Source organism: Solanum stenotomum, chromosome 6 (assembly GCF_019186545.1).
Source record: "Solanum stenotomum isolate F172 chromosome 6, ASM1918654v1, whole genome shotgun sequence".
Taxonomy (NCBI): domain Eukaryota; kingdom Viridiplantae; phylum Streptophyta; class Magnoliopsida; order Solanales; family Solanaceae; genus Solanum; species Solanum stenotomum.
The window spans coordinates 33,555,858-33,627,946 of NC_064287.1; the positions used below are offsets into that span (position 1 = coordinate 33,555,858).

General features: G+C 33.7%; 1 protein-coding gene across 1 annotated transcript; it reads left to right on the plus strand.

The window, feature by feature from the left end:
* Positions 1-19,509: 19,509 nt before the first annotated feature.
* Positions 19,510-36,608, plus strand: LOC125868539 (protein phosphatase 2C and cyclic nucleotide-binding/kinase domain-containing protein). Its single transcript, XM_049549164.1, has 16 exons — positions 19,510-19,665; positions 20,059-21,250; positions 27,622-27,753; positions 27,850-28,080; positions 28,217-28,342; positions 28,577-28,639; positions 28,824-28,906; positions 29,377-29,608; positions 29,735-30,048; positions 30,216-30,303; positions 30,389-30,455; positions 30,677-30,954; positions 31,038-31,103; positions 33,953-34,083; positions 35,525-35,678; positions 35,900-36,608. The coding sequence occupies exons 2-16, from the start codon at positions 20,219-20,221 to the stop codon at positions 36,143-36,145; spliced, it is 3,243 nt and encodes a 1,080-aa protein (XP_049405121.1). The 5' UTR covers positions 19,510-19,665; positions 20,059-20,218; the 3' UTR covers positions 36,146-36,608.
* The last annotated feature ends 35,481 nt before the right edge of the window (positions 36,609-72,089 follow it).

Here is a 72,089-nt window from a genome sequence, read left to right on the forward strand (position 1 = left end):
CCAGAAAAATCTCCGTTCAAGATAGAGATAAAGAAGCTATGATAAATAACTACTTGGAAGAAGTCAAGAGAAGTCTGCTTCTGAACATCACTCAATATGAGCAGACATAGAAGTGAGACCAACGAAGACGCTATAGATGATATCCAAGAAGCTCAACCTGTTGAAGCAACTGTATCAGAAGATGCTCTGAAGAAGGCGGAAGATTTCCTTCGAAAAATAAAAGGAAAAGAAAAATAGGGATCAACCTCTCTACAGCTCCAATACAACATCAACAGTAGATACATTGTTGATCAACAATAAATACACTGTTTAGGGGACAGATGGAACCCATTATTACTGTACAAAGATACCTTATGTCTTTTTAATTTTCTATAAATAAGTTTGTCTTTCATTTCGTTTTATGCAGGTTTTAAAAAACCACATAGCTCTCTCTACTTTCTCTCTCTACTGTAAATCTTTCTTAGTTTGTAAAGTGTTCAGTCTACCGGAGTTCAGCCGGAAGTAAATAAATTGTGGATAGTTCTCTTATAGGACCTGGTGTTGGCCATAGTTACAAGGTACTTTAATTCTTCCTTCTTTTATCTTTTATCTTTCTCCGATCTAGAGTCGTGACTATGTCCGATCAAAAGATTCATATCTATGTCAGATATCTAACTTCACTTTTATATCTACCATGAAAGGTCTAGACTTTATCCAAATATGAATAAATTTATATATGATTTCTTGACTTGGTTCCAAAATGGTGGTACATTCAAATTTGATGCAATATGTAATTGGCTTTGTCTTAGTAACTCCGTCTAGCTAGCCGTGGTCCAAAGCCCATTAATGAGTTGAAAAAGGGCGCTCTATATTCGGTTAGAACTGCTAGACACATGGGCTCAATAACAATACGTATTTGAATCTTGACAGACCCTTTGCTCGAATAAAAAGGACTAGATATTTCCATACAGCCATAAAACTATATAAAAATTTGTATATATTTCGATTCAAATTTATTCCTTGAATTCGGATGTTAACAAGCTAGATTGAAGATGACCGCGCGGACTACCGCCCGTCTTTTGAGATCCTGTAAGTTAGTATTATTATTATTATTATTATTATTATTATTATTATTATTATTATTACTATTATTATTACTATTACTATTACTACTATTACTACTATTATTACTATTATTATTACTATTATTATTATTATTATTATTACCACCATATCCTATATCTGAAGCATTAGTTAATAACCATGGTAGGTAATGTATATCTGGATACAATATGTTATACTACTACTGTGTACAAATACAGAATGTATTAATAAGATCTTAGAAAATTATGCTAGGAAACCAGTTCAAAGGATATTCAAAGGTGGTAGTCTCCAACCTATTAATGCTAGAGACTTCAGCGATCGTGGCTCTTGCCGGTAAACCCAGACTAAAATCAATTTATTTGTCAGACATCATAAAACAAATATCATGTAATCAATCCATCTGGAAAATTCATTAAATCAGGTTATTGGCAGATTTAAAGGTGATAGTCTCCAGCCTATTAATGCTAGAGTGTTTTTTTGTGCAGAGTCATGGAATTACCTGAGTGTAATAAAGTAGCAGTGAGGAGTCCTCAACAAGTGAAGACACAGTAATAGTATAACATATTGTATCCAGATATCTGGACATTACCTGCCATAGTTCATTTAACGTTTACAAAGCATTAATGATCCAAAGATAAGATTTGAAAGCATTAGGGTAATCCTCACAAATATCAAGAGAGAATTGATTATTTAAAATATTAATTTTTTCCTGTAATTTAGGATTTTGTAAAATAGATTAAAAACCTTCCTTGTCTTTGTCGGTGAACCCGGACTAAAATCAATTTGTTTGTCAGACATCATTATTATTATTATTATTATTATTCCTAATTGGTTCTTAAATTGGTGGTCATACCACGGTCCAACTACAAAGATTTTGTTGGACCCTTTTTTAAAATTATACAAAAAATGGGTTAAGATTTCACCAGACCTTAATAATTTACACCACACGGATCATAAATGCCATGGTGATATCTGTTATTGTGAAAATGATGAATTTTATAAATTACTGTCTCAATTTGAAGATATGAACAATCATACTATTAATTCTGAACTCTGCACCGTACTCTTTGTCTAAAGTTAATTATAGACTTGCTAAATAACCTGTTGTTATATGCGATACTTCTTTTGATGATTTGAAAGGAGAAACTGAAAATTTAGAAAGGGAAATTAAATCTCTTAAACAAAATCAAATGATTTGTGATCATCGCCTTACTCAGATTGAGTCAGTTAATAACAAAGGAAAAAATATTGTTGAAGAAAATACTCTTGCAAAACCTTGTAATCTTGATCCCAGGCAAGGTATGTTTTTGGGAATGATGCAAATTGTTACTGCTCATAAATGGTATGTTAAATTCACCATATTAATTGATAATATTCTTTCTATAACTGATATTGCTATGATTGATAGTGGAGCAGATGTTAGTTGTATTCAAGAAGGCCTTGTCCCTACTAAATATTTATCTTACATTAGTTTGAAATAAACTCATCTTTGGTTTAGAAATCACCAAACCATTTTGTATAACAATTTTCTTGAAAATGTCTAAATGCTTGATATGTATTTCAAGAGTCTTTGAGTAAACCAAAATGTCATCAATATATACAATGATGAAATCTAAATAGGGGTTGAAAATATCATTCATAATTTTCTGAAATTCAGAAGGAACATTTTTCAAACCAAATGGCATTACATTCCACTCGTATTGTCCAAACGGGACATTAAAAGTTGTTCTATAAGAATGCTCTTTAAATATTTGGATCTGCCAATATCCTGATTTTAAATTAAATTTTGAAAATATATTGGCATCGTATAACCTAGACAATAAATCTCTTTTATTTGGAATAGGATACCTAATCCATTTTAAATTCTTGTTCAAAGGTTTATAATTTATAACCAACCTGTGGACACCTCGTTCTCTTTCAACAGCATTGTTAACATAAAATGCAGTGCAAGATCAAGGTGATTTCGAAGGTTTTATCAAACCCTTTTGTAACAAGTTATGAATTTCCCTTTTGCAGAATTCTACCAATTCGGCATTTATCTGACAAGGACGCGATTTAGTAGGAATATCATCCTCTGAGAAATTGTCTTCATATGGAAGAGTAACAATATGTTTTTTTCGATTCCAAAAAGCACTAGGATGATTAGCACAAATATCAATGGCAATTTGTTCAGACATCAATTTAATTTTTTCTTGTACTTTGGTGGATTTCAAAGTATCAAATATATTCATACTAAACATTTCAAGTTGCAAAGAATCAACATGCTTTTCCTTTATATCAATTAAAGCATTAATATCACGAGAAATCGGGTAAGTGATAAAAGTATAACTAATATTCCGATCTTTATAAGTAGTAGAAAAATCTTTATCATTTATGCTAGTAAACAGATAAATAACATTTATAAAAGGTGTTCCAAGTATAATTGGAGGGTATAACTGATTTTTAACCAAGAAAAAGAAATGTGGAATGCAAACTTTATTTTGACAAATGTGAGTATTAGGAAATTTATACTTTATATCTAAAGCATGTCCAGAAGCAGATTTAACCATATGAGTTGTTTTTTCAAAATACTTAGTAGGTACAAGACCTTCTTGGATACAACTTACATCAGCTCCACTATCAATCATAGCAACATTAGTTATGGAAAAATGATTATCAATCAATATGGTGCATTTAACATACCATTTATGAGCAATAATAATTTGCATCATTCCTAAGAACATACCTTGTCTAGGATCCAGATTAAAAGATTTTGCAAGAGTATTTTCTTCAGCAATATTTTTTCCATAATAATAACAATAACAATAACAACAACAATAACAACCACAACAACAATAATAATAAGGGGGTAAATAAATATTTATGATTATTTTATGTTTAACTAAATAAAATTTATACATATAATAAAAAAATAGATTTTAGAAATACTTATTTAATCAAATAACAATTCAGAAATGATTATAAGTCGGTCAAAATTGGAGGTCAACAACTCTATGAATATATTTTCTACAAATAGAAGTATCTCCTAGCCATCCGTGATTGGGAAGAAGATAAAGAAACATAATTACGCAAATTCTCATTATATCCTTGCAATCTTCCAAAGGAAGCACTGATTTCCATAATTATATTTTGGTCCTTTAGCTTCTGTCTTTGGACTTGCGCTTGACCGGTAGAACGTTGTAGTGACCTGTTAGGTTATTTTCAGAATGAGTCATCTTTCTTTCATAAAAGACCCTTTTCGTAAATTTTAAATGGAATTTTGAATTACTCGTTTAACTACGGTTATTTAGTTAACGAATATTTTTTAAAATAATTAATTTAGTTAGTGGTTAATGGGCCAACTTTATAATCTAATGAGAAATTTTCGCAAATAACTACTATAATAAACTCAATTATACTTCATAGTTATAGTTTGAATTTACAAATTGTACCTACAGTTTAAGTTGTCTCGTTTGTATAATTTGTTGGTTTGTATAATTCATGAGCTGTATAATTTGCGGGTGAGTTGTACAATCTGTGGGTATGTTTGTATAATTGAGCTATTCTGTATAAACTCGAAATAACGAATTTATACAAACATCTAAATTTTAAGCAGTTATGCATATTATGTTATACAAAATTACATTATACAAAAGTTATACAAAATTACATAATACAAACATCCTTGTATGACGATATGTTTATGAATATGACTATACCGTTGAGATTTAACTTAGCACTAAGAGAACTTTGAGGTGGAGGCTCTAATAGGGTAGTCTCTAGTAGCAACCTTTAGTTTCAAATTGTGTGCCCCAGTAGGATTGCCTTAAATAGACTAGCTAGTGGATCCACATAAAGAATATGATATGATACAAAATTCTACCTTGGCAAGTAGACTCTCCCTTTTTGATGTGGGAGTTGCATTAGATTTCATGTTATGACTCGCATGGTCTATTGTCAGTTAAAGCTAATATCCCACAAAATGAACTAAGTTGTCCTTAAAGGTTTTATGAAGCTTTTCCTTACGATTTTAAGATGAATTGACCATGTTCATGATCTACGATTCTTCTTTAAAGGTTTTACTATGTTTAGCTTGGTCATGCATATCATGCTTTCGATTATGTTCTCTTATGATCATGTTTCATGTTTTATTGCATATACCTCATACTTAGTACATTTCATGTACTAATGCATACTTGTACCTATATTATTTAATAATGTAGGGCATAACGCTTCATCTCCTTCCGCTCGTGGCTAGTTGGTGAGAATTTGATTGTTCAAGGTTAAAGACATGGTGAGTCCTCATGTTCCGAGGACCATGTCATCTTCATTATTTTTTTCTTATGCTTTTAGTTTTCAGACATTGTACGTGGTGTATGGATTACGTCCCGACCACTTCTTTTGATATACTATATGGCTTGTCAAGACTATGATAGATTTCTGCTTTAATGTCAAACTCTTTTATTCGCATGAAATTTCCTACATTTGTCTATTATGTTGTGTATATGTATGTCAAGTGGCTTGTGTAGAGCTTATCAGGGTCTTATATATTATATCATATCTAGGGTGTACTTTGGATCTTGACAAATAGAATGTTCAAGCACTACTTAGACATGTTTATAATTATATTTATTGATGACATATCGATCTATTCTCGGAGTAGGGATGAGCATACCGATCATTTAAGGATTTTCTTGCAGTTCCCAAATATCGTTAGTTGTTTGCGAAGTTTAGAAAGTGTGGGTTTTGGTTAAGGTCGGTTTCATTCCTTGACCATATTGTCTCCTGAGAAGGTATTCAAGTTCATCCTAAAAAGACCGAGGTAGTTAAGAACTAGCCTATACCTCTCTCTCCCTCATATATTCAAAGTTTCTTGGGTTTAGGCGGTTACTATAGATGACTTGTGGAAGGATTTTTCTCTATTCCTTCTTGTTTGAATACTTTGACTAAGAAGAAAGTAAAATTTCAATGGTATGAAGCTTGTGAGAAGAGTTTCCAATAGTTGAAGACTCAACTTACTTCAGCGCAGTCTTGACTTTACCAGATGGTTTCGATGGTTTTGTTATGTATTGTGATGCCTCCAGAATTAGTCTTGGTTGTGTTTTGATGAAACATAGTAAAGTGATAGCTTATGCTTCAAGGCAACTTAAGGTTAATGAGAAGAATTACCCAACTCACGAGTTGGAGTTGGCAGCGGTGGTTTTTGCCTTGAAGATATAGAGATATTATATCTATGGTGTTCATGTGGATGTATTCACCAATTATAAGAGCCTTATGTATGTGTTTAGTCAGAAGAATTATAATCTTCTTCAAATAAGGTGGTCTGAAGTGTTGAAGGATTATGACATGAGTGTCTTTTACCATGCAGATAAGGCAAATGTAGTTGTCGATGCTCTTAGGTTGTCCATGAATAGTCTTGTTCATATCAAGGGTGATAAAAAGGAGTTGGTTTGTGATGTACATTTACTAACTCATTTGGGTGTACGGTTGATTTAGAGGATGGTGGTGTCATTGTGCAAAATGTTTCAGAATTGTCTCTTGTGGCAGATGTTAAGGCTAAACAAGATAACGATCTAACTTTGGTTGGGTTGAAGAAAGTGGTTTAAAAAAAACCTATTGAGGCTTTCTCTCACGGGAGAGATGGTGTGATTCATTATCAAGATCGTTTGTGTATTATGGATGTTGATTAGTTGAGGCAACATATTTTATCAGAAGCTCACAGTTCTCGGTATTCTATTCACGCAGGAGCCAATAAGATGTACCATGATCTCTAAGAAGTCTATTGGTGGAATAAGATGAAGAAGGATATTGGGAAATTTGTGGCTAAGTATTCAAATTGCCAACAAGTGAAAGTTGAACATCAGAAATTGGGACGTATGACTCAAGATATTAGCATTTCTACTTGGACGTAGGAGATTTAAAAATGTACTTTATTACGAATTTAAATCAGACTCATTCGACTACACGATTTTGCTATTTGGTTTTTTTGTAGACTGAATGACAAAGTTGGTGCATTTTCTTCCCGTGAAGACCTCTTATTCAGTCGAAGAATATGCTAATCTCTATATCATGGAGATGATGAAGTTTCACAGAGTGCCTTTATCCATCATTTTGGATAGAGGTACCTAATTCACTTCTCGGTTTTAGAGATTTTTTAAGAAAGGTCTACTCAAGTTAAGCTTAGAACAACTTTTCACCGGTAGATCGATGGTCAACCTGCATTATTCAGACTTTGGATGATATGTTGAGAGCTTGTGTGATTGGCTTTAAAGGTAATTAAGATGATAATTTGCCTTTGATAGAATTTTCTTAAGATAATAGTTATCACTCGAGTATTCAAATGGATTTGTTTGAGGTTCTTTATGGTAGGAGGCGTAGGTCTCCTATTTGTTAGTTCGAAGTTGAAAAAATCGCTTTGATAGAACCTGAGTTAGTTAATGAGGCGATGAATAAAGTTCGAGTTATCAGGGATAGAATGAGGATGGCTCAGAGTTGACAGAAATCTTATGCGGATGTGAGGAGGAGAGAGCTTGAGTTCATCGTTGATGATTGAGTTTATTTATAAATCTCATCAATGAAGTGTATGATGAGATTCAGAAAGAAAGGGAAGCTTAGTACCTATTATGTAGTTGATGCTTATCATGACCAATGACACTAACCTACAGTACGAGTGTCTACGATCGTCGATAATATAATAACCCAACCAAGGGTTGGGGTTGTGTCCCAAGGGAGTGGTTTTGAGAATTAGTAGAAAAATAAAATTAAGTTCTAACTAGTCGTACCTAAAGACATTAAAGATTAAAAACATTGTAAATTAAAAGGGGTGACACAGAGGTGTCAAATATCAAATGGGGTTTTTGTTACAAGTAGTAAAAACAACAAAAATAACAAGAAAATCAAGTATGGGGACAAGTTCTTGGGGTGTGACCGCAATACAAGTTGAGATAAATCGTTGGGTACATGCTTTTGATAAGAAATTTGCAAGATAATAGTGACTAGGCTAAGCTTTAGATGGAAATAAGTTCCCTCTCGGGCAACTTACCCCGTTTCAAATGCGTTCCTCTCGGATACCCATTTGCCGCATAAAGGCCAGTCTACGCCTTACCCCACTCACTGTCTCGAGCTGAGTGTTAGGATATGGGACAAAGGCTCACCCTCTCGGGCTAAACCTCATGTCAACCCACTCTTTAGGCCATCAGTCTAGCGGTCTTGGTTTCGCGACCGCCCTCTCGGGCAGGCCAAAAACACATGAGTGGTTTTGTATTTGCAAATACAAACCCATTAGATTAAACCACAACCACTAGGTGAAATCACCATTAAAATACATCTAACCTATCAGCAAGCAAGACCCAACAATAATATCAACACATATTTGCTAAATCTCACCCCAAGAATGGAGGTTTTTGGCCACACATCAAGAAATAACAAAATACACCTAAAATGATACTAAAATCAAATGGATATAAGGAATTAAACCTTGATTTAAGCAAAGGAAGAAGAATGGAGAAGACCCACTTCCAACTTGGGGAAGATGAAACCCTTCTTTCTTCAAGTCTCCCAGAAACCCTCTCCAAACTTGAGAGAAAATATCCAAAAAAGTACTATTCTATTGTGAAAATTAAAATAAATTTTTGACTCCCTAAAAATTAATAACAAGTTTAGTATTTATTGACTTCAGAAAGTAGTGTTGGTGGATCTTTCGGTGAGGTTAGTCGAAATTACCAATTAACTCGGCGATTCGCCCTTTGGTGTAGTTCGTCGCCGTCTTACACTAGCCTTCAGCATCGTCGTGCTCTGTGTCATTGGGAGACATAGTACTGCTTCACGAATTTATTCGGCGAAATGTCGACTGCTCCTTTCATCACCTTTTTGATCCTGCTCCTTCAGGGCTTCGCGTACTGGAACAAAAGGCAGAATGTGTCCCTTCGACGAATTGCCAAGTGTGCTTGGCGATGCTCAGGCTTCAGTTTCTTCGTTCTTTTCAGCCTTTTTGTTCCTTTTTGCGCCTAAGTGTCCATGTTTCCACTAAAAGAGTTTTCATAAGATATTGAGACAAAATAAGCATTTGAGGATACTATTTCTATCAAAATAAATCCCTAAATGAGTCCAATTTATGGACTCATCAACACCCCCAACTTAAAATTTTGTTTGTCCTCAAGTAAAACTCAAGTTCAGCAATTCAAATAGGATGTCTCAAACAGTGCTACATAAGACTCAATCATGAATCACACAACAAGACTCAATTTACTTATGCAGGAATCAATTTTGTACTCTAAGATTCAAGTTGTGACACACCATTACCAAAGATTTCTCATGCTCGCAATACTTGCTACTAATGCAAGTTAAAGCTCAACAATAGTATCTGAATGCCCTCACACAAAGGATAATTCCATATTCACCCATAGATGTTAATCAATTCAAGATCAGGAATTAGATGCAACGCTCACACTCAAAAAGAGGAACACAATGCATGTTTTCACCCAAAGGTTTGCCCTTATTTTCCAATCAACCTTCGGTTTGGCTTGCTCAAGATAAAAAAGGTCTTTCTAAGGCTTGTAATGGGACTGAGTGCGAAGGTATGGTCATTTAGGCTTAGTGACTAACGATCCTCAAGAATTGTGGAGCTTTCAACACTTCATTTTCTTCATCTTCTTCTATCAATTTTTCTTCTAGTACTTCTAAGTCATCCTATTCTTCACTCCATGAATTGCTTGGAAACCCCATTTCTTTTGGACTTTTATTCCACAATCTTCTTTTTCATTCTTTTTTTTATATGGAGGTTTTCCAAAAAAAAAAATTCGCAACATCATGAGTTGAGGAGACTTTTCTTGCACTTCTTGATTTCTCCTTTTCCTTTTCACCACACCCCCAACTTAAGCTTTTGGCTTAATTTGGCTATTCATTAAATCAAAAGTCATGAGGATTATAGGTGGTGGTTGAATAAAGGTCTAGGTTTTCACAAGTTTTCTTCCAAAGAAGGGTAAGGCTCAAAGGGTGTTCAAAAGAGTTTCACACGCTCACGGGTAGGTCACAAAAGAGGTATATGTAAAATTTGGCTCACACTCTTTAAAGTTGCCTAAGATCATTTCAAGAGCACACCTTACTAAATCAATCAAACTAACAGGGCAAATTTTTGGTTTATTAATGGAAGGTTCAAAGTAAGCTCATCACACACGACATCGACACTTAAGTCAAACAAGACTACACACTTTCTCTAGTGTGCAACGGTCATTACAAGAGAAAACCAATTTGATACATGGCTAATCAAAACGAGATGCAAAGAGTTCACATATTGTCTATGCAACTTTATCTGGCCTCATCGTAGCCGTACATTCATGTTTCAATTGTAAGCACTATTGAAGTCATCGGTATTGATCAAAATAGAGACTCAATTTTTTGCAAAAGAACAACCACATTCAACACATGAGAGGTGGTAGATATGTGTGAAAAATTCAAAAAAAATTGGAAGGGTCAAAATCATTTTGCAATTAAAAGTAAACGGAAACGGAGCCACAAGCTCAAACAATCGCAAAGCAGTTTTAAAAACACAATTAAAAACAGACAACCAAAATGTACACCAAAACACAAGTATCTGAAACAAGCAACTAAAGGTGAGCCTCACCCCACCACAATTAAAAAATATTTGTCCTCAAATATATAACAATAATCCAGAGGTCAAATTAAAGAAAGATAGAGATAGGGCTAGAGAATAATCTTGGTTAGGCAGTTGTTTCAAGTTGGAGTCCGTCAACAGATGTTGCGTAAAGCAGAAGGTATGCTGGGGACTTTTGGTGCATTGCTGAGTGATTCATCGAGCTCTGTACAACTTTTCTTAGCATTCCAATGCGCCTATCTTCAACCCACGCTCTCGAGCGATTAATCAGCTACCTTCTTGTGCGTTGGCCTGCAGCTTATCCAGTTCGTTCCCATTCAGTGGCATCGCTTTGGCTTCTGAGTGATTCGGCGCTTCGCCAAACAAATTTTTACTTCATTGAGTTTTACAGAATTTCTCAGCAGTTATGGATGTTCAAACGACGGTGACCATCTGAGTCGCCGATCAGATGGGTGAATCACCGAAACTTTCCTGAGCTCCCCAAATTTTACAGACTCCAGGCTCAGAGGGTGCCTTGAGTCAAATAGGGAAGTAGCCTTGATCACCGACGTCTTCGGTGACTCGCCAAATGGGTCTGCTACTCGTCATTATGCACCTCTTTGGCACCTACTACACTTCAATCTGTAAAACTAAGACACTATTATTTTACTAGTATGCAAATATAAGATAATATGGGGTTTTGGGTTGCCTCCCAAACAGCGCCTAAGTTAACGTCACGGCACGACGCAAGTCAGCACCTAAATTTCACTTTTGGGGTTAGCCAAAACATCGTTTGGCGACCCCTTGCCTTGTTCCTGATGGAGATGAGGCATTACATGACCCAAGAGAGTTTCAATGAGATGGATAGATCAAGAGTGAGAACCACTCATCTAGTTTAGCACTTCTACATTTTCTCTAATCTTCTCTAGCACTCTATCTTGCTCATTTAGCTTTTAAAGGATGGTTAATAACATATCTTTGATATGTTTATTTTCAATGTTTATAGATCTTCCCTTCTCAATAGGTGGTCTGCATTTGCTCTTCTCTTTGGACATCACCTCCAGTTCCTAGACCTTTTGGGTCAAGTTATCCATCTGTCCCAGCAAAATGATCAATTGTTGGTTCTTCTCAGTATCCTTGTTGGTTTTAGCCACAAGGTCAAGGAATTTGGCTGCGGTCTCATAGGAATATTTCTCACAACTACCTGGCATAAGTCGGTCAATTAACCCTCTATTTTCGGGATTCAGACTCCTATAGAAGCATTCCAGTAGAACTAAATCGGGGATTTCATGAGTTAGGCATTGTATCAATAGTGTTGTAAACCTCAGCCACGACTCATGAAAATGTTCTCCTTCTAGATGCTTGAAGTTCAAGATGTGATCCTTGAACCTCATCACTTTTACTACGAGGTGCTTCATTGGTCCATCATCCCCATCATGTATACTCATTATCCTGTCTCAACACACAAACAAGCTAGACAAGATTAAAAATTAGGTAAGTAGACTATAACTAGGAAGAACAAATATTATACTAATCTAAATATTCTCAAATAACACCACTCCCCGGCAGCGGCGCCATTTTGATGCTTATCGTGACCAACGACACTAACCTACTGTACGAGTGTCTACAATCATCGATAATATAGTAACCCAACCAAGGGTTGAGATCATGTCTCAAGGGAGTGGTTTTGAGAATTAGTAGAAAAATAAAATTAAGTTGTAACTAGTCGTAGCTAAAGCCATTAACGATTAAAAACATTGTAAATTAAAATGGGTGACACAAATATGTCAAATATCAAATGGGATTTTGTCAAAAGTAGTAAAAACAACAAAAATAACAAAAAAATCAAGTATGGGGACAAGTTCTTGGGGTGTGACCGCAATACAAGTTGAGATAAATCGTTGGGTACATGCTTTCGATAAGAAATTTGCAAGATAATAGTGACTAGGCTAAGCTTTAGATGGAAATAAGTTCCCTCTCGGGCAACTTACCCCGTTTCAAATGCGTTCCTCTCGGACACCCATTTGCCGCATGAATGCCAGCCTACGCCTTACCCCACTTACTCTTTCGAGCTGAGTGTTAGGATATGGGACTAGGGCTCACCCTCTCGGGCTAAACCTCGTGTCAACCCACTCCTTAGGCCATCAGTCTAGCGGTCTTGGTTTCGCGACCTCCCTCTCGGGCAAGCCGAAAACATATAGGTGGTTTTGTATTTGCAAATACAAACACATTAGCTTAAACCACAACCAGTAGGTGAAATCACCATTAAAATACATCTAACCTATCAGCAAGAAAGACCCAACAATAATATCAACACATATTTGCTAAATCACACCCCAAGAATGGGGATTTTTAGCCACACATCAAGAAATAACAAAATACACCTAAAATGATACTAAAATAAAATAGGTATAAGGAATTAAACTTTGATTTAAAAAAAGGAAGAAGAATGGAGAAGACCCACTTCCAACTTGGGGAAGATGAAACCCTTCTTTTTTCAAGTCTCCCAAAAACCCTCTCCAAACTTGAGAGAAAATATCCAAAAAAGTACTATTCTATTGTGAAAATTAAAATAAATGTTCGACTCCCTAAAATTAATAACAAGTTTAGTATTTATAGACTTCAGAAAGTAGTGTTGGCGGATCTTTCGGTGAGGTTAGTCGGAATCACCGATTAACTCGGCGATTCACTCTTTGGTGTAGTTCGTCGTCGTCTTGCACTAGGTTTCAGCATCTTCGTGCTCTGTGTCATTGGGAGACATAGTATTGCTTTGCGGATTTATTCGGCGAAACGCCAACTGCTCTTTTCATTGCCTTTTTTATCCTGCTCCTTCAGGGCTTCGCCAACCGGAAGAAAAGGTGGAATGTGTCCCTTCGGCGAATCGCCAAGTGTGCTTAGCGATGCTCAGGCTTCAGCTCCTTCATTTTTTTTGTTCTTTTTTGTGCCTAAATGTCCATGCTTCCACTAAAACTTCAAATACCTAAAAGTTAAGAGTTTTCATCAAATATTGGGACAAAATAAACATTTTAGGACACTATTTCTATCAAAATAAATCCCTAAATGAGTCCAATTTGTGGACTCATCAGTAGTCCCATATCAGGTTTTCAGATATTTTAGGAATGTGGCATATGAGTTGGATTTACCTTCAGACTTTGCGTCGATGCATCTAGTCTTTCATGTTTCCTTATTGAAGAAATGTATTTGTGATCTTACTTCAGTTGTACCATTAGAAAGTGTTGGTGTGAAGGAAAATCTCTCTTATAAATCGGGTGTGGTTGAGATTATTGACTGATGATAGCGCTCAATTCTTAAAACTAATTAAAAGGGATAACAGTCGTAGTCAATAAAAAACCCAACGAAGAGTCGGGGTCGAATTCCACAGAGAATGGTATATCATGGAGAATTCCTATTAAGAAATTTGGGATAATTCTACTAATTTAATATAAAGCTTTGGTTATCAATTATCGCAATTAAACTAAAGTATCAAGTAAATCAAGAGTTAACAAGCAATCTAGGGGTGCAGGAATTGGAAATCGATGTCACATAGGAGTAATTGTGTTGCTCTATAGTGATGAGCATTAATAAATAGGCTAAGTCATCTTCATTAACGCTAATCATATTTTGATCTCAAAGCATCTATGCATAGAATCTCCTTTCGGTCTCATTTAAATGCCAACCTAAACAACCCAATACATTACTTAATTATCGCTTTCAAGAACAGGGCAAATAGATCTGACCCAAAACCTCTATTTTCAAGCAACTTATAGACATCAAACCTAAATTGCTAGTATCAGACTAATTACTCACTCCCATTAATCTCTTTTGAGCATCAACCAGTGATCGAAAGTAGGAATTAAGTTTGCAACCTTAACCTATAAATTAAATCCATGCTAATTAGACCAAATTCATGTATAAATAACAACAAAACAGAGCATACCATAATATCCACTACATTAAATTAACACCAACCCCATATTACACCTCTAGATCTTGGGGTTTTAGCCACCCATCACAAAAAGTAAAGAAATTATACCTTCCATAAAAGCAATCATGGGTAACAAGAAATTAGGCAATACAAGTAAACCCACCTTGGATTAAACTTGAATTTATCAATTTCAAGCACAAAGTTGTAAAACCCTAAAAGCTAGAAAAAGTGTTCTTCAAAGGTAAAGTGTTCTCTCTCTCAACTCTTCACACACTCTAATATGATATTCTCTATTCTAAGATCTAATCTCTAGTTTTTCTCTCCTTTGAGCTATTTATAATTTCTCAAAATCTATTACGTGACTAAATCAACGACATTAGTTGAGCTCACTGAACTCGTTCAGCAAATCGCATCTGCTCCTTAGCTCGCCTTTTGATGTTCTAGGCTTCAGGTGTTTGAACCTAAGTTGGCCAACTCGATTGAGTCCGCCTTTCACGTTCGACGAATTGTCGAGTACCGCCTTGGTTCGCGTTTTGAGCATTCAATCTTTTTCTTTTACACTGTCATTTTGGGCGATGTTCATCAAGGCCACCTTTCTCATTCGACACATCACATTCTCTACTAGAGTCTGCCAACCTGATTTGATAGACATAAGTGTTATGCATTATCATTTTGGGCGTGGTCGTGCTCAATTGACGATCCGCCCTTTTTGTTAAGCGATCAAATATGTGTAGTTTGAACTTGTTTTTGCATTTTTGGTCATTCTTTCCAACATCAATTCTTGCCTTGTCCAATTGCCTTCATAACTGCAAATTATCAATATTTTATCAGAATAGAACAAAATTAGGCATTGAGGACACTAATTATTGAGCTAAATAGATCTTAAATGAGTGCAAATCTAACACTCATCAACCAACAAGTCATGAAGTTGACAAACAAAGAAGTTGATTTCGTGAAAGGTTTTTGGAGGAATCAGTTAGTTGAGGGCGCTACTTGGGAGGCCAAATCCGATATGATGTCCAAGTACCCCCACCTATTTCCCTTCGCTTTAGTTTCAGCTTGAGGTATTAGTTCATCCTATGTACTATTTCAGATTCATGCGTTTCAGCTATTCTCATGTTTCTCTATGTATGTATGTTCCTGAAATCAATTTTAAACTTTATGTTTTAGCCCGAAGTGGATTACTCCTCAGTTTTATGCATTCTTATGTATTTTGAATTCATGTTGAGTTGTTATATCTTTTCCCTACTTTATTCATGTTTAGTTCAGTCCCATTCGAGGATGAATGTTTCCAAATAGTAGATATTGTAACACCTCAGAAGTGTAAAAGTCATTTGAAGTTGGAAAGTTGTTGGTGCAAAGTTTCACGACAATGGTTTACAGGTCGTACATGGTGTCACAGCCCATGAAAACCAGTCGTGGTTGGTGCCTCAAGATTTCAGAAAATGTCAAGTCTCAGACCATATTGTACGAGTCACTAGTATGACATGTGGTTGGGAGCACGAGTCATAGTTGGTCTCGTGGTTATAATCTTCTGTCTTAGTGATTTTAGTCCTTGAGTTCTACGACCCAACTTCAAGGGCCATACTTGGAACTACGTCTAATAGAAAGGTACTTATAGTTTGCCATCATAGACTTAATGATTTCAATATGGATTATATGATTGGCCAGTACGGGTCATGAAAAGAAATACAGATTGTACACGCAGTTCGTGGTTCAAGTCTTGAACCCAAGTGATTTTCCAAGATTTCATTCTACGAAAGAAGTTGTACGAATTTTATAAGGAATTACAGTTTATGGAAATGGTTCATGATTAGTCAGAGATATGATCTTTCAGTAAGAAGAATTACAGATGAACGATACGGTCTGTAGAATGTTATACAAACCATAAAAGGTTGTCGCGGTCACTATCCATCAGTTATTTCTTAGAGTTATTTAGGTCTTTTCCTACTCTTTTGGTTCCTATAATACATCATTTTGGTCTTATATTGAAGGAATATAATTGATTCTAAGACCATAACCCTTGCCCATTCACTCTCATTCTCTCAAACTCCAAAATTCTCTCAAGTCTTCTCTCCCAAGAAATCAAGGAATTCATAGAGCTTCAAGTCTCCTCTTCAAGATTTCAATCTAGGGTTTCATCAAGGTATGTGGTAAATTCATCAATAAATCCTCTTCACTCATTGAGTCCCAAAGAAACCTCAGTATCTATACTTACGATACTAACCCAAAATTTAGGTTTTAATGACTTTCTTATGGGTTTATTTGAATTTAAGTTTATTCATCATGATTGATCTTATTATGCTAGATTTGATCATAATTTAATGTTTTCAATGATATTTTTATGAACTCATGCTATGCAAAGTATTTTACAATATGAATTCAAGTTATGTTGATATGTATGCATTATGCTATGAAGATTTTATGAATCAAGAATTCTTTTAGATAATATATCAATCGTTTTTATGAAAATAGAATGTTTCTGATTGAAGTATTTCTTATTTTGAAATATTATCATGATTTAGATGCTTTAGATAAGTGTATCATTGAGTATGTTATGAAATCATGATTTGAAGGAACTATTCTTTTGACTATGAGATTATGTTATGAATAATTGGGTATTACTAGATTCTTACTAGTTCACATGTCATGAATATGAATATGAATATGATTATGCACGTTTTTCGTTGGGATTTTACTTAGCACCGAGTAGACCTTGGGATGAAGTTTCACCCGTCAGTAGAGGCTTGAAACCTTTAGAAGCAATCCCCATGTCCTAGAACTACATCCCCATATACAATTTAGTTTTAATTGACTCTAGCTAGTGGATCCACCTAAGCTCGTGATTATGGTCCTTACCTTGGAAAGTATGACACTTTTTTTCAGCATAGGAGCAGTACATTGAACTTCATGTTATATCTCACATGCTTTATATCAGTTAATGATATCTCCCACAAAAGACTTATGATTATCACTTAAATTATGATTATGTTTTTAGAATATTGCATTGACCTTGTACTATGTTTTCAGAGTCAAATTATCTGTTTTCATGTCTTGTTTACTTGATCATTATATTACTCCCTCTGTCCCATTTTATGTGAGGTTGTTTGACTCGGCACGGAGTTTAAGAAAGAAAGGAAGACTTTTAAAACTTGTGGTCCAAAATGAATGATAGAAATTTGTGTGCCTTTAAATCATTTCATTAAGGGTAAAATAGACATTTTATAGTTAAATTGTTACTTAATATAGAAATGTGTCATTCTTTTTGGGACTAACTAAAAAGGAAAGTAAGTCACGTAAATTGGGATAGAGGGAGTATAATGTTTTCAAATTTATCATGTTCTTATGTTATGTTCATGCATCTTCTCTTATGCTCATTACATTCTGAGTATTGACCGCATACATTTCTTGTGCCTATATTGTTATATAATATACGTTCTGACGCATCTCATCATGCTTGCGGTTAACATAGACTCTGATCAGCTTAGCACAACTTTTGGTGAGTCCTCATGGTTCGGGGACCTTTCCACACTTATGCTTTTATGTCATTCAGACTTATTTCAGTTTTAGATTGTTCAAGTGAGTTAGTGTTTATCCTAGTCACTTATTATGTAGTAGAGGCTTGTTGTCAGATATTAGTATTTTTGCATTATGGTCTTGTACTTAGATTTCACTATTATGTTGAGCTTATCATTTGAGACTTATATTCCACTTTTATGTTATTTCAGTTATGTTGTTATCTTAGTGTCATGCTATGCCATGTGGTTAAGCTTAGAGTCTATAGGGATTCTAGGTACTATGTCACATCTAGGGGGTAGTCTTGGGTTGTGACATTAATTTTCATAGATTGACCTCAAATTAGGCTATCATCAACTCAAGGACAAAGAATGTGACATTCTAAAGATAAGCTTCAATACTTGGTATGATCACTATGAATTTTCAATTATGTCGTCTTTTAGACTAATGAATGCTCTTGCAACTTTTATAGATTTGATGAAGTAGATGTTTAAGAAATATTTGAATATGTTCATCATTGTGTTCACATATGACATCTTGATCTATTCTCGAAGCAATGATGAGCATGCCGATCATTTGAGGAGATATTGTCTTGCAAGTTCTCAATGATCGTCAATTATTTGCTAAGTTTAGAAAGTGTGAATTCAAGTTGAGGTCAGTAGCATTCCCAGGCCATATAGTCTCAGGTGAAGGTATCCAAGTTGATCCTAGGAAGACTGATGCAATTAAAAACTGTACTAGGCCACTTTCTACCTCAGATATTATGAGTTTCTTAGGTTTAACCGGTTACTATAGATGGTCTATGGAAGTATTTTCCTCTATTGCTTCTCCTTTGACTACCTTGACTCAAAAGAAAGTGAAATTTTAGTGGTCCAAAGCTCGTGAGAAGAGTTTTCAGGAGTTGAATACTCGACTTACTTCAACCCTAGTTTTGACTTTATCGGAAGGTTCAGATGGTTCCGTTTTGTATTGTGATTCCTCCAAAATTGGTTTTTGTTGTGTGTTGATGCAAAATGATAAGGTCGTAGCTTATGCTTCTATGCACCATGTCACGTCTAGTGTGTAGTCTTCGGTTGTGACACTCGTAATGTATACTTCATTTAAGTTATATAAAATAATTTGGGTGTATCAGAATATATAATTAATGTATAGTTAGTTTATGATTTATGTAAGTAAGTTATATTCAACATTTTGAATATACCATAATAATGTATAATGAGTGTTTCATGATTTATTTGGTTTAGATAATTATGGAGTAGTATTTTTTTTTTTTTTGAAAAAATAATAAATGGTGTTGGTTCGAAAAAAGATAAAAGGAAAATGAATACAAAAAATTGGGCCACGCTGGGTTTATTGGTAGGGAAGAGAGAGTTGCGTGTAGAAAAAAGCGCGTGGTTTGTGATAGTAGTTCCAACTAGAAGTGAAAAAGAGATACAGGCCAAGCCCTTCCACACATGCACTGTTTACGTCTCTCTGCACTCTCTCTCTGCCTACTTGCAGTGTTCATCTATCTATTTCTATTTGACAAGGAAGGAACAAACCCATTTGGTTCAATTGCATTTACAATACAGTATGTTCTCTGTTACTATTTCTTATCCAGATTTAACACTTTGATGAATACTTTGATGAATAGCTTGTCGTATATGAAGAGAATTGCAGTTTATACTAGTAAAATATTCATTCATGCTGTTTATAACCTACTCCATTCTCATTCTTATTCTCAATAAGCAAGACTACCCAACAAATTGGATTCCAGGGAATTTTTTTTAATCTTCCAATTATGCTTATTTGTAATCTCTAATTGATAATTTCATACCAGTGGTGACAGGGCTTTCATTTTATGCTTCCAATTTTAAGTTATTTTTAATTGCAATTCTGGGTTTCCTTGGAGAGGTTGAATTTTGTTATATTTGAATGGACAGCAACCAGGTTTGACAGTGTTTTTTTTCTTTCTATTTTTCAGATTCAACTTTACTACTCTGGCATTTTTGTTTTCAATCTCAAGGAGGTGCTGCTAATAAGTTAGGAGAAAATTTTGTTCGGTTATTTGAAAGTAAAAAGTTTGTGATGAATTATTTGGTAGTTTTGGGGTGTGGGTTTGTCTCGGTTTGGTGTTTATAGTTATGGGTTGTGTTTATTCAAGAGCTTGTATTGGGGAGATTTGTGCACCAAGGAATGTGGATGTTAAAGAGCCTAAAAATGTGAAACCTGCTGAAATTGCTGTATTTTCACCTGCTTCATCAAATGGGGAAGATGGAGAAATTAGAGATCAACTTAATCAATTAAGTCTATCTAGGGATAATGAAATTGGTATAAGAAGACTGTCAAGAGTCTCTGCACAATTTTTACCGCCTGATGGTTCACGGGTTGTAAAAGTTCCATCAGGGAATTATGAACTACGATGTTCGTTCCTATCTCAAAGAGGGTACTATCCTGATGCCCTTGATAAAGCTAATCAAGATAGTTTATGCATTCACACTCCATTTGGAACAAGTCCAGATGATCATTTCTTTGGTGTTTTTGATGGCCATGGAGAGTATGGAGCTCAATGCTCCCAATTTGCGAAAAATAAAATTTGTGAAAATTTGCTTAGGAACAGTAAATTTCATTTAGATGCTGTGGAGGCATGTCATGCGGCATTCTTGATGACCAACTCGCAGTTGCACGCTGACGCTATAGATGATAGCATGAGCGGAACAACTGCAATTACTATACTCGTACGAGGTACGACACTTTATGTCGCTAATAGCGGTGATTCAAGAGCTGTTATAGCTGAGAGACGGGGTGATGAAGTCGTGGCTGTTGACCTTTCAATCGACCAAACACCATTTAGGCCTGATGAGATTGAGCGGGTTAAGCTCTGTGGAGCAAGAGTTCTTACACTGGATCAGATTGAAGGATTGAAAAATCCAGATGTGCAATGTTGGGACACTGAAGAAGGTGATGATGGTGATCCTCCTAGGTTGTGGGTGCAAAATGGGATGTATCCTGGTACGGCTTTTACAAGAAGTATAGGTGATTCTGTCGCTGAGACAATTGGTGTTGTTGCAAATCCTGAAATTGTTGTTTTGGAGCTCACCTCAGATCATCCTTTCTTTGTGATTGCCAGTGATGGGGTATTTGAGTTTCTTTCCAGCCAAACTGTGGTGGACATGGTAATAAATTCTTCCTTCTCTTTCTACTTCCTATATCTTTAGGTTCTATTTATCCAACAAGTGGACTTAAAACTTATTCTGTTTATTTAGTACTGGTAAATAAAGTGCTTTGGGCTTTTGAGAACTTTGTCTATTTGCTTGACATGTGTGATTATCTGGTCATATCTGAATTACTATTAAGGATGTGCAGACTGTTGGAAATTAGTTAGAGGCTTCCACAAGACCATTGACCAATTTTTACACCCATAATATGGGAAGAAATAACTCTGCGCGAAACTATATTTTATCGACTAACCACAAAAGGATAGCTCATCTAAACCTTCAGTACACATCAATTCCCCAACCTATTTTGGAACAATACAGGGGAAAACTATATTCAGACAAAAGGAAATATCTGACAAAAACAAATAGCTTACCATAAAGTATTTTTATGTTTTCCTTATAATAGAACATCTTTTCTTTTGGGGGCATTTGAAATTTGATGAAATCTATACGTTATTCACAAATTGCGCACCTGACTCCACAATTACTGCAATGATGTCTTTTGTATCCAATACAATCTCTTAGTTGTTTGTGTATTTCAACTCTACATAAGATCAGTGTTGGGGCGAATTAATCAAGCCCTGTTGATTAGTTCAGGATGCTAGTGGGAAAAAAAATTATAGAACGAGTTTAAGACTATGCTGCACACCTTTTTTAATAGATTTGCAATCCAGAAGAATAAAAGCAGTGCGACTCATTTTCACTTTTGGGCAACATTCTCTTGAACTGCTTTCCCGAAGATAGAGAAAAGGAAATGTAGCTCTGGAAATTTCAGTACTTCTAGATCATTTCATGCCTTATATTGTAATTTATTGACCCAATTGAGACATAATTGATTGATTGAGTGATATTGTAATTTTTTGTTGGTACAAATAAATGATACATGTCAAATTGATGTGATTTTTGGAGTTGACAAGAACCAATCGACCAGGATTAAGTTCTTCAATAGAAAATAATGCATACATGGTCTGATTTCAAGAACAACAAAGGATGTAGAACTCGAAATCAAGTGATTCCAGAACGAGGTGAAAGATGACATTCTAAACTAACAAATAACTACTTGTTCAAAACAAGTAAAGAATGACTGCAAAACAAGTTGGAACAAGTTCTGATTGTCGAATATTAAGATGGATGAAATTATATAAGAGATGGACATATTTTAGGAAGGTAAAAGATAGATTGTAAACCAGCAACCACCACAATTTAGCCTAGAGGACGAACCACCGCCTAGATGTTTAAAGATTCAAAAATATCCACTACTTGAAGTAATATGGCTTAAAGATAAAGAAATGAACATTCGAGAAATGAATTTCAAAGTTTTATCTCAAAAAATAGCAGCTCAACTTCCATATGAGCATGTTTATTAGGAAGAAGCATTTGGTGAGACATTGGTTGGTGGTAGGCAAAACATCATTATAGCAGCTAAATGTCAAATGTCAATATGCATATATAGTAACACCTCACTGTAGCAGCCATGAAACTTTCAGACAAATGCTGCCACAATAGAGATTTGACTGTAACTCTAGTTGCTTATGTCGTTTCGGCATATAAGACCTCATAGATTCATATAAGAGGGGATGTATAATAGGGAGGTTGTGTCTTAGTGGCGAAGAATGGATTTAGTCTAGCATACCTCAATTCTTGATTAAGAAAAACTTATGAAGGATCGACCATCCCTTTAATACGTTAATCTACAAGAACGACAAATAATAATCTAACATTAGTAACTAACCAATAAACTCTGCCACACATATACAAGATAATGACACTCGATGAGCGACAAACTTGCAAAATTCGCAATTCATGACGTTTTTCATATTTATGCTATCTCGTTAGCAATAACAGCTCAACCACTTCCTTACAAGGCCATTCATTCTCCCTCCAACCTTGTAACAACCAAAAACAACCCAATACATATATCAATCTCAATAATTCAATTTACCGAAAAGGGTGAAACTCGGACTCACAGGCTTCTGATCACCATCTCGTAAGTCTCGCCTTGTAAACTATTCTCAAAAGGCCACTAGAATATCATTTATGGGAGTAGGAGAATAGACATACCTTACTTCGAAGAAAATCCAGCTCAAAACACTTCAAATCACTAAGGGAAACTAATTAACCTTCAAGAACTCCACATAACTAAGGTATGTTTTCATGAGCTAGGATGAGAAATACACTTGACTCCATGGAAGATTAACTTACCTTGAAGATACAGAGGAGGAGGGATTTAGGTCTGCTAGGGTTTATATCAAGGTAAGAAGATGAAGAAACATGAATAAAAAGTCTATTTTTGAGATTTGATTATAGACACCCTTGGATGTGCCACGTGTCCATCGCATGCGCTTGGGCACTATGCAGGATTGTAGTAAAACACATAAGAACTTTTTGTATTGAGGTCGAATTGGCGAACGATTTGATACTTTGGAAACTAGACTAGTAAACCTTTAATTTAATAGGTAATTCAACTCTTAACTCCTTATGTCCCGAGAGATAACATGTTTGAAGTTGGACCTTGTGCGAGCTCATTCGCAAACTTAACTCGTAGAAAAACTTCCAAACTCGACTTGTGTTTTTGAGTTCCCTTAACCCTTAGATCACTTCCAATACACCTCGTATACTTGTTATCATGCCAGTGCAATATAGCCTCTTTTGTTACTTAAAACATTAATTCAAATCGTCTTTATCACACTTTAAGGTCTTGCTAAATCTACTATATCACAACACTGTTGAGTCTCACCTCTCTCTTTCCTTTTTTTTTAATGACAAGGGAAACCCGCAGTCGCTACCCTTTGGGTGCGCACAGGGTAAAACCCCCGCTCCTATGCAATAGCTCGCAAACCACATAGGAGAGGTAACCCGCACTAGGCAAGCCCGGTGCGACGAGCTCGACCCAGAAGGCAAACCCCTTGCTTTGCAAGTAAGGGGTTTCGAACTTGAGACCTCCAACATGAAAGTCCCAAGCCCAAACCACTGGGCCACCCCTAAGGGTTCACCTCTCTCTTTCTCTGGGTCATTTTTTTTTGTCTAAATTCCTTTCTTTCCTTTTTCCTCTTATTCTAGTTCAATTAGTTCTCTTTGTTTTCTCTGAATCTTCGTATATTCGTCTAGAAGAAAAAAAAATTATTCTTTCTTACGTCTGATTGTTTACTTCTTTTTTTCTCACATATCACTCTCCTAGATCTGTTAAAGATTTTTACTTCTTTGTTTCATCGGTACTTCTTTTGTGACAAAAAAATGGTCCAACCTAATTGATCATCAGATTGATAAGTCAATTGTTTCTTCTACACCATCACTTGCAATTTCTACAGTAAAGTTAGATGGTTGTGGTAATTACACCTCTTGGGCAGCCTCTGTTGAGTTGTGGTTTATAAGTTAAGGATTTGAAGATCACTAGCTCAAAAACAGTAGTAATATTCGACCAGCGGATAGACGTGCTTGAGTTAAAATAGATGCACAATTGTTTAGTCTTCTGTGGAATTCACTTGTTTCCTCTACACCATCACGTGTTTGAAATTTTCCGGGCGCTACAATATATTTGTTGTGTGTCTGAACACCCACACATATATGTCTTCATATGTGTATTTATATATAAACTGTTAGTGCCCAAGCCAGCTTTCGCGCATCTCCTACTACCTCCCATCATGGAAGGTACCCGATCACTTTGTCCATCAAAATTTAGACAGATAAGAATTATTCACATTGTATTGCCTCCAGCTGGGAGTCAAAACATGATTTGAAGGTTGTTTTTCCAATTTTCGACCAAGCAATCCCTTGTTGGATCATGCAAAGAAATTGTTATTAATAGCATTCACGATTATTTTCTCATTCATATGTAATGTAGTTCCAATCAGCTCTATCTCTCTAGATCTGGTAGTAAGTTTTTTGCATTTGTTTTAGTTCATTGCTCAGTTAGCAATGGCAATGACCAAAGGAGGTCCTAGTCTTGAAAATGTGGACATGGAGGAAAAGCTAAACTTAGAGGGTAAAAGATGTTATCTTTTTCTTTTCCTGTTCAAAAAAAAAAAGATGACATAATTAGTGTTGCTAAAAGGCTCATTTTGAAGGTTACTAAATATTGTTGTCCAGTTTCACTCAAGGCAAGTTTAAGCCCACATTTTTATGCAAAATTTGTGTGCAACACCCTGCTTAAGCAAAGCTTTACCAAGGCACTAAAGAGCACCTTAAAGTTCATGAATTCTGTCTTGAACATAGCAGAACTAAACGATAAATCTTTCACCTAATTGTAGTTTTTCCTTCTTGTCCATATTATTGCTTGTTTGGGTTTATAATTATTATTTTCTTGAACTGCATATATATTCCTTATCATTCCCTTCAGTTGCAACTTCCTACATTGAAGTTCATGGTTTATTTGTGCTTTGGGCTTAAAGCTCCAGTAGACCTCAACACTCCTTTTTTCCGCTTTTCATCTTGGATTACATTGGTGCATAAGACCTAAAATTAGGTGTTGTTCAAGATAAGGGCTCACTCAACCAATGTTTTAATATAGGCACCAAGAGGCACCACTCATCACCACAGTATCTATCTTGAAGAGACATTTTGTTTTTCAAAATTGAAGAGACATTAATAGTCAATAAATATAGCTTGCGAATTGATATGTGAACTGTTAATATATGTTAGATATGTTAGTTGAATAAGACTAGAAAATTATACGGTAAGAATCTAGTCATTAGATTGGAACTAAAAGCTGCCCTAAGGTTTTGGTTTAACGGTAAAGGTACAATGTTGTATGTGTGGTAGACACACATCACTAGTTTGAATTCTGTTGGTGAACCATGACTAAAATACAAGTGGAGAAGAGAAGAGGAGGGCCTACTATCCGCTGAGTTTTGAAACTATAAATAATGGATTTCTTGATTATAAAGAAAGTCAAATCAGAAGCTGCATCTTTTCATCTGAATAAAAACCTTAGAAGGTATTTAAACTGAAACGTCACAATTTTAATGTTAACTGTAGTTCTACAATTCCTTTGTTCCTATAATTGCTGTTTGTTTATACTTATTTTCTCATGCATTACTTTATACTTCTTCACTAAAGCTCGCGTTTAGTTTTGCACATAAACGGCAGCAAAGCAGCTACATTTACAGGCATTTCTCCTTTGACAACACTAGATGTAGTGTAATCATAATCCATGAGGTCATTTTTGGTAGCAATAACATTTATCAGAAGGATGTTTCTGATATTCCTAGTATTTTAGAGTTCTTATGACCTCCATAGGAGTTCTTTTTCTTTCGCAACTTTTGGATGTAAGTATTACTAGAATACTCCTTGTGTATTCTTTTGTTTATAATATAAGTTACCTTTCTCAAAAAAACAATTTCTGGTAAAGTAGCAGAAGCGAAAATTTACCTTAATCTATGCAAAAGTCTGCAGAACAGGATTTTTATACTTAATTATGTAGATATCGCTATGTATTTCTTTACTTTCTTTTTGGAGTAAAAATGAAGTAGAAGGAGCAGTTGATTTCATTAGCTTTCTACACAATCTGTGAGAGCTACTTTTGGTTTACTCAGTGGTCTATATCAGCATACTCTTACTGCTAATACATTTTTTTATAAAGTTAGTGGTATTAATAACAGCATCAGGAAGATATATATATATATATATATATTATATATAACTTTACCTTGGCAAAAAGTAATACATAGCTGGGGATACTACTGCTGCACTGTTACTAAAGGAATGATATAAATTTTGCTTAAAAGAGTTCCAGAAGCAGTTATTTGTGCTACTCAAAACAATTGAACTAACACAGTTCTGACAACAGTTTATTGATGTTTAAACCAAAAAACTGCTAAGATAAATTTCTTAAGAAAAAAAGGTCTTTTGGATCCCACAGGCTTTATCTAGCCTTTGAGGCATCCTGTGTCTTTGTTTTTATAAGCTGGCGTACGGGCCAACTCGCATGCACCTCGACTATACTGGGTAACTCTATCCACCAAGTCTTGGGCTGATAGGAAGAAATCACCTAGAAATTTTTGTCTCTTGGGATTTGAATTTAAGACCTCATGGTTCCCTAGCCACTTCACTAACCACTAGGCCTTACCGTGGGTACACGTGGTGTTTAATTGACAATTTTAGTTAAACACTTGTAGGCTTATTAATCATCATTTTTCGATATTGTTCTTTCTGTTGTATAACACCAGTTTGCTCTCATGTATGTTTTCTCTGTCTGTAATATTTCTGTGTTCCACCTCAACAAGTCTCCTAAGATCAGTTGAGAATGCTGACATGATGCAAGCACGGTGTTTACTCTGTTTGTTTTTGTGTTTTTCCTGTTAATAATCCAAATTCTCTCAATGACCTTGTAGGTCGCAAAGTATAAGGATCCGCGTGATGCTTGTGCTGCAATTGTTGCTGAGTCATACCGTCTTTGGCTACAGTATGAAACTCGCACAGATGATATTACCGTGATAGTTGTACAAGTAAATGGATTGACTAATGTAAGATGCTTTCTTTGCTTTGATATTCTCTGTTCGGAATTATTTTATACTTTCTGTAATTTAAATGTTCACTCATTACATTTATTTTATTGTCAGGTTGCGGTTGGTCAATCAATAAGTTCTGATGTTGTTTTACGACCACCATTGCCTCAGGTTGTGGAATTATCTGGATCAGAATCTCCATCAGTTATGAACTGGAATTCTAGGATTCAACGTGCCAGGCAAGATATATCACGGGCACGACTGCGTGCTATTGAGAGTTCCTTAGAGAATGGGCAGATATGGGTTCCCCCATCTCCAGCCCATAGGAAGACATGGGAAGAAGAAGTAACCGTTCTTTCTTTATCTATTTCCGTATGATATGCTGTTCTGGAAAATAAAGAATCTTATAACCCACACCCTCAATTGTTATCAGTTTAATCGATCTCATGGTTGAAAAGTAAATCACATCTCTGCTTCACAGGCACAGATTGAACGGGTTTTGCATGATCATTTTCTTTTTAGAAAGCTTACAGATTCTCAGTGTCAAGTTTTGTTGGATTGTATGCAAAGAGTTGAGGTTCAAGTTGGAGACATTGTAGTCAAACAGGTAAATTCTCTTGATAGAGTTTTGATCCAGCAATATAATATTGTTAAAGAAGCTCCAAATTCAAAAGCACAGTATTCTTATAAGTTTTCCTGTATTTTTGGTCTTAGAGGATTTCAATTTTTCATATTTCATGTTTGAGGAAGAAACATGTGATCTTAGACTTACAATTTCTTGTGCACTAAATTCTGACACTCTGAGAATTCTCAGTATTACCAAACGATCAATGTTTTGCAGGGTGGAGAATGTGACTCTTTCTATGTCGTTGGAAGTGGGGAATTTGAGGTCTTAGCAACACAGGTGGGAGTTGTTTTTCCGCTTGATTTTGTTTAAATGTGATCAAACTCACTGTGCATGGTTTCACCATAGTCTCTGGCCAAATCTTAAAACCATCAGATTCATTATTATCATGTAAAGAAGCTTGTCCCAATTAATGTCCGTCATATCTAATTTGAAGTTTTCAACTTTGAATTACAAATGCCAGGATGAGATAAACGGAGAAGCTCCTAGGGTTCTTCAGCACTACACAGCTGATAAGCTGTCATCCTTTGGGGAGCTGGCTCTGATGTAAGATCTCTGTTCTTTCCATTGGAATTCATTAAAATTCAAATTTGATATCTTTCTTTGAGGGGAAAGTGAAATACCGTTCTAGAGGGTCTATTTGCGGAACTGTTATATATTCCCCTCTAGTTTTCACTCCCAGATAAAGCCGTATAATACTGAACAAATAATCAACCTTGAGATTATGTTATTCTGGAGCTTTGCACCAAAATACTAGTTTTCTTAGTTCTTTTTGTATCCTCTCACAATCTGAAGCAGCAATGGCAATATGTCCCTTCTCTTTTTCAAATGAAGTGCTGTGTCCTATCACCTGACTTACCTGTTTGGCCATTATATCTTTCTTGTGTGGTTCATAAATATTGCAAGACCATAGTACTGGTTTATTAGTTACAGTTGATTAATCTCTCCGCTCTTTGAATCATCTGTAGAATTATTTTGGCTATCTCTGTTTTGCGCTGAATTCAGTCTTACTACAGGTACAATAAACCACTCCAAGCTTCTGTTCGTGCTGTCACCAATGGAATTTTGTGGGAACTTAAACGAGAAGATTTTAGAGGAATTCTTGTGTCAGAGTTTTCTAATTTGTCTTCATTGAAGCTTCTGCGTTCTGTAGATCTTCTATCAAGATTGACAATTTTACAACTAAGTCATATTGCAGATATGGTTTCAGAAGTTCCCTTTTCTGATGGACAGACAATAGTAAATGAGGTACCTATTTCAAATTTCTTCCCTTGCCTGCTTACAGTTTGCTCCATTTAAAATGATAATTTTTCTTTATGACTACTGCCTTCTGCTTGTGATTTTCTCTTACACATGATTTGGATTTGTTTGCAGAAACAGGAGCCTTTGGGCCTATACATTATCCAGAAAGGGGTTGTAAAAATTACATTTGACATGGATTTAGTAAAATCTGAAAATGCATCAAGTCTCCTGTGTGAAAACCAAAAGCAGGATGATATACAGAACAAAAAAAGCATAACAGTCGAGAAGAGTGAAGGGAGCTACTTTGGGGAATGGACACTTCTTGGGGAACAGGTTGCCTCTTTGAGTGTCATTGCTGTTGGTGATGTGGTATGCGCTATCTTAACTAAGGAGAAGTTTGATTCAGTTGTGGGTCCTTTGGCAAAGCTCTCGCAGGATGAACTTAGGTATGACAAAAATTTAGTGAAACAGAAGTTACCAAAGCAAAAGAAAAAAGACGTCTGCATTCTTTGTTTAACATTTTGGGTCTGATAGATGTATGATGTAAAGTGATTTTAAGTCTTTACTTTTTCGTTGCATCTATGACTAAAATGTTTTGCAAACATTTATGTAGGGCAAAGGGCCATCAAACAATTCTCTCTTCAGAATCTGTCCAAAGCTTTGACACTTTGACGCTTGAAAGATTGCAGCTTGCTGATTTGGTGAGGTTCTTTTTACTTCTTCCTAACGTATTTTCAGAAAACCTGTTAATAGACAGATGTTTGAATCAATTAGCTATTTGTCCAGGAGTGGAAGACTTGCTTATATTCGACTGACTGCAGTGAGATTGGCCTAGTTCGTCTAAGAGACTCAGGTTGTTTTTCTGCATTTCGTCTGTTGTTTTGTTACGACCTCATTAGTTCTCTTTGTTTTTAATGCTGATATATGCAGAATACATTCCTTTGGGGGCCTTTTCTCTCTTGGTTTTACTTTGTGTCTGACCAGTAATACCTTTTAGAAACAGTTTGTGGGCGTACTAGAATCTTGATGATTGTATTCAGTTAAGGAATGAAAAAATTTCTCGTCTTTCTGCAGATAAGATGTTTAGCTTGAAGAGGTTTTCAAAGAAGAAAATTAAAATGCTTGGGAAAGAAGCACAAGTATTAAATGAGAAGAATCTATTGAAGCAAATGAATACAGTAGCTTCAGTACCTCAAGTTTTATGTACTTGTGCTGATGAAATTCATGCTGGCATAGTTCTGGACACATGCCTGGCTTGCTCTGTGGTAGCAATACTTAACAACCCCCTTGATGAGGAGTCCACACGTTTCTGTGCTGCATCAGTTGTCATTGCTCTGGAAGACTTGCACAATGTAAGTTGACTCCTGGTCCTAGTTATTATAAGCACATGGTAATTTCAGAATTTAACTCTTTTCCTTATTCCTTCCATTATCAGAATGGCATACTTTATAGAGGTGTTTCTCCTGACGTACTAATGTTAGACCAAACTGGCCATATCCAGGTAAATATTGCTCTTGTAGTGTATTGCCTTCAGAGTTTTTCTTATGTAGACCACTATAAATGACAAGGTTCTTTTACAATTTAGGCTTGCATGGTTTGTTGTATAAGAAAATTCAATATCAATCTAGATCTCTTCATTATTGAAGGGAAACCTTTTTCTGTATCTATAGGTCCGTGAGTTTGAGCCGTGGAATCAACCACTAATGCTTGTGTCAGGGTAGTCTGCCTACATTATACCTTCTTGGGATGCGCTCCTCTGGATTCTGTGTGAATGTCGGATGCTTCGTGCACTGGGCTGTCCTTTTTAAATCTTTGTATTTTTAATAGGCTTCCAATATAAAACATTGCATAACGAAATGTGTGAATTATCAATCTTAGGATAAAGTTAGATCTTTACTTTGGTATTACAATCTCTGCACAAGAATCTATATCTTTTTTTTTTATTTCATAACAATCGTTGTATTGCATAATGATTCATGCTTTGTTATTTGCTACTGAACCGCATAACTCCAACATATAATACCTACATAACTATTTCGTGAAACAATGGTGAAAACCTCAAATGGTCCTTAGTTATAGTGATAGGTTTATTATGGTCTTCGATATATACTATAAAAAGTAGGTTTTGGGTCTAACTCACACCCCAAAGGTAGCTCAAATGGAGGAGGATTGCCCAAGCTTTATAAGGAGACCACCCATATTATTAACCACTAATGTGGGACTTTTTCTATCTTTAACATATCCTAGTGATTAGTGAATATAATATCCTTTATATATGCAAAAAGTGGACAAATTTTGTCTAAGTCAGTTTAACATCCTACAATTAACAGGAAAAGGCAAGTGGGTGACAGATCTGAAGTAAAAATCAAAACAAATAAAAGAAACCAAATTTTCTTCCAAGATATAAAGATAGGGATAAATACTTATGTTTTACGGCTAAAAATGTTTTATGTCAATAGATACATAATGGATTCAATGGAGGAAGAACAATGACATACTGACGTATGTAGTTAAGCTGATGGTTGTACTAGAATAGTGAGGAGCATTCAAAGGATGATTTGTTGGTGAGATTAGTGATTTGCAGCTCAAAAATAATAATGAGAGCTCCAATAGGACCTCTTACTAGCCCACTGCCATAGCAGGTCCATCCTTTAGCAGTAATACCTCTGCTCATCTCTTGAACTCCCTGTTGGAACCTTATAAAGGGAATCCTTTGGAATGCCTGCAGAGTGGGGCTGTTAGTTGGGACGGAATGGAACAGGATGAGTAAGGGGGATCAGGATAGGACAGGACATGGTAGGGGAAAAGGGAAGATTGAGTATAAGGAGCCGGGTTCGGGGAACTGGGAAGGGATACTGCACCGGCCCACATTCCGGTGCCTGGTGGGCCGGGTTGTATCGGGACATGATGGGGGTGGGTTGGGACTGGACAGGATGGGATCTAGGGGAATTTTTTTCCTTTAAAAAAATTGTATATAAACACGGGAATATTTGAACAAAAATAATTCCAAGGCTAAAAGCCTCCAATTTTATTTGATAAAAAATTGAACTTGATATTTTTTTATACAATTTCTAATTTGCAAAATAGTATTTCAAGTTCAAAAGTTGCAAATAACTCAGTAAAATTTGCCTTAAAAGAAAACTACATAACTTTAGAGACTCCTTCCAATTGTGCTATAGTTTCAAGCATCTCTTCCATTAAAATTGGAACATCTTTGTCAAATTCCTCGCATTCACTGTTGCAGCTTCCTATTGGTAGGATCTCATTATAAATTGTGTCATCTTTATCATTAACCTCTGGGTGGCCAAAATTTCTTCTCTCCTCTTTGATCCAATCTCTGAATAAGACTGCAATGTTTAAGTTGTCCCCCCGCCAACAAGTGTCTTTGCTTTTTTGAGATGGAACCTGTGTACCAAACACACGTATAATTGAGGTTGATAGTTGAATCTTGTTCATTCCCCAAGCTAGTTGCCAATTTCACTCTCAATTTCCAAATAATTAATAGCATATAAAATATTTCAATATGGAGTAGGAAGTTGCAAATTACATAGTAAAATTTCAATACTCCTGCAATTTTTGAGAGAGATTAAAGAGACTGTAGGAAGATTTGTGTGAAATGAAAATGGGGTATTTATTGTTGAGAATTAAGGCCAAAGTGTAATTTCTTAAACTTGTGGATTAAAAATAAATTTTAGGGGTTTTGGGGGCCGTTTCTAGCCGTTTCAAACAGCTATTTCTTCTGAAGGGCTGTTGGGTAACAACTATTTTGGTCCAACTTTTAAAATAGAATTCCGTTTATAACAGGACCGAAATTCAGATGAGCTAACCGAAATTATTATGCTGCCAGTCGAAACAATTTCACCAAACAGTTTGCACGGCAAAAATAGCTTACAGGCTCGTTCTATATACTGGGAAAGAGAAGCACTTATACCACAGATAATTCTATGTTTTGTTTAGTTTTGTGACCTACTGAAGAAATTTACTTTAGTGATAAGCCAGATAAACTTCACTTCAGGTTCTATGAAATTAAGGTCCTTTTGATTGTCCCACATTTTGGTTGAGTCAGGTCAATTGGAGAAGAAGTCTGGTGTGTTTGCTTATTTTATTTTTTACTGCTGCTCGGTTAAATGCTTGCAATTCTCCATTGGTTATGGAGGTTTTCTGCCAGTTTTACATACTTAGCCACTTAGGGGACGATTTGTATTCAGTGGTACGTATTAAGGAACAAGATAAACCTTCCACTGTACATTGGGGACTGTTTAGATTCTTTCCTCTAAATGACCCTGGAGAGTATGTTGCTGGATAATTACTTTTTTTCAATAATGATATTCCTTTATTGATTTTCTGTAGCTAGTGGAATTCAGATTTGCCAAGAAGATTTCTTCTGAGTTGGATGAGAGGACATTTACCATATGCGGAATGGCAGATTCTCTAGCTCCAGAAATAGTCCAAGGGAAAGGCCATGGCTTTGCTGCTGACTGGTAAAATCCTACTTCCCTATCGGCCAAAATTTATTCAAGTACTACATATGACTGAAAAAAGTTAATTCAGTAATTAAAGGATTGCTATTATGGAGATGAAGAATTGGTCAACTTGGATCTATTCTGAGGAAACCTAGTTTAACAGAGAAGAAGTGCAATCGAAGGCAATTAGTGCAACATTTTGAAATTGCTCTAATTATTGAAATGCTTAAGAGAAGTCTTACAAAGATGCATGGTTTCTGCCTATCGTGATGTCTAAAATACAGTTGGTTATCCAAGTGATTCAGTGAGTATAATGATGTGATGCAAACATCACTAACGAGCATCAGCAGCCATTTATCCCTCTTACCCTTGGAATATCTCAAAGTTTGAAATAATTACTATAGGCTAATAATGCATCACATACTACCAGATCAGATTCTTAGTCTGATTGATTAACTTTAAATAAGTGTATAGTTATCATGCTTTGGTAATTATTTTAAGATGGCAGTTATCTGGAAGTTGTGAATCTTGAAATGATAAGTGTCCTGTCTCTTCTGACTGTAAAATTACAAATGTGAATCTATCATTTTGTTTTATCTTCTATGTAGTGAGTGGTTTTGTGTGCATGTGTATATATTTTGTGTGATACATCAAAGGGGGAAAAGATATTTTACCCATGACCTCATTGTCATGAGGTATGAGTTTAGCTTTACAGTTACCGAGCTGTACCCTGAAGACATGCACAATAGAATCGTTACTGCCTCTAGAATTTTTCTTAATCTAATGAAGTTTACTCATTCATGAGAGAGATTATTCACTCAAGTTAGAGCAGTGTTTGGAAGGCAAACTTGCAGCCGTACCTGTCTGGTCTTCTCTTGTTTATTTTCTGGGATTTGGAATGAGGAGATAATGAAGTTAGGTGCTCTTTCATGGTGAAAGTCATTTAGAAACAATCCACATGCTTCAAAATGATGAAGTTGTATAGTGAAAACATGTAGAAGTAATGTAACTTAATTCTTAAAACCCTAGAAGGAACAAATGTCTCAGGTTGGTTAGTTTGTGAAGGGAGAAGCTGCTGCAAATGAGTTAACTGGAAGACAATGATGAGTGACTTGTAAGGCCACCTACTCAAGCGTTTCCTACTTTCCCTCTGTGCTTTCTCCTTGAAGAGTAAATCAAATTTCCTAGTGTCCTTCCCCCCTACCCTCCTCCTCTTCTGGGGAAGAGAACTGGAAAGTCTTCTAACACTTGCATTGACTACCATGTCTTCGGAAGCGTCTTTTAGTTGATTCACTGGACACACTTCTATTTTGAGCAAGCAACTTTGTAGAGATGTCATGCTTCTTCAAGTCTTCAGCTACATATAGATTTCTCAAAAAATCATAAGTGCTTATTTTGTGGCACAAGCTATTTCTCCAACTTATATTCTTGACTGACATTTGCTAGTTGAAATTGACAGGTGGGCTTTGGGAACATTGATCTACTTCATGCTACAAGGTGAAATGCCATTCGGATCATGGAGAGAGAGTGAGCTTACATTTGCAAGGATTGCTAAAGGACAGCTGACACTTCCACATATATTCAGCCCAGAAGCTGTTGATCTCATTACCAAGGTATCACCAGGTCTAAAAGAATTGATTGCTTTATACATAAGAGGATTGGAATTGGAAAAATGGCTGATTATATGTTATGACTTAGAAATGCGTTACTTTCTTATCCATGATTCCATTCTTTTTGTCCTTCAAACCAACAGCAAGGCTATTGGTTTTTTTTTATACAAGTTCTCCAATTTCTTGGTATCCTTTCCAGTATCTTGACATAAATTTTGTGCCAGTTACTTCAAGTTGATGAAAAGCTAAGACTCGGAAGCCAAGGTGTTGACTCTATTAAAAGTCATCCCTGGTTTCTTGATGTTGATTGGAAAGCAATAGCAGATCATCGAAGTCCTGTTCCTGCAGAGATTCTCTCTCGTATAAGTCAACGCTTGGAAAACCATGGTGATGAGAACATAGCTTCCCTACATTCCCCTAATCGTGATATGGAGGAGCTTAACACTCCAGAGTGGCTTCAAGACTGGTAGCACGTTATTATTGGAGTTCTGCCCATCACATTCCATGATGACGCTACCAACAAAATTGACCAGTTTATTGTTTCATAACTGTCCGTATTGGAGACTCAATTCAAATGAACTGAGTGATGGTGCATCTAGATCATGTTCTCCTGTTCATCAACATGTGGCCCTCCTAGAGAGAAAATGTCTTGCTGCTTTTCTTGGACATTCATTTGCTTATGTTAGACGTATTATAAGGTTCATACTTATGTTCTTTTGTGAAAATTTACCATGCCTATGTAAATACGTAATACGTAAATTAAACACAGAGTCCTTTTATTGCATCCTAACAAGTCTCCCCATCTCACTCCATCAAAAAAGAAAATATGTATCTCTTAAAAGTGTCCATGGCTGAGAGAAGCCATGTTGCACCCAATTTATCAGATTTTTGGTCTTATATTTGTTATTTTAAAAAAATGAAGAGCTTTTTGTTCTATAAAGTATTCTCCAAATTGGAGCTGTGTTTCTTTGTTTTTGAACCTATTGTTGTAGTTATTTGAGGTTCCCTGTGCCTTGTATTGAGTGAAGGAGATTTCACCAAAAGCATGGTATACTGATTGCATTTGGTTTGTTGAGAGAAGCAACTACAAATGGACTGATGGACATATTCTTTGGCTTAGCTAACTTTTGCTATATTGTTTGTAATTGCAATGAGTTATTGTTTGCAAAATATCCCCTTGTATGATGCAGTTTTGGTAATAGTAGTTGTAGCCCCACTTCTCAATTGAGTTGACTAACAAATATTCAATAGAAAAGATGGAAGAAGAGCACAAAATGATATTTAACTAATATGGCACTTAGGATGTCAAGTACAACCCTAACGAATTTTCTGCTTTATTCTGGGCTACCTAAGTAGGCATATTTGGATATCGATATGGCACTTAGAATCATGTGAATCTTAGAATTCTTTGCGGATCTGAGTTCCCACTTCAGTTAATTCATTTTGATATTTGTGGTCCAATGAATGTGAGGGCAAGGTCTGGTGCTACATACTTTGTTTAAATTCACGCGTTTTGTTTATGTCTATTTGATTTCTCATAAATCTGAAGCACTTGAGTGCTTTAAAAGATATATGAATGAAGTTTAAAATAAATAAGATAACAGCATATAGGTTTTAAAAACTGATCGAGGATGTGAATATTTGTCAAAAAAATTAAATAAATATGTATTGAAAAGGGATTATCAGAACTACTCTTTATACACTTCAACAAAATGGTGTAGCTGAAAGAAGGAATAAAACATTATTAGAGATAACTAGGTCAATGGTGGCCTAGACAAATTTGTCTATCTCTTTTTAGGGAGATGCATTATTGATTGCAGCCTACATATTGAATAAGGTGCTTTCTAAATCTGTATCTTTGACACCTTATGAACTTTGGACTGGTCATATGTAACATCTCGCAACTAGAAAGAACTAGAAGAAAGTTTAAAATCTGGAAATAGTTATTTTTGGAAAGTATAAGGAAATCTGGAAAATTTAAGTTAAAATGAATTTTTTGGTCAATTTCAAACGACTATAACTCCTAGATCAGGATGAGTTACATGTAGTTCCAGATATGGTTGGAAAGCTCTTGGAATGATCTTTCCAACGCCACCAAGTTTGCATGATTTCGAGTTTCTATGAGTGAGTTATGCCCTTTGGAAGTTGTGCTGCTCGAATAAGAAAATGCCCAATTCGGATTTTTGAAGGGTAGTTTGGTCTTTTTCTTACCCAATTAATTAAATTCGTTTTTAATAAAATAGTTGGGGTCCAAACTGAGTTGGTTTAGTTTACACTTTTGAGAAATAGAGTTAGGGCTTTTGGAAAAAAAACGCAAGAGAAAGGAGAAGAGGAAAAGCAAGATTCGCCAAAAACGATTGATTTTGGTTGCGGATTCGCCAAGAAGTTGGCCCTGCAAGGTATGTGAGTCTCTCATAGCGTTGGGTTCATTCACCCACGCGCCAAACATGTTTAGTTCAGCGAAATTCATCCTAAAAGAGTTTGAAAGTTGATGTTCTTGACATGAATTCTTGAATTTCAATGTTGTTCTTGAATTGGGATGAATTAAGAAATTTCTGAGTTCGTTACGTCGCATTATAGAGTCGTTTCGAGTTAGGTTCTTAGGTACATTTGTTGGGTATCTGTATCTAAAGGTAATTTGAGAAAAAGAACAGAGGTTGGGTGATTTGGCGCTGGAACACGAAGAAGAAATTTCGTCCGACGAAATTTGAGTATGGGACCGCGTCGCACGACCTGTTCCCAGAATTGAAAAATTCTGCTCTGCGTCGCATAGCTGACATGAGATGTTCTGCCTCAAAAGACGTTTTCGAAACCAAAATTTAATTATGCCTCCGCATCGCGGACCCACCTTCAAATTTTGATTTTCGGTATTTTCTCATGATTAGTTATCTAAAATCTTTCCTAAACAACATGAGATCTTTTCAAACACCAATCATAATCCTTGAATCCATAATTCAATTCAAGGATCAGTTAAGAGTCAAGTCAAGAGCAGTTAATAGCAAAGTTAAGAGAAGTCAAGAGTCAAGTAAGAGAAGTTCATTTCAAGTTTTCATAAGTCTTTTACAAAAGTTTTAACTTTGTTTTAAGACTTAAGTTTTGAAGTTGAGTAAAGAGTAAGAGCAAAGTTCATTTTCTTTAAAATGATTTATGGGAACTAAGTATTTCCAAGAGTAAATGTTTTCACATTTAAGATGAGAGGAAACTGAGATTTTCAAAAGAGTTTTGAACAGCAAAAGGGAACATTGATTCCAAGAGAGCTTTTTAAGCTAAGTTTGAGCAATTATCTCAAACCAGAGAAGAAGTTGTTTTAAAAACATACGAGCTAAGTATATTTTGGGAGTAGTATTGAGCACCGATATGGGGACGCGAGTTCATATTAACTCAAGCCCCCATAAACCATGTAGCCATCATGGGCAGAAAAAATATCATACTTTTTAGATGATTCCTTAGTGCATTTTAGCATAGACTAGTGGATCCACTTAGTAGTTCAGGTTCTATACCGATGGCAAGGTATAGGACGATCCTTGGCAACGTAAGGTAAAATGTTGTACCATCACTTAGGCTCATAGTGATGGTTGTCGATTAGAGAATCTCCCACAGAAGTTATATTACTTTCTAAATGAATAAAGTTAAGTTTGTTATTGCTTTATCGTTAACGAACTAAGATTGTTTTCAGTTTTTTTATAAGCTTTATACATATATCGCATGTGTTTTATTGCTTTATATTGAGTTGAGTATCCATGATTTGAGAAGAGCCAGGTAGGTGTTTCTTTCATAATCTCTTCGAGCCTATGTTTGTTAGCATTACAACTCGCATACTCGTACATTTAATGTACTGATGTCAGTTGACCTGCATCTTATTATGATGCAGACGCAGGTAACCAGGATCAGCATCCAGTGCCTTGTTGATCCAGCTTGAGCATTCAGAGTCTATTGGTGAGCCTCCTTGCATTTCGAAGGACTCCTTTATTTGCTTTCTAGTCTTTCAGATGTTAGGATGATCGGGGGTCCTGTCCCGACATCCCTCTTTGTTTTACAGGCTTCATAGATAGTTAGTAGTTCAATAGTCTTTGCATTATCATTCTTATGTTAAAGATTTGGGTTGCCACTTTTGTCCAAGTTGAATGTTTAATCTTTAAAACATTCTCAGTTATTTTATTATTCAGTTCAGTTAAGTTCATTGATCATTATAGATATGAATATTGTCTTCCACTAAGTTAAGTAAGCCAGGCCAAAGGTTCGCTTGTGGTCAGCAATGATCTTCAAGTGCCAGTCCCGCCCAGGGTGTAGGCTCGGGACGTGACAAACTTCGTATCAGAGCACAGAGTTCAAGAGTCCTAGGGAGTCTATAAAGTCGTGTCTGTAGAGTCCTAGTTATCTGTGTGAAGCGCGCCACATCTATAATTAGGAGGCTGCAACACTTAGGAAATTATCTCACTTCTTTCACACTCTTTTCGTGCATTAGAGTTTGATCTCTAAAAATTTTCTTCTAATTCATGTTTGTGCATGTTTTCAGATAATCATGCCTCTACGAAGAGCAGTCAGAGGTCGTCCAGCTAGGAGAAATATTGAAGAGCAAGAATTACCCAATGCACCTGAAGTGCAACCTCAAGGCGAAGTCACCAATGCTGAGTTCTGTGAGGCTATCCGAATGTTGAGCCAGGCTGTGACTAACTAGGTTAGGCAGCAAAGAGGGGCTCGACAAGAAGAGGCTGACACTTCAAGGATTCGTGAGTTCTTGAGGATGAATCCTCCAAGTTTTACTAGTTCCAGCACTACTGAGGATCCAAAGAACTTCATTGAGGAACTGGAAAAGGTATTTGATGTGACGCATGTTGTTGATACTGAGAGAGTTGAGCTAGCTTCATACCAGATGAAGAATGTTTCTAGGACCTGGTTTGATCAGTGGAAAGGGGGTAAAGTTGAGGATGCACCACCTATGAGTTGAGCCTGTTTTGAGGAAGCTTTCTTGGGGCATTTCTTTCCCTGGGAACTGAAAGAGGCCAAGGTACGTGAGTTCCTCACACTTAAGCAAGATTCTCTAAGTGTTCATGAATATGAGTTGAAGTTCACCCAACTATCCCGTTATGCTCCAGAGATGGTTAAGGATATAAGAAGTAGAATGAGCTTGTTCGTTGTTGGGTTGGGCCGTTTATTAAGCAAAGAGGGCCGGGCAGCAATGCTTATTGGGGACATGGACATTTCGAGGTTGATGGTCTATGTGCATCGGGTAGAGGAAGAGAAGCTTAGAGATAGAGAGGAGTTCAAGAATAAGAAAGCGAAGACAGGAAATGAGTCTGGGCAACAGAAGGGTAGTGTGAATCGTTCGTCCTTTCAGAAGCAAAAGGGGCCTGCACCACCATCTGCTAATGCACCTGCACCTAAGAACAAAGGTGAGTATAATAGCCAGACTTCACAGAACTTCAGAGCTAGACCAGCACAGTCTCAAGGTAGTGTGGCACAAGGAGGTAGTTGGGCTCTTGTATGTGGTAGATTCCACTCAGGTAAGTGTCGTGATGGCCAGATATGTTGTTTCAAGTGTGGGCAAGAGGGACACTTCATGAAAGAGTGTCCTAAGAATAAGCAAGGTAGTGGAAATTCAGGCAATAGAGCCCAGTCTTCATCAGTTGCTCCACCAGACAGGGCTGCACCTAGAGGAGCTACTTTCGGTATTGGTGGAGGAGCAAACCGCCTCTATACAATCACTAGTCGCCAAGAGCAAGAGAACTCTCCAGATATTGTCACTAGTATGATCAAAGTCTTTACTTTTGATGTTTATTCTTTGCTAGACCCAGGAGAAAGTTTATCTTTTGTAACCCCTTATGTTGCAAATAAGTTTGAAGTTATTCCTCAGAAACTTTGTGAACCCTTCTGTGTTTCTACACCTATTGGGGAGTCTATTCTAGCTGAGCGAGTCTATCGTGATTGTGTCATTTCCATCAATCACAAAGACATCATGCTGATTTAGTTGAGTTAGACATGGTGGATTTTGATTTCATTCTAGGTATGGACTGACTTCATGCCTGTTATGCATCAATAGATTGTAGAACTTGAGTTGTCAAGTTTTAGATTCTTAATGATCCAGTCATAGAGTGGAGTAGTAGTTCAGCAGTGCCTAAGGGTCGTTTCATTTCGTACCTTAAGGCGAGAAAGTTAGTTTTGAAGGGTTGTATCTATCACTTATTCCGAGTTAATGACTCAAGTGTTGAGGTACCTCTCATTCAGTCAGTCCCTATAGTAAAAGAGTTTCCAGAAGTCTTTCCTGAAGACCTACCCGGAGTCCCTCCTGAGAGAGAAATAGACTTCGGTATAGACATCATTCCAGATACTCGTCCTATCTCTATTCCGCCATACAGAATGGCACCAACAGAGTTGAAAGAGTTAAAAGAGCAGTTAAAGGATCTATTAGATATGGGGTTCATTCAACCAAGTGTCTCACCTTGAGGTGCTCCGGTCTTGTTTATGAGAAACAAAGATGGTTCCCTTATGATGTGTATAAATTACCGTCAGTTGATGAACAAAGTTACCATCAAGAATAAGTATCCTCTTTCGAGAATTGATGATCTTTTCGATCAGCTTCCCTCAGATCAGGCTATCATCAATTAAGAGTAAGGGAATGTGATATTCCAAAGATAGCTTTCAAAACCAGATATGGTCATTATGAGTTTTTGGTCATGTCATTTGATTCGACCAATGCACCAGCAGCGTTCATGGATCTTATGAATAGAGTCTTCAAACCTTATTTAGATATGTTTGTTATCATCTTCATTGATGACATACTAATCTATTAAAGGAATGAAGAAGATCATACTAGCCATCTCAGAATAGTTCTCCAGACTTTGAAAGATAAGGAGTTGTATGCCAAGTTCTCTAAGTGTGAGTTTTGGCTTGAGTCTGTGGCATTCTTAGGCCATATTGTGTCTGGAGAGGGAATTAAAGTTGATACTCAGAAAATTGAGGCAGTGGAGAATTGGCCCAGATCCACATCTCCAATTTATATTAAGAGTTTCTTGGGTTTAGCTGGCTATTATAGAAGGTTTGTAGAGGGGTTCTCGTCTATTTCGTCTCCTTTGACTAAGTTGACTTAGATGATAGTGAAATTTCAATGGTCTGAAGCTGGTGAGAAAAGCTTTTAGGAATTGAAAAAGAGGTTGACTACTGCCCCAGTTTTGACCTTACCAGAAGGTACTCAAGGCTTTGTGGTGTATTATGATGCATCTAGAGTTGGTTTGGATTGTGTCTTAATGCAGTATGACAAAGTTATAGCTTATGCCTCCAGACTGTTAAAAGTTCATGAGAAGAATTGTCCAACCCATAATCTAGAGTTGGCTGCTGTAGTTTTCGCTTTGAAGATATGATGCCATTATTTGTATCGTGTTTATGTGGATGTGTTCACCAATCACAAGAGCCTTCAATATGTGTTCACTTAGAAAGAGCTTAATCTCAGACAAAGAAGGTGGTTAGAGTTACTCAAGGACTACGACAAGAGTATTCTTTACCACCCAGGTAAGGCTAATGTTGTTTCTGATTCCTTAAGAAGGTTGTCTATAGGTAGCACCGCCCATGTTGAAGAATGAAGGAAAGAGTTAGCAAAAGATGTGCACAAATTGGCATGCCTGGGAGTCAGACTTATGGATTCCACAGAAGGGGGTATAGTGGTGATGAATGGGGTTGGGTCATCATTAGTGTCAGAAGTAAAAGGCAAGCAAGACCAAGACCCTATTTTGCTTGAATTGAAGGCAAATGTTCATAAGCAAAAAGTATTAGCTTTTGAACAAGGGGGAGATGGTGTATTGAGTTATCAAGGTAGGTTGTGTGTACCAATGGTGGATGGACTCCAAGAGAGGATCATGGAGAAAGCTCATAGCTCCAGATATTTCATTCATCCGGGTTCCACAAAGATGTATCGTGATTTGAAAGAAGTGTATTAGTGGAATAGTATGAAGAAGAGCATTGCAGAATTTGTTGCCAAGTGTCCAAATTGGTAGAGCACCAAAATCCCGGTGGTTTGGCGCAGAATATAGAACTTCCGAAATGGAAGTGGGAGATTATTAATATGGATTTGATCACAGGTCTCGTAGACAACATGATTCTATTTGGGTGATCGTCGAAAAAATGACAAAAAAAATCAACCCATTTTCTGCCGGTAAAGACTATCCATTCAGCAGAAGATTATGCCAGGTTATATATTCAGGAGGAGGTAAGACTTCATGGAGTTCCAGTCTCCATTATTTCAGATAGAGGTGCACAATTAACTGCACAATTCTAGAAATCTTTCAGAAAGGTTTGGGTTCAAAGGTGAACTTAAGTACTGTCTTTCATCCTTAGACTGATGGACAAGCAAAGCGCACTATTCAAAAATTAGATTATATGTTTAGGGATTGTGTGATTGATTTCAAAGGGAATTGAGATGATCAGCTACCTCTCATTGAGTTTGCTTAGAACAACAGTTATCACTCGAGCATCTAAATGGCTCCTTATGAAGCTCTTTATGAGAGAAGATGCAGATCTCCTATTGGATGGTTTGAAGTTGGTGAAGCAGGGTTGATAGGACTAGATTTAGTTTATCAAGCTATGGAGAAGGTGAAAGTAATTCAAGAGAGATTGAAAACAACACAGAGTCGTCAGAAATCCTACACTGATGTTAGGAGAAGGGCGTTAGAGTTCGAGGTAGATGATTGGGTATATTTAAAAGTTTCACCCATGAAGGGTGTTATGAGGTTTGGTAAGAAGGGGGAGCTTAGTCCCTGGTATATTGGACCTTATAGAATAGCCAAGAGGATTGGCAATTTAGCTTATGAGTTGGAGCTACCACAAGAATTAGCAGCGGTTCATCTAGTGTTTCACATCTCCATGTTGAAGAAGTGCATGGGTGATCCTTCATTGATCATATCAACTGAAAATATTGATATCAAGGATAGCTTATCTTATGAGGAGATTCTGGTTCAGATTCTAGATCGCCAAGTTCGCAAGTTGAGAACAAAGAAGGTTGTGTCAGTCAAAGTCCTTTGGAGGAACCAATTTGTTGAAGAAGCTACTTAGAAAGTTGAAGAGGATATGAAGAAGAGTTATCCACATCTCTTTGAAACCGGAGAAAATGCAAACCAAGGTACTAATTTTCTTCTTAGTACTATCTAAATTATGAGTGAGCATGTTCTTTGTTTGAAATTGCTTTTGGGATGTTTGAACTTGATGTTACCACCCTTAGCTTAGTAAGAGTAAATCTCATTCGAGGACGAATGTTCCCAAGGGGGAAATATTGTAACATCTCGCAACTAGAAAGAACTAGAAGGAAGTTTAAAATCTAGAAATAGTTATTTTTGGAAAGTATAAGGAAATCTGGAAAATTTTAAGTAAGTTAAATTGAGTTTTTTTGGTCAACTTCAAATGACCATAACTCCTAGTTCAGGATTAGTTAGGTGTAGTTACAGATATGGTTGGAAATATCTTGGAATGATCTTTCCAATGCCGCCAATTTTACGCTATTCCGAGTTTCTATGAGTGAGTTATGCCCTTTGGAAGTTGGGTTGTTCGAATAAGGAAATGCCCAATCCCGATTTTTTGAAGGGTAGTTTGGTCTTTTCCTTACCCAATTAATTAAATTCATTTTTAATAAAATAGTTGGGGTCCAAACTGAGTTAGTTCAGTTTACACTTTTGAGAAATAGAGTTAGGGATTTTGTAGAAAGAACGCAAGAGAAAGGAGAAGAGGAAAAGCAAGATTCGCCAAGAACGATCGATTTTGGTTGCGGATTCGCAAAGAAATTGGCCCTGAAAGGTATGTGAGTCTCTCATAGCGTTGGGTTCATTCATCCACGTGCCAAATATGTATAGTTCAGCGAAATTCGTCCTAAAAGAGTTTGAAAGTTGATGTTCTTAACATGAATTCTTGAATTTGAATGTTGTTCTTGAATTGGGATGAATTGTAAGTTCGTTACGTCGCATTATAGAGTCGCTTCGAGTTAGGTTCTTAGGTACATTTGTTGGGTATCTGTATCTAAAGGTAATTTGAGAAAAAGAACTGAGGTTGGGTGAATTGGGGCTAGAAAATGAAGAAGAAATTTCGTATAGGAGCGCGTCGCGCGACCTGTTCCAAAATTAAAAAATTCGGCTCCGCATCGCGGAGTTGACACAAGGTGTTTGATACGCTCAAATTACACCTCCCTAAAAAAGCATAAGCGATCGTTATCAAGTAAAAAACCCAACTTGTAGGTTGGGGTCGATCCCACAAGGAAAATGGTTTAGACTTCACTTTAACCAACAATTATATTCATTTAGTCAAATTACTTCCAGAAACAAGTAATTAAAGGGGCGAGGGGGGGGGATTTGTGAAACAAATTGTAAGAATTCAATAAGTAATCAGTAAACAAAAGTCAATTTTGGCTGTTATCAAGATGAGAGAATTAACTAGGGTATACGTGTTCCCCACAAGCTCGTAACGCAGTAATCCTAGTAATAGCAATCCTTTCCTAGTGCATGCAAAGTGATAAGATAGGTATCTCTATATCCTTGGTATGGCATCTAAAGAAATTTACCCCGCACCTTGTTCCGGCTACGTGTGTATAATTTACTAACACTTACCTTTACCTCATATTAGGCATTACCGATGTTTGTCTTAGTTATTACTTCGCACCCATCGACACTAGACTATTAGATAGTATCGCACTAAATCTATGTTGATAATTCTTTTCTTGTTGATTACCTTCTTGGTCCGGCAAGTAGCAACAAGGTGAGTTCTAACGTTGTGCACCGTTAAAAAGACTTTTAAATGAAAGAATTATCAATGCATGCAAAACACTATTCAAGAATTGTTTATTTACTATTCATACTTTGTTAATCGCTCATGGTTCCCACAACCCTAGTTGTGGAGTTTAGTTACCCATAATCATATGAACACAATTCATTGTTTTGGATGAAAGAATTATGAACTTACGTAATTGATAATAACAAACCCAGAATTTGAACTTGAATCTCAAAACCAAAACCTTTAAAATCAACTTAGGAAATCAAGAATTGCTAGGTTTTCCAAAATATTAATCCCAGGTCACAAAGTAGAACTAAAGTAATAAAGTCTAACCCCAAAAACGAGGTTTACATACCCTATTTATAGAAAACAAGTCCTAAATTAAAAGGAGACTGACTCACAAACCGTCAATGGATCTATAGTCATGAGTCCTTTCGTCAGCCAGGACTTGGAAAATATTTCAGCTTCCAAAAATCAGCTTCTCTGAAGCAAACGATGGAACACCAGTACAGATCGTAGATCGATCTACGGTCCGTCGATCCCTCTCCGTAGCTCCATACTTAAAATTCTCCAAAAATCAGGTACTGGAACCCTCGCAGTCACATTCTACGGTTCAGCAGGACGGTCCGTAGATCAATCTACGGACCATCAATAGTCACCATGGTTCCACACTTAGTCAGATTCCCTGATTCTCCTTCCATGCCTTGCCCTGGTGATCTACGGTCACCATCTACGGAGCGTCAATGGACCTACGGTCCGTAGATCACCTCCGTTGATGCCCTTTTCTGCACATCTTTCAACTGTCTCTTTATTTCCATGCCTGAACATCTTTCCTGCAAAACATGATAAAAACACATAAAAACCAATACAAAAAGGCCCTAGACACACACAACTCTTAAGTGAAATATAGTAAAAATACTGTAAACTCACGGTAAATTAATGTTCTACCTCAAAAGATGTTTTCAGAACCAAAATTTAATTATGCCTCCGCGTCGCGGACCCACCTTCAAATCTTGAATTTCGGTCTTTTCTCATGATTAGCTATCTAAAATCTTTTCTAAACAACATGAGATCTTTCCAAACACCAATCATAATCCTTGAATCCATAATTCAATTCAAGGATCAGTTAAGAGTTAACTCAAGAGCAGTTAAGATCAAAGTCAAGAGAAGTCAACAGTCAAGTAAGAGAAGTTCATTTCAAGTTTTCATAAGTCTTTTACAAACGTTTTAACTTTGTTTTAAGACTTAAGTTTTGAAGTTGAGTAAAGAGTAAGAGCAAAGTTTATTTTCTTTAAAATGATATATGGGAACTAAGTATTTTCAAGAATAAATGTTTTCACATTTAAGATGAGAGAAAACTGAGATTTCCAAAAGAGTTTTGAACAGCAAAAGGGAACATTGATTCCAAGAGAGCTTTTTAAGTTAAGTTTGAGCAATTATCTCAAACCAGAGAAGAAGTTGTTTTTAAAACATTTGAGCTAAGCATATTTTGGAAGTAGTATTGAACACCGATATGGGGACGCGAGTTCATATTAACTCAAGCCCCATAAATCATGTAGCCATCATGGGCAGAAAAAAAATCATACTTTTTAGATGATTCCTTAGTGCTGTTTATCATAGGCTAGTGGATCCACTTAGTAGTTCAGGTTCTATACCGATGGCAAGGTATAGGACGATCCTTGGCAACGTGAGGTAAAACGTTGTACCATCACTTAGGCTCATATTGATGGTTGTCGATTAGAGAATCTCCCACAGAATTTTATATTACATTCTAAATGAATAAAGTTAAGTTTGTTATTGCTTTATCTTTAACGAACTAAGATTGTTTTCAGTTATTTTATAAGATTTATATATATATATATATATATATATATATATATATATATATATATATCACATGTGATTTATTGTTTTATATTGAGTTGAGTATCCATGAGTTAAGAAGAGCCAGGTAGGTGTTTCTTCCATAATCTCTTTCGAGCCTATGTTTGTTAGCAATCCAACTCGCATACTCGTACATTCAATGTACTGATGCCAATTGGCCTACATCTTATTATGATGCAGACGCAGGTAACCAGGATCAGCATCCAGCGCCTCGTTGATCCAACTTGAGTATTCAGAGTATGTTGGTGAGCCTCCTTACATTTCGGAGGACTCCTTTATTTGCTTTCTAGTCTTTTAGATGCTAGGATGATCGGGGATCATGTCCCGACATCTCTCTTTGTTTTAGAGTCTTCATAGATAGTTAGTAGTTCAGTAGTCTTTGCATTATCATTCTTATGTTAAAGACTTGGGTTGCCACTTTTGGCCAAGTTGAATGTTTAATCTTTAAAACATTCTCAGTTATTTTATTATTCAGTTCAGTTAAGTTCATTGATCATTATAGATATGAATATTGTCTTCCGCTGAGTTAAGTAAGCCAGGTCAAGGGTTCGCTTGGGGCCAGTAATAATCTTCGAGTGCCAGTCCCGCCCAATGTGTAGGCTCGGGGCTTGAATGATCTATGGCCTTGGGGTTGTGCTGCATATATTAAAGATCGTTTTGGTGAGTTTGGTACACTAAGTCTGAATGGAAAGAAATATATCTTTATAAGATACTCAGAACACTCCAAACGGTATGAGTTCACTGATGAATTGAAGGATGGAAGTATTACTAAAATTGTATCACGAGATGTTAGATTTTTGAAAAATGATTTTCCCAAAAATGATGGAATAGATGAAGGTGGGGGGCCTCTATACGAAATGTTGAATTCAGAAGATTAGGTAATGATGTCAGGCATACTTGATAACTCAATAGATCAAAAAATGATTCCCGATCCAAGTGGGAGTTATGAATCCCAAAATCCTATAGAGGAATATGAACTTCAATTACATAAGAGTACAAGAAAAGATAAACGATCTTATGATATTGAGGATTATGTTTTCTTGGTATCTCCTACAAAATTGGATGAACCTATTTCTGTAACTGAGGCTTTATAGAGCCCTAAAAGGGATGAAAGAAAAATTAGAGTCCATGAAAATCAACAAAGTATGGGATATAGTTTACCTTCCTAAGGAATGTAAAGCTATTGGGAATAGATGAATTCTCAAAGTTAAACAATAATAGGATGGGTCAATAGAAAGACACAAAGCACGATTGATGACAAAAGTTCTACTCAAGAAGTTGGAATAGACTATGAGAAAACTTTTTCACCAGTTGTGAAGTTTACCTCCATATGATTACTTTTAGCTACTATTGCACGTTTAGATCTAGAATTATATCAAATGAATGTGAAGACCTCTTTTCTCAATAAATAATTAAATGAGGAAATCTACATGGAACAACCAGTAGGTTTCATTGTTAAGGCCAAGAAAGAAAAGTTTGAAAATTGAAAAGATCAATTTATGACATAAATTTTCTTGAAGGTAGTGGTATCTGAGATTTCATAAGAAGGTAATGTCATTTGATTTCACCGTGATTGATGATGACCATTGCATTTATGTGAAAAAATCTAATGGAAATTTTGTAAATCTTTCTCTCAACGTAGATGATATTTTATTAGCTGAAAATGATTTTGAGTATGTGAAAACTGTTAAGTCATGACTTTTAAAATCATTTGATATGAAAGATATGGGTGAAGCAGACAATATATTGGGTGTTAAGATCCAAAGAGACAGTTCCAAGAAATTTTTGAGTTTATATCAAGAAACTTACATAAGGAGAATATTGGAACGTTTTCGAATGAATAGTTTCAAATCCATTGATACTCCTGTAGTAAGTGGTGAAACTTTAAGCCTTGAAATGTGTCCAAAGACTGAAAAAGAAAATGAAGACATGTCCCGAGTTTCATATTCTAGTGTTGTCGGAAGTTTGATGTATGTTATGATGTGTACTCACCCGGACATTTGTTATGTTGTAAGTCTGGTTAGCACATATCAGTCCAATTTTGGATGATATCATTGGAAAGTAGTAAAGAGAATATTCCAATACTTGAAAGGGATTGCGAATCATAAACTATGTTATAATGGATCTAATTTATTCATAAGAGGCTATACAGATGATGATTGGGTTGATGATCGGAATGATATAAAATCAACATTCGGTTTTGCTTTCTTACTTATGGTGGAGCTATAAGAAACAAACTTGCACTACTCTTTCAACCATGAAATTTGAATTCATGACTTGTGTGTCTGCAGTACAAGAAGTTGTTTAGTTAAAGAGATTCTTTGAGCATTTGAATATTGCAAAGAACTCTAAGGGCCCATGATTTTATATTGTGACAGTCAAGCGGCTATTGCATACACGAAGGATCCTAAGTATCATAGCAATATCAAACACATTGACATCAAGTATAACTTTGAGAGAGACATAGTAGCAAGTAGAGAAATAAATTAACAATACATTCCTACTCGTGAAATGATAGTTAATCCTTTTACACAGACAATATCTAGAGACTTTTTTGAGAAACATGTGAAGTCTCTAAATTTGCGTAGGATATGATAATATTTATGTATTGTAAAATAACTTGAATGCTATATTATTCTCATCAATATCTGACTATTTTGAATTCATATCTCATGTGCATGTGATAATGTTATAGAAATAGAAAGTGTCGGACAAGTCACAAGATTGACTCTCTCACACGATCAATTACCTCTTAAGTCGGAGAAACGTGAACATATCATTTCCACTACCAAATAATGACTTATTTTATAAGCCACACAAGAGTCTCTCTGAGAATATGATTTTGAGAATCATTAAAGAGAGAAAATTGGGTTAAACATCTAGAGATGTTTAGAACAAGGTTTGTACGATGTTGGATAATCGAGAAAATTAGACACATACACAGTATAAGGTGAAAATATTGTAACACATGTTTAAACCATGTGTGTTACGCGATCAATGGGCTAATGAAAGAATGGTTCCCTGCTTTTTCATTGTGTGAGATCCTGAAAAATTAAACTAACTTTTCATTGAAATACCCTTTAAACTTTTGTTGTTTCTTGAAGTTTCGATCGGTGTTGTTACTTTAGCATGTTATTAATAGCCTTGATTGATGTGGCAATGCAATGCATGCCTAGGAAAACAATTGATATGGAACAAATAGATTCGAGTACAAAGGGAAGATGATTAAAATGAACAATTTAACTTGTATACACAAGTCGGCTATTACACTCGTGTGCAATTGTGTTTATAAAGTTAAACACAAACTTTTGCTCACCTCTTTAAGAGGATGAGAGATTTAATAAGTTACTATTGAAGTAGTGAATGAAGTATGGCGTATTGTGAGATATTTGTTATCAATTTTTTGTCTTTAACGGTTCGGTTTTTTGTTCAACCAATAAGATATTTGTTATCAATTTTTTATCTTTAACGGTTCGATTTTTTGTTCAATCAATAAGAAAATTCTTTAAAAATAAATATACGACTTGTCCAATAATTTGACGTGAAATAAAAAATAGAGAAATCAAATTACTCATTGAGTGCAAAAATTTTGCGTAATGTAGTAAAAGTATAGTCAATACTAACAATTCACAACCCTAGTCGTTGTCTAACCCTTGCCGTCGTCGTTGCAAACCTTATCCGTCGCCGTTCTTATTTCTTTAGGTTTTGACATTGTAAACCTAAGACTACTGTTGACGTTGCAAAGGTTACCCGTTGCCGTTCTTATTTCTTTAGGCTTTGACATTGTGAACCTAAGACTAAAGTAATACTAAAACTTAAAGGGTAAATACAGAGAGCAGAGTTAAGTAGTATTAATTGTGTAGGCTCCTTATAGTTATAGTCTAATATAGTAATTCTATCAATAGTTTTTGTTTGATATTTATGTATGACTAAAAATTAAAATAGTAAACCATTATACTCTTAATAGGTTATCGGTTAACCCAATAAATATTAAAAAATCAATCTCTAACCGATAACCCAATAATATTTTTTTTTAATAAAATCATTAAATAACTGTTAATGCAATAACCCAATAACAATAAACCAATAACACTTTTTTCGGTTCGGTTAATCAGTCGGTTCGCTTTAGGTACACCCCTACTCACGGATTGCACGAACTATTTATCGTATAAATTGTGTTTTTAGTTAATGTTGTGTTGTCTTGGGTCTTATCCACCATGTGCGAAGTGGGAGATGTAAGTTTTTTGGGTTGTGGAGCCCATATGGACCGACCTGATTCGATTTGGACCAACACGACCTAAAGTTGTTTTCTAAAAAAAAGATAACTACAAATTTAAAAGGGGTGGGAACAGTTATAATGTAACTGCTCCAACGTAAAGATACTCCCTTTTAAATTGATTTATTTCACGCTTCTCTAAAAAGAATAGAGAATAAAAGAGTAAAAACAAGGAAAACAAATTCTTTCTTCATAAGAATATCGACAAACAAATTGACATTTAGTTTGTGAAACGTAATCTTTGTTTCACAGTGATTCGAAGAGTGACTATGGAGCAATTCCTTTTTGTAGCAAAATCAAGGACATCCTTTGCAAATATAAGGTACACAATTCATCGATCTTGCTCTGTATTCTTACATCTATTGAACTATCTAAGATGTTTTCTTTGTAAAAGAATATTAGTTTTAATGTAAAGAATAAAAAATATTAATTTTTTTACTGTATTTTTCATATTCTATTAACTTTTTTTAATTCAATATTTTCTACAACAACAATAATAATAAACAACAACAATAATAATAATAATTTAAAAAAATAAAAATATAGAAAGCAACAAAGAAAGGGGGAAAAAAAAGAAGAAGATAAACGAGGAAAGAGAGGAAATGAATGGGGGACAAAATTTAACCAAAAAATTAAAGAACGGGGAATGCGAGAAAACGTAGGGGTGTGGTGGTTATGTGGGGGGGGGGGGGGGNNATTCTAAATGAACTCTTATTATTTCAATAACTAATCATTTTCAGATATTGTAAAATAAAATAAAATATATTTAATTTTTATATTAAATTAAAGTATAAATATAAAATAATAATAATAATAATATAATAATAATAATAATAATAATAATGGCAATAATAGCGAGAATAATATTATTAATAAGAAAAACAGTAATAATAATAAATAGTTGTAGTAATAGTAGTGAAAATAATAATTTAAAAAAAATAACAAATAAAGAAAAGAAGATAAATGAGGAAAAAGAGGAAACGAGGGGGGTGTGGAATATTTTATCGATTTTAATTATTTCTCTCAATTTCAATATATACTCTATAAGAAAATTAAAATATCATTGTATTTAAAATATTAAGGATAAGGAAGAATAACAAAAAGATCTTATTTTAAAAAATAGATATGATGTTTGAATTCAAATTTCAAATAGATACGATATTTAAATTCAAATTTAAATGAAATTTGAATTTGAATTGTAATAGAATTTTAACTTTTTTTAGCTTCTCCTATATATACTCCTAAAGTGATCATACTATTTTATTTTTTTTGTTAATAATCATTAGCTTTATTGGTGAATTTTGCTTACTACATTCTTCATTGGTGAATTTATTTATTGCATTATTCAATATTTTTCATTTTCTATAAATATTATATGATAATTACATGATTCGTTGTCTATGTATACTCATATGATTTTAATGATGAGGAATTAGGATGTGGGAGAGGGGGTAGGGGTGTAAATTTTCGTCTTTTTTTAATCCAAAAAACTTTAAAATAAATTTTTAATATTATTTGTGCATCGCGCGAGTACGTATATTAGTATATATAGACATAGATTTTCCCTTCCCTCTTCCCCTAACCCAATTAAAAAAATGGAAAAAGGATCAAAAATATCATTGAACTATCCGAAAAGATTTAAATAGACCTCTCATCCACCTACTTGACTAAAAATACCCCTCACTCCACCACTTTGGTCCACCCTTACCTTTAAAACTAACATACTTTTCTTAAATTATTTTTTTTATTATTTTATTATTATGTGGCCGATTTCTATTTAGATATAACTGAATCTGAAATGAATTTTTCAGATGGATTAACGACTTAAAAATTTGTTTATGATGTCTGACAAGCAAATTGATTTTAGCTTGGGTTCCCTAGCAAGAGCAAGAATCGCTAAAGATTTTCAGTGAAAAAATGGAAACTATTTAGAAAATGGTTTTTCCAGAATTTTAATAAAAATGAGCAATATGAATTCCAAGAAGAATTCTATAAAGATATTGTTGATTCAAAGATTAATAAATTAGTTCCATTCGTACCTTGGTTTATGTGTAAACATGTTCATAACTATATCTCTATGTTAGAAAGAGATTTTATGTTAAGTAACGAAGAAATTACTAAATCTATTTTCCCTCCATTACAGTCTTTCCAAATTAATAAAAATGATAAGATTGTTAATTTTAATGCTTTGTCTAAATTATTCGAAAATGATACTGCTTCAGCTACTACACAACATGTTAATGTCATGATTAAGCAAAATAATTACGCCAATATTTATATGAGTATTTTGGGTGAACATATTATTTCTTTACATGATAAGGTGGATAAAATAATATCTTTATTGCCTACAAAAATCAAGGGTAAATAAAAGATAGCTCATAGTAGCTTGCAACCCCCGCCATAAATTGAAGATTTTAAGATAAAGGATTATTCAGATCTTGAAAAGTTCTTAGAAAAAAGGTTCACATGAGGAGTATAGCCAATAAATGCTGACAACTTCTCCGAAGGAGAACCTAGTTACGTTAATAACAACTTTTCTGATGATATTAATAAAATATCAAAAAAATATGCTAGAAAATCAATCCAAAGGATGTTTTACTATCCTAGGCCCATTCCACAAGATGTTTTGCTGGAAGAACATGAACACATTATAACTAATAGTTATAATGGTAAAGAAATATATGAATGGTATATTGATGGTTATATCGACCGACTGATTTATCCAACTATCCATCGAATGCTTATGTACAGTACTATCTGTAAAGCTAATAAAAATAGTGATAAGACTATTGCAGACATGATAACTATTGATTTTACTGGCCAATTAAAAGGTTGGTAGGATAATTATCTTAACCAAGATCAAAGAGATAAGGTCTTATTGGCAGTAAAACAAGAAGGAGATAATGTTACCCAGAATGCAGTGTATACACTAGTCCTGAATATTATAGAACATTTTTCAGGAAGATGGTCAGATAATAGTGGGACCATCAGGACTATACTTCTAAACTTAAGGTGTAAGACTCTTACATCATTCCGATATTATAAAGATGTTTTCTTTTGTAGAGTAATGAAACTACCAGAGTGTAATAGCACTCATTGGAAGTCCAAGTTTATTGATGGACTGCCAAGTCTCTTTGCCGAAAGAGTTAGAAAAGCCATTCGAGGAGATAGTCCTAGTATCAATTATGATAACTTTACTTATGGAAAGCTTATAAGTGCTTGTGTACATGAAGGACTTTCCTCGTGCAATGAAATTAAGTTAAACCAGCAGATTAAGCGACATCGCTTAAATGAAAGAAAGCAATTAGGAAAATTTTGCGAGCAATTCACATTTGATGTTCCGAAGCAAAAATCTAAAGAAAAGGATTATACTCTTAGAAAAAAAACATCTTCCAAAAAAGATTACGAAAAATGAAAGAAAAAGAGAATTGAAAAGAAGCTTAGAAGAGCTGAAGAAGGTAAAAGAGACTCTTCTAAGAGAAAGAAGAAATATCGCCATAACTATAACAAGTCAGATACTTGTCACAAATGTGGAAGATTTGGCCATTATGCCAAAGATTGTCGAGTCAAGGAAAAGATTAAGAGCCTCGACATAGATGATGATATAAAGGATTCTCTTTATAAGATTATGCTTAATTCTGGTTCAGACAAATCAAAATCGGAAGATAATAGTAGTGGATCTTCAACAAGTGAAGATCTTAAAGCCCTTCAACAAGAAAATTTTATGACTTCTGAAGATGAATGTTCACCTTGCCAACAAGGAATGGCATGTGAAAAAAATGACGATGAAGATGATCTTTATAAGATCTATTATCAATTTAAGGAATTAAGTCTCAATGTCATTGATAATGATCAAGTTTTGGAGCTTTTACAAAGTATTAAAGATCCAAATATAAGAGCTCAAATTATTGATAAAAATAGTAGTACTTCTACTAATAAGAATAAGGATCATATCCCTGAGGAAATTCCTACTAAGGAAGGTTCATATACCATGGTAGAGGTTAAAAATCTCTTACTTGAAAGGAGAAAATTAATAAGCTCTCCTACTATTATTAGTGATTTAAAAAAAGAGATTGATAATCTCAAAGAAGATATTATACAGTTAAAAGAAAAGAATGTGGTGATAGAGGTTAGACTGGATGCTATCCAAACTCATCAAGATTTAGAAAATGTTTCTGAATCATCTTCCTCTATTGAAGAAGAAAATGATAGTCTTGATTTCATGAAAAATCTTTATTTAAAAAATAATAAATCAGACTTCTTATACAGTCTTAAAGCTTTTACTTCACAAAAGTTTTATACTAAAACTACTCTTTTAATAGATTATAATTATAAAAAAGAATTTATTGCTCTTATTGATAGTGCAGCTGATTTAAACTGTATTCAAGAAGGACTTATACCTTCAAGATATTTTCATAAAACTACTCATAATCTTCGTTCTGCTAATGGTAGCAAAATGAACATCGAATTTAAATTACCCAAAGCTTTTATTTGTAAAGGAAAAGATTGTGTTCCTCAAAGCTTTGTTTTAGTAAAAAAAATATTACCAATCAAATTATTTTGGGTGTCCCTTTCATAAATGATATTTTCCCACTTACTTATTGGGATAATGATAAAGTTATAGGGACTTCGAATAACAAACCTTTTATACTCGAATTTGTAACAAAACCATTTACTAGCATGATAAATGATTTAACTGCAAAATTATTGATTTCAAAAAAATAGGCAAGTTAATTTTATAAAGCAAGAAATTAATAGTATTGAAGTTGATAATATTTTAAAAAATCCTAAATTACAGGAAAAAATTGTTATTTAAAGTAATCAGTTCTCTCTTGATATTTGTGGAGATCATCCTCAGAGCTATGGATGAAAAGAAATATAAGAGGAAACATACTAGTAGAAGGTTAAGAAAAATAAGAAGAAAATTAAACAAATTATATCCGGATTATAAACAACTCAATATCACAAAAACTGATAACGACAAATTAAATCAATTAATAGATAATATATCTAAAATAGAATATAAATATATTCAATATGTAAAAATACAATTAATAATGAGAATAACGAATATAGACAAAAACTTACTGAAATAATTATAGCGAAAAGACAAGAATTAGCACATAGGCAAAGTAGACTTAACAGTAATATATTCGCAGGAACTTGTAAAAAATCTATAGTAGCACAAAGGAAAACTATTTTATATCTACAGATACAGATAGAAAGTTTAAAATATAAACTTCAATACAATCTATAAATGAATAAGGAAGAATATGCCATAGACGAAAAAACATATGAAAATTATGACGGATTAAAAATAAAGATAATATTCTCTAATCTAGGAAGAAGATATAAAAAAATAGGTGACAATATAAGTTTAATGTTAGAAAAATAAACAGTAAAACTAGAAGACAGTTTAACTGTTATGATAAGAATAACAAAAGAAAATGAAGAAATAGATAGAAAAATGGAAATTGAAAAAATAAAACAACAAGCAAAAAAGGAAGTACAACAATTAGAAGAAGTAAAAAATACTAAAATAATAGAACTAGAAAAAGAGCTGACAATGTTAAAAGAGATGTATGAAATAAAACAAAAAGAAAAACAACAAAAAACAAAATTAGCAAATGAGATAAATAAATTTAAAGAAAAATTGCAATTACAAGATGAATTAGAAGAAAAAGAAGAAAATAACCAAAATAATCTACCCGAAATAAGAATTGGTGAAATAAATGATAATGATCTAGATGAACAACATTCGGAAACAAGCGAAACATATACGGAACTTTTAGCAAACATAGATAATACAAAGAATTTAGAAGTAAATACAGGAGATATAGACATAGATGAAAAATCTAGTACATCAGGAATAAAAAATCCAAAAAATCTAAAATATTATAATACAAACTATGGACAATATGATAAAGAAAAAACTATATGGGATAAAAGATTAAATAAAAAATGGACACCTAAACCAATAACTGAACAACATGATTTTTTAGATTTAGACTGTGTAGCAGATATAAATAAAACAATCCAATTATGGATGAGATATATATCAAAATAATTAATAGATAACAAAATAGGAATGACGGAAACACCAGGATATATAGAAAGAACACTTATAGAAACAATAAAATTATGGCTACAAAATTTATCAGATGAAAGTTTAAAAACTCTAAGGAGTAAAAAAAATCTAATGGTGAATTAGCTACTACAACTATGGAAATATTACAAAAATACGAAATAGCTATAAGAAATTAATTTAGTAGTATGACAACAGAAGTAGAAGAACAAAATAGAGAAAAAAATCATAAATCGGAATCTAATGACAAAATTAGCAACATGTAACATGTGTTATATAGATGAATATACACGTGCATTTAGAGAATATTATTATAAAGGAACATATAGCACAGAAGAAAATAAGGAAATAAGAAAATTATATTTTACAAAATTACCAGAACCTTTTAATTCAAAAGTAATAAAAAGTTGGAATGAAGCAGGATTAACAGATACCTTAGGAGCTAGAATAAAATTCTTACAACGATGGTTTATAGAACTATGTGAAAAATATAAAGAAGAAATAAAAATGAAAAAAATACTGGTAAAAGACTTAGAATGTTGCAAAAATAAAACAACACCCCAATTTGGTTGTACAGACAAATACTATAAAAGGGATATAACAAAAAATATAGATCAAAATATAAATATAAAAAAACAAGAAGAAAGTACTAAGTAAAAACCTACAAAACCAAAAGACCATATAGACCAAAAAGAAAACTAACGGAATGTACTTGTTATAATTGTGGAAAATTAGGACACATAGCTAGAGATTGTAAATTAACTAAAAATCCAAAGAAAAAATAAATATCATAAATAATAATAGACAATGAAAAATATACACAAATAGAATACGTAGATTATGAATTAAAAAGTGAAGATAGCATATATGAATTATCAGGAAACGAAACAGACAAAATGAAAAATTCAGTAATAGAATCAGATAATGAACACTATATAAATGACTGAAATAGATATACAAATAATAACTAAAGAAAAATATCAAGATGAAGAATCGGCAGAACAGAATATAATATTTGATAATAATATATTTGAACAAATAAAAGGAAAAGAATTAGACCTAAGCGAGAAAAAATATTCGAAATACCAACAATAAGAAACTGGTTTAAACGACAAAAAGAAGAATATTATGTAGTAAGCCAAAATACCAATAATAAACAAACGAATAAAAATAAAGAAATACAAGATATTAAAGCTAAAAATCCAATTAAATATGTACATTTAGGAGGAACAAAAATACTAATAAAAGCATGTTTTAGAGAACGAATAGATACACCCATAGAAATATACTTAACAGATGATAGGATCATACAACCTATAGAAAAAAGTAAAATAAGTGCAGTAAAAGGTAACTTTATATACCAAAAATTTAAATTCATAATAACTGTTAACTACTCAGTAGCAATAAATGATAGAAATATAGAAAAAATCACTAGTATTATATTGGAAAATGTCAGGAATAGAACTAGCCCCAGGAAGTAAAATATTTACAGCTAGATGTAAAAACATATATGTTTTAACGACAAAACATAAAATAACAGCAAAAAATAAAATAAATAAAACAAAAATAGAAAATCCTTTCGAAAGGATAGTTACAGTCATAGATAATAATGATTATAGTTATAATGAATTGATATAGAAGAAGATTTGGAAATAGTAAAAGAAAGACTAAGTACATCAAAAAGAATAAATAATGAGATACCCCAAATATCATCAAAAATGAGTACCTCAAGAAGAATAGATAAAACCCCACAAAAATCAATGGAAGAAGAAATAAAACCACATCATTACTACATAACGGGAATAATGAAACAACGAAAATATTTAATATTAATAAATACAGGACTAGAAGAAAACTATATTACAAGAGAATTAGTGACAAAAGATGAAATAATAACTACTGAACAATTATGCCCCGAACTACCAAAAGCATTAATGTATACCGAAAAAACTACATAAAAGGAAATAATCATTGGAGGAGTACCAATAGTAATAAAATTTAAAATATATCAAGGAGATGAAAATATCACTTTAGGAATAAAATGGCTAGAACAAGTAAAACCATAAAATCTAGAAAACAAACAGTTAATAATAAATTATGAAAATAAAAGAGTAATAATAAAAAGGACTTTAGTATGATAAAAATAAGAAAATATATATACTTGCAAAGATAATAATAGAAGGATATTACAACAGATATTATACACCAATGATAGATACGGGAGCAGAAGCTAATATATGAAAATACAATTGTGTACGGGAAGATAGATGGGAAAATTAAAAAAAGAGTAACTAACAAAAAACGAAAAACAACAGAATGGATAAAAGGAAATGAAAAAATTACACAAAAATTAGAAAATATAAAAGAAGAAGACCCTAAGATAGAATTAATTATATACTCTATAGATAAAGTAAAACTAATCCAAGATAAGTTAGAATTATTATATAGTGAAGATCTTTTACGAGGATGGGAAAAACATAAAACAAAAATAAAAATTGAGCTAATTGATAATAATAGTATAATAACCCAAAAACCATTAAAATATAATTTTAATGATTTAACAGAATTTAAGATACATATAAGTGGATTACTAGAAAAAGGGTACATACAAGAAAGCAATAGCAAGCATACAAACCCAGCATTTATAGTAAAATAAACATAGTGAACAAAAAAGAGGAAAAAGTAGAATGATTATTGATTATAGAAATTTAAATGCAAAAACTAAAACATATAATTACCCAATATCAAATAAAATATTAAAAATAAGACAAATACAAGGATAGTATTACGTTAGTAAATTTGACTGCAAATCAAAATTTTACCACTTAAAAGTAGAAGAAGAATCTAAAAAACTTGCAACATTTACAGTACCACAAGGATTTTATGAATAGAATGCATTATCATCTGGATATAAAAATGCTACAGTTAGATATCAACACTTTATGGATAACTACTTTAAACAATTAGAAATTTGTGTAGTATATAATATATTACTATATTCTAAAACCCAAGATGAGCACATAAGATTATTAGAAAAATTTATATATATTATAGAATATTCAGGCAAAAGCCTAAGTAAAAAGAAGCAGACATAATGAAAAGTCAAATAGAATTTCTAGGAATACAAATAGATAAAAATGGAATAAAAATGCAAACACATATAGTACAAAAAATAATTAACTCAAATGAACAGCTAGATACGAAAAACAAATTACAATCATTTTTAGGACTAGTAAACCAAGTAAGAGGTTACATATCAAAATTAGCAGAGAATTTAAAACCATTACAACAAAAATTAAAGAAAGATGTAGAATACCAGTTTGATAAGAAAGACCAAACACAAATACAAAAAAATAAAATTATTATGTAAGAACCTACCTAAACTATATTTTCGGGATGAAAATAAAAAATTTACTTATATAGTAGAATCAGACGCCAATGAAAAAAGTTATGGAGAAATCTTAAAATACAGGTATAATGAAGAAAAAATAGAACATCATTGCAGATATTATTCAGGAACATTTACTAATACGGAGATAAAATGGGAAATAAATAGGAAATAAATATATTCAGTATATAAATGTTTATTGTCATTTGAACCATATATTGTATATAACAAATTTATTATAAGGACAGATAACACACAAGTAAAATGGTGGCTAACAAGAAAAATACAAGATTCAGTAACGACAAAAGAAATAAGGAGATTAGTATTAAATATATTAAATTTTACATTTACTATTGAGGTAATAAAAACTGATAAGAATGTTATTGCAGATTACTTATCACAACTAAGCTACTTAGACTGAGAAAGAAAATACAATTGAAGATATACTCAAAGTCATTACTACACTTTGTACCAAAGTGGATAGTATGGACAATGAGATACAAAAACTAAAGTCTAAAGATAGTACAAGTCAGCAGCATTACTATAAAAATGCGGACCTGCATCGATCGGAAAACGAAAATATTCCAAAGATAGAAAGAGACGTTGGGAAACTCCCTAAAACCTATAACATTTGTTCAATTACAACTGCAGGTACAAACAGGCAAGTTAGTGAAAGACAACACAAGAATATAAATTTGAACAAGTTATTTGAAAAACCATTTACCCCAAAAATATCAAAAAATATTTTGATCACAGAACCACAAACCTCTACATATGCAGATAACCTACATCATGACAAGAAAACATATAACTATATCACACGTACCTATATAGAAAATATATATATAATCCAAACTTACCTTAACATTAACCCAAGGTCCACTATAACCAAAGAACCAAACCAAGATTACTTAACCCAAAAATTACAGTGTCATAATAAATTAATTGCACAGCCAAAAACTAATGCAAATTTAGTCAAAACATGTTACAATTACGGATTATTAAATACAGTATATACCTACGATGGAGAAAAAATAAGTGGAATGCCAGAATTACATAAGGCATTTATCACATACAAAAGAGTAATCAAGGGAAACTTATTTTATATAAAATTTTATACAGCACCAGCAGAGATACTATATGAAGAAATAAAACCTCCGATCCAAGTTGTAAAGAGAAGTTTGACAAAAGATATGATAATACCAGAAGATATCGGACAGCAATCAGAGATACAAAAAATTGAGATACCCAGTTTTTATGCTAATAAGAGAATAATCGGTATATCAACTATCATCCAAGAGTTAGCTAACAATTATTTAAACGAAAATGCTATATGGAGTTATTATTCTAGAGATCAATTAATGATTTATTTCAATTCAAGAGAGCAAAGAAAAGCAGATATGGATGAAGTCCAGAGATGGATTTTATCATTACTTAAACCAGAAGAACGACCTACAACAAGAGCACTAAAGACAGGATTTATTTCAGCAGAGTTATTAACCAGATATTGTAAATTAATTGGACACAAATATCCAGATCACATATGTTCAAAATGCAATGGAGAAGATAATGTAATCCCCAATGTCCAGCTGGAATGATTAAATGAGACAGAGACGGAAGAAGATAAGAAGAAGAAGACAAAAATAAAAAGATGAAGAAAAATGTACCAAGGAAGTCGTAGATAAAGAGATAAGGAAGAAGACATATAGTCATGAAAAGTCTTAAAGTAAATAGTGGAAAGATAAAGTAAAGTCAAAGTTTTTTGACTTATTGTGTAAATTATTGTAAAGTGTAGTAAGTAGACAAGTGAAAAGTGATAAGTGTAAGAAGTAGACAAGTGTAAAGTGGGCAAGTGTAGTAGGTGGAGTGTATTATTAAGAAGACAAGTGTAAAAGTAGTGCGGGAGGACAATTAAGTGTGTAGTATAGTATGTGCACTAATTTCTTTCTATATAAAGGAATGTATATGTAATAAAATGGACATACTGAAATAAACAAACCTTTCCTAATAAGCACTCTCTCAAATATTTAATACTTAAGCTATTCATATTTAATAGATAATGGAAAAACTTCAGATATCATGGATAAGCAAGAGGCAAAGGTATACTGTTCAAAAATTATGCAGAACTAATTTCATATATTCCTGAATATAATATATATGATTGAATAAATTTATGTTAGTTATTATGTATTAGAATTATTTGAATAATGATTTCTAGTTTATTAGCACACTGGAAACAGGGAGAAAACTTCTATACTATGCTATCCTAATGTTCAAACCGGTAGGCGAGAAAAGCCGTTTAGGGGAGTAAACGAAGTTGAGGCGCTGATAAGAAGGAAGTATCCGCTAAAGTACGATGCTAGTAGTGACAGGAGAACATGATAAACAAATAATCTAGTTCATAATGATCTAATATGAATTTAATCAATTATGAATATGATAGGAAGGAATAATTTGAAATAAAAAAAACCTGCATGATAAAGAACATGACTACATACATGCATGATGAAATGATAAAAAAATTATGAAACTCTAATCTTATATGTACTTAAAGATATAGAAATAATTGAATTAAGGAGAATAATATGGGAAAAAATATTTAATGATAACGAATCAGAAGATATATTAAATCAATAATGGTATGAAATAGACCTACATGATTTAGACCTCGAAAGAATAGAATGGTATGATTTAGAAATAAATTCAGATTAAAATGAACTACGAATATTTACAATATTGGACAGAAGCTATGGAAAATATAAAACTATTAGAACAATTAATGGAAAATAATTTATATATGTACCTAAGAACCCAAGATATATCAGAAATAATATTAAAGAGATATCAAGATTAAAACACTTAGCAAAAGAGTATTATAATAAAATCTTTAAAATGGTGTCACGACCCAAAAATGGATGTGATGGCACTCGTCGTATCCCACCAAGACAAGTCAGCCTAAAACCCAATCATTTCTATAAAGTGCGGAAATAAAACAAAGTTCAATAACAATTACTATTATGAAGACAAGTCAACTTAATTCAATCCCCAAAACCTGGTTGTCACGTGCACAAGCCTCTAATGTAAATACTAGAATTGAAATAAAATACGCAAGTCTCAAATGATGTTGTCTTTCAAGTAAAAACAAAATCATAAACAGGAGTAAGGAGGTTCGCTGAGATGACAAACAGCTACCTCTCAGATCTCTACAGAAAGCCTCGGAAACGGAGAGAATGGAAGGTATCACGAAGATCCGGGCTCGTAACCTACAAAAGATTGTAGAAGCAAGGGGTGAGTACCAAACCACACTGTACTCAACAAGCAAACCTCTAAACAGAAGCTAAGGGTACAGAATACGGGTACTCCTTACACCCCATCCTAATCTCCATAGCTACAACCTGCATAAAACCAGCCCAACCTAACAATTCACAGTTTACAAATCATACAGCTCAACAACAGCACTCTAACAACTTATATATTCTCAATAACAACTCAATATTCATCAAGAACAAGTTTCACAGAAAGGCACTCACAAGATCAGCAACACACAAGATCAAGTTCATCAATAATAAAAATAATGCAATGTAATGAAATGCAATGTCAAGTATAGTGATGCATGTCTGACCTAATGATACACACCCGCTGTCTCTCAGTCCGGGACCCATGGGGGACATATTTGTCCATGCATCCATCGCGGTGCGCGATACGTCCCTCGAAATATAATATTCATCGCGACGCGCGACACGTCCCTCGAAATATAGTATCCATCGCGGAGCGCGATACGTCCCTCGAAATGGTACATCCTCTTTAATTTCTTATTCTTTCTCAATGCACATAACACTTGTCACAACCACGTCTCAGAACAATGCAAATGACATGTTCACACAAATAATGAGGAGATGACCATTTTCATAACATTGCACAAATCACAACTTCAACGATGATTCAACAAGTCTTTCAAACAATTCTCAACACATCACAAAAACAATTGATCACATTACTCTCAACCATATACCACAAGGAAATACATGAATTCCATACACTTAACAAGGGTTTAGAAATCCACTTGCCTCAATCAATCAAGAATTCACTCCAGGACTTGAGTCTTCCCCTTCCGTTGAACTTCCAAATCAATGCAATCTATTCAAGTACATGACCACAATAAGATTTCGAAACTAACAACACCCAATTCTATAATCAAGTTCCTAAGCTTCAAGCCTAGAGCTAAGTCCCAATTCTTTCAAATATCATGAATTTAATAATTTTCATGTAATATAATACGCCTAATGTTCAATTACATACATTAGTACACCAAACTTGAATCTTAAAATGGTAACCAAATTTAGAGGGGTAATCAACATCCTTAACTATTAAAAACTTTACAAAAATCTAGACTCCATCATTAATTTATTTAATCTTATTACATTGTACCCATAATGGTAATCATTGGCCAGCATCACCTGGAGAGTAATCACGTAGCAACCTGCTCTTATTTTCCAATTTACAAACACTACAATCTCTGACCAAAATCTTTAATTAAATCCACAACTCATACGACAACTATGCTACAAGGGTCGGCGTGCACTCCTAATTCCTCATCCAACATTATTTTAATATATAAAATGGGTAAAGATTGAGATTATTGACAATTAATGGCCACAACCCCACAACCAATTAACAAAATACACTTCGGTCAACTGTATAAAAAGAAAAACTCAAATCCCTTATCCAACTTATTCAATATGCATGTGAAATTGCTTTAAATCATCACTCCATTAATACTAATCCATAATTAGTAAAGAATTAAGGGTAAAACAAAAGAATACACTGCATCTATCTAATCTACAAACTTACGAAGCAAATCATCCCTTTCCTACCTAATATAATATTATTTCCACACATATGCATATGTAGAATTTAATGAAGAGCATGCAGTGCACTTGACGCAGTACCTGAAGCAGATCGAGACTCTCGTTGCCGAAACCCTTCGCCCTTTTCTTCTTTTCCTTTTTCAGTTATGACCAAAATATTAAACCCCAAATAATTTAATTCATATTAACCCATGGTAAAGTGGTATAGAGTCTTTAATAAATGATCACTTTAACCCACTAACTATCGATTAATTAACTTAAGTTAAACGAATAGTTCAAAATTTCCAAAAATGACCTTCCGGGTCATCACAAATGGATTCCTCACCTACCAAAAAAGTCATGAATTCCACACCTACTACACTACCAAAAATATCATGAATCCCTCACCTACCAATAAGATTAATTCTGCACCGAAAAATGGTATAATTACCCAATACCAAATAAAATATTAAAAATAAGAAAAATACAAGGATATAATTACTTTAGTAAATTTGACCATAAATCAGGATTTTACCACTTAAAATTAGAAGAAGAATCTAAAAAACTTACAGCATTTACAGTACCACAAAGATTTTATGAATGGATTGTATTACCATTTTGATATAAAAATGCCCAGGTAGATATCAACACTTTATGGATAACTACTTTAAACAATTAGAAAATTGTGTAGTATATATTGATGATATATTACTATATTCTAAAACTCAAGATGAACACATAAGATTTCATCACTTTTTTGTTAGGTGTACCATTTTTGGTAGGTGAGGAATCCATTTTAAAGATTTTATTATAATATTATTTTGCTAAGTGTTTTAATCTTGATATCTCTTTAATATTATTTGTGATCTATTCTAGATATAACATATCTTGGGTTCTTAGGTACATATATAAATTATTTTCCATTAATTGTTCTAATACTTTTATATTTTCTATAACTTCTGTCCAATATAAGAGGAAAAATACTAGTAGAAAGTTAAGAAAAATAAGACGAGAAACATACTAGTAGAAACATACCGAAAAATAGTATCAGAGCTATGGATGAAAAGAAATATAAGAGGAAACATACTAGTTGAAGGTTAAGAAAAATAAGAAAAAAATTAAACAAATTATATCCGGAATATAAACAACTCAATATCACAAAAATTGATAACGACAAATTAAATCAATTAATAGATAATATATCTAAAATAGAATATATATATATATATTAAATATTTAAAAATATAATTAATAATGAGAATAACGAATATAGACAAAAACTTACTGAAATAATTATAGCGAAAAGACAAGAATTAGCACATAGGCAAAATAGACTTAACAATAATATCTTTGCAGAAATTTGTAAAAAATCTATAGTAGCACAAAGAAAAACTATTTTATATCTACAGATACAAATAGAAAGTTTAAAATATAAACTTCAACACAATCTATAAATGAATAAGGAAGAATATGTCATAGACGAAAATACATATGAAAATTATGATAGATTAAAAATAAAGATAATATTTTCTAATCTAGAAAAAAGATACAAAAAATAGGTGACAATATAAGTTTAATGTTAGAAAAAGAAACGGTAAAACTAAAAGACAGTTTAACTGTTATGATAAGAATAACAAAAAAAATGAAGAAATAGATAGAAAAACGGAAATTGAAAAAATAAAACAACAAGCAAAAAAGAAAGTACAATAATTAGAAGAAGTAAAAAATACTAAAATAATAGAACTAGAAAAAGAGCTGGCAATGTTAAAAGAGATGTATGAAATAAAACAAAAAGAAAAAGAACAAAAAATAAAATTAGCAAATGAGATAAATAAATTTAAAGAAAAATTGCAATTACAAGATGAATTAGAAGAAAAAGAAGAAAATAACCAAAATAATCTACCCGAAATAAGAATTGATGAAATAAATGATAATGATCTAAATGAACAACATTCGATAATAAGTGAAACATATACGGAACTTTTAGCAAACATAGATAATACAAAGAATTTAGAAATAAATACAGAAGATATAAACATGGATGAAAAACCTAGTACATCAGGAATGAAAAATCCAAAAAATCTAAAATATTATAATACAAACTATGGACAATATGATAAAGAAAAATCTATATGGGATAAAAGATTAAATAAAAAATGGACACCTAAACCAATAACTGAACAATATGATTTTTTAGATTTAGATTGTGTAGCAGATATAAATAAAACAATCCAAATATGGATGAGATATATATCAAAACAATTAATAGATAACAAAATAGGAATGACGGAAACACCAGGATATATAGAAAGAACACTTATAAGAACAGTAAAATTATGACTATAAAATTTAACAGATGAAAGTTTAAAAACTCTAAGAAGTAATAAAAAATCTAAGGGAAAATGCATAAGTACCCCCTCAGCCTATGCCCGAAATCCCAGAGACACACCTAACCTTTACTAAGGTCCTATTACCCCCCCGAACTTAATTTATCTATAATATTCTACCCCTTTTTGGCCTACGTGGCACTATCTTTGAAAAAAATATCAACATGTGTTGGGCCCACCTGATAGTGCCACATAGGCCAAAAAGGGGTAGAATATTACATATAAAATAAGTTCGGGGGGGTAATAGGACCTTAATAAAGGTTAGGTATGTCTCTGGGATTTCGGGTGTAGGCTTGGAGGGTACTTATGCATTTTCTCAAAATCTAATGGTTAATTAGCTACTACAACTATGGAAATATTACAAAAATACGAAATAGCTATAAGAAATTAATTTAGTAGTATGACAACAGAAGTAGAAGAACAAAATAGAGAAAAATCATAAACTGGAATCTAATAACAAAATTAGCAATTTGTAACATGTGTTATATAGATGAATACACATGTGCATTTAGAGAATATTATTATAAAGGAACATATAGCACAGAAGGAAACAATGAAATAAGAAAATTATATTTTACAAAATTACCAGAACCTTTTAATTCAAAAGTAATAAAAAGTTGGAATGAAGCAGGATTAATAGATACCTTAGGAGCTAGAATAAAATTCTTACAACGATGGTTTATAGAACTATGTGAAAAACATAAAGAAGAAATAAAATGAAAAAAATACTGGTAAAAAACTTAGCATGTTGTAAAAATAAAACAGCACTCCAATTTGGTTGTACGGACAAATACTATAAAAAGGGATATAACGAAAAATATAGATCAAAATATAAATATAAAAAACAAGAAGAAGGTACTATGTAAAAAACTACAAAATCAAAAGACCATAAAGACCAAAAAGAAAACTAACGGAATATACTTGTTATAATTGTGGAAAATTAGGACATATAGCTAGAGATTGTAAATTAACTAAAAATCCAAAGAAAAAACAAATATCATAAATAATAATAGACAATGAAAAATATACACAAATAGAATACGTAGATTATGAATTAAAAAGTGAAGATAGCATATATGAATTATCAGGAAACGAAACAGACGAAATGAAAAATTCAGTAATAGAATCAGATAATGAACACTATATAAATGACTGAATGAAACAGATATACAAATAATAACTAAATAAAAATATCAAGATGAAGAATCGGCATAACAAAAAATAATAGTTGATAATAATATATTTGAACAAATAAAAGGAAAAGAATTAGACCTAAGCGTAGAAAAAATATTCGAAATACCAACAATAAGAAACTGGTTTAAACGACAAAAAGAAGAATATTATGTAGTAAGCCAAAGAGAACACATCATAGATTGCAAATACACCAAATGAAAGGCTAAAATACCAATAATATTCAAATGAATAATAAATAAAGAAATACAAGATATTAAAGCTAAAAATCCAATTAAATATGTACGTTTAAGAGGAACAAAAATACTAATAAAAGCATATTTTAGAGAAAGAATAGATACACTCATAGAAATGTACTTAACAGATAATAGGATCATACAACCTATAGAAAAAAGTATAATAAGTGCAGTAAAAGGTAACCTCGTATAACAAAAATTTAAATTCATAATAAGTGCTAACTACTCAGTAGCAATAAATGATAGAAATATAGAAAAAATCACTAGTATTATATTGGAAAATGTCAAGAATAGAACAAGCCCCGGGAAGTAAAATATTTACAGCTAGATGTAAAAACTTATATGTTTTAACGACAAAACATAAAATAACAGCAAAAAATAAAAAATAAAAAATAAAAATAGAAAATCCTTTTGAAAGGATAGTTACAGTCATAGATAATAATGATTATAGTTATAATGAATTGATATAGAAGAAGATTTGGAAATAGTAAAAGAAAGACTAAGTACATCAAAAAGAATAAATAATGAGATACCCCAAATATCATCAAAAATGAGTACCTCAAGAAGAATAGATAAAACCCCACAAAAATCAATGGAAGAAGAAATAAAACCACATCATTACTACATAACGGGAATAATGAAACAACGAAAATATTTAATATTAATAAATACAGGACTAGAAGAAAACTATATTACAAGAAAATTAGTGACGGAAGATGAAATAATAACTACTGAACAATTATGCCCCGAACTACCAAAAGCATTAATGTATACCAAAGAAACTACATAAAAGGAAATAATCATTGGAGGAGTACCAATAGTAATAAAATTTAAAATATATCAAGAAGATGAAAATATCACTTTAGGAATAAAATGGCTAGAACAAGTAAAACCATATAATCTAGAAGACAAACAGTTAATAATAAATTATGAAAATAAAAGAGTAATAATAAAAAGGACTTTAGTATGATAAAAATATGAAAATATATATACTTGCAAAGATAATAATAGAAGGATATTACAACAGATATTATACATCAATGGTAGATACGGGAACAAAAGCTAATATATGAAAATATTATTGTTTACCAGAAGATAGATGGAAAAATTAAAAAAAGAGTAAATAACAAAAAACGAAAAACAACAGAATGAATAAAAGGAAGTGAAAAAATTACACAAAAATTAAAAAATATAAAAGAAGAAGACCCTAAGATAGAATTAATTATATTCTCAATAGATAAAGTAAAAATAATCCAAGATAAGTTAGAATTATTATATAATTAAGATCCTTTACAAGGATGGGAAAAACATAAAACAAGAATAAAAATTGAGCGAATTGATAATAATAGTATAATAACCCAAAAATCATTAAAATAT

Excerpts from the sequence above, each read along its gene's own strand:
- LOC125868539 (XM_049549164.1), top strand. The coding sequence starts at position 20,219 with ATGGGTTGTGTTTATTCAAGAGCTTGTATTGGGGAGATTTGTGCACCA. Across the intron at positions 28,907-29,376 it reads TTTGGGGAGCTGGCTCTGAT|GTACAATAAACCACTCCAAG; the intron begins GTAAGATCTCTG and ends GTCTTACTACAG. Across the intron at positions 31,104-33,952 it reads ACCAAACTGGCCATATCCAG|CTAGTGGAATTCAGATTTGC; the intron begins GTAAATATTGCT and ends GATTTTCTGTAG.